The sequence below is a fragment of the Zingiber officinale genome, chromosome 3B, assembly GCF_018446385.1.
Source record: "Zingiber officinale cultivar Zhangliang chromosome 3B, Zo_v1.1, whole genome shotgun sequence".
NCBI lineage: Eukaryota > Viridiplantae > Streptophyta > Magnoliopsida > Zingiberales > Zingiberaceae > Zingiber > Zingiber officinale.
This window is the reverse complement of record NC_055991.1, coordinates 92599948-92672036: the sequence shown is the minus strand read 5'-3', so window position 1 is coordinate 92672036 and position 72089 is coordinate 92599948.

The window sequence follows — 72089 nt, the reverse complement described above, 5'->3', positions numbered from 1 at the left end:
GTTCTTTCTTTTCACCACTCTCATACCAGCAGATTGGAGATCTACACCTCCGCCCATAGAGAGCCTCGTAAGGTGCCATGCCGATAGTGGCCTGATAGCTATTGTTGTATGCAAATTCTGCTAAACTCAGATATTTGCACCAACTTCCCTTGAAGTCTAAGGCACATGCTCGGAGCATATCTTCGAGTACCTGATTTACTCGCTCCGTCTGACCATCTGTCTGAGGATGGAAAGCTATGTTGAACTTTAACTTAGTGCCCAATGCTGTCTGTACACACTCCCAGAAGTGTGATGTGAATCTATTGTCTCTGTCTGAAATGATGGTTCGTGGGACTCCATGTAATCTAACGATCTCCTTGAGATACAACTGAGCTAGCTGTTCCATGGAGTAGGATATCCTGATAGCTAAGAAGTGGGCTAATTTAGTTAATCTGTCGACTATTACCCAGATGGTATCAAAACCATTCGTGGTTCTAGGTAGTCCCACTATAAAATCCATAGAAATGTCTTCCCACTTCCATTCTAGGATCTGGATGGGCTGCAAAACTCCTCCTGGTCTCTGATGTTCTGCCTTGACCCTCTGACAGGTCAGACAGGTGCTAACATATCTAGCGATGTCTCTTTTCATCCCAGGCCACCAAAAACGTTTCTTCAAGTCCTGGTACATCTTGGTGGAACCTGGATGCATCGCATAAGAAGTCCTGTGAGCCTCATCTAAAATCTTCCTCTTTAGTTCCTCCTGATCTGGAACACAGAGTCTGTCACCGAAGTATAATACCCCACTGTCGGACACTCTGAATTCTCTACTTTCTGATTCTGCTAACCCTTGCTTGATTTTCTGAAATTCAGGATCCTGTTCCTGAGCCGTCTGGATGTCACCAAGCAGGGTAGATGCCAATGTCATCGTAGAGAGCTGTCCTACTATAAGTTCGAGACCAAAATCTGCGATCTCCTTCTGTAGGGGTGGTGACATGGCTGCTAGGGATAGTAAGGTAGCACTGGACTTTCTGCTAAGTGCATCTGCTACCTTATTAGCTTTTCCTGGGTGGTAGAGGATGTCTATGTCATAGTCCTTGACCAGCTCTAGCCATCGGCGCTGTCGCATATTCAGATCCTTCTGAGTGAAGAAGTACTTCAAACTCTGATGATATGTATACACTCTGCACTGAGCTCCATACAAGTAATGCCTCCAAATTTTGAGAGCGAATACCACTGCTGCAAGCTCAAGGTCATGAGTAGGGTAATTCTTCTCATATTCCTTGAGTTGTCTGGAGGCATCGGCGATCACCTTACCTTCTTGCATCAGTACTGCTCCTAGTCCCAACTTAGAGGCATCACTATAAATATCAAAGCTATCTGTGTTTTCTGGTAGAGTCAGAATAGGTGCACTGGTCAATCTCCTTTTTAACTCGCTGAAGCTGTTCTCACAGTCCTCTGTCCACTGAAATTTTCTGTTCTTCCTGGTGAGAGCTGTCAGTGGGGAGGCTATTCTGGAGAAGTCCTCTACGAATTTTCTGTAATAACCTGTTAATCCTAAAAAGCTCCTGATCTCACTGGCGTTCTTGGGTCTTTTCCAGTTACTCACAGCTTCTATTTTATTGGGGTCTACCATGATACCATCCTTTGAGATGATGTGACCCAGGAAGGACACCTGATCCAACCAAAATTCACATTTCGTGAACTTGGCGTACAACTGGTTCTGCTGAAGAGTCTGCAATACTATTCTCAGGTGCTCTGCGTGTTCTTCCTGAGTTCCTGAATAGATAAGAATGTCATCGATAAACATGATAACAAATCTATCTAGGTAGTCCCTGAATACTCTGTTCATGAGGTCCATGAAAGTAGCTGGAGCATTTGTCACGCCAAAGGGCATGACTACGAACTCATAGTGTCCGTATCTCGTCCTGAATGCTGTCTTGGGTATATCCCCTTCTTTAACTTTCACCTGATGATAACCTGATCTGAGATCTATCTTAGAGAACACTGCTGCTCCCTTTAGCTGATCGAACAGGTCATCTATTCTGGGAAGAGGATACCTGTTCTTGATGGTGACTTGGTTCAGTGCTCGGTAGTCTATGCACAGGTGCATGCTCCTGTCCTTCTTCTTCACAAACAATACAGGCGCTCCCCATGGTGAGTGACTAGGGTGTATGAAGCCCTTGTCAAGCAGCTCCTGTAGTTGCTCATGAAGTTCCTTCAGTTCTGCTGGAGTCATGCGATAAGGTGCTTTGGAGATAGGATTTGTGCCGGGAATGAGTTCTATCTCGAATTCAATCTCCCTGTCTGGTGCTAGGCCTGGTAACTCTTCAGGGAAGACTACTGGGTAGTCACAAATGACTCGGACCTCTGCTAGCTGTTGGTCCTTGTCCTGACTGGCATTGACTACATGCGCTAAAAATCCCGTGCATCCTGAATCTAACAATTTTTGTGCCTTCAGAGCTGAGAGAAATTTCTTGGCCTTTCTCTTTGGTTCTCCGATGTACTCGAATTATACTTCTGCTTCAGGTTGGAATACGACCTTCTGTTTACGACACTCTATAGAGGCACCGTATCTGATCAGGAAGTCCATTCCAAGGATGACATCATAATCAGTCATATCTAGCACCATCAGATCACAAAAGAGTTCTCTGTCTGCTATCATGACTGGCACTGCTCGGAGCCAGTACGTGGACGCCATAAATTCTCCCGAAGGTAGCGTCGTCAAAAACTGACCACTGAATACCTCTGGGGGTACTGCTAACTTTTCAGCGAATGCCCTGGATATATAAGAATGGGTTGCCCCAGTATCAAATAAGACAGTTGTACTTTGCTATAAAATACTAATCTGACCTGTAACAACTGTCGAGGCATTTGCTACATCCTCTCTGGTTAAGGAGTAGATCCTTGCATTCGTCATAGCTGGAGGGGCTTCTAGTCTGCCCTAGCTGATGTGTGGACTATCTAGAGCGGCCTGCATCTGATATAGTTGTGTTGGCTGGTCTCCGTACTGTATCGGCTGTGGTTGAGGAAGACTTGTCTTGTTCGGGCATTGCTTAGCCATATGCCCTTCTTGTCCACATTCAAAGCATCCTCGTGTGCCCTTGCGACAAACTCCTGGGTGGAATTTTCCACAAGTAGCACATTTGGGATAACTAGACTGTTTGCTGGCTGGTCCTCCCTTCGGGTAGCTCCCTGGTTTGCGCTTGTTGCTGGAGTTCCCTTTCCAGTTAGAGCTGTGGCCCTGTTGTTTCTGAGTACTTGAGCCTCCTTACCCTTTGGACTCTGAGAGGACTTGCTTCTGCTGCTTGATGTTATTCTGGTAGTGCTCGGTAGTCAGAGCACTGCTGACTAGTTCTTCGGTGGTTTGTGGCCTATGAACGCCGCCAGCCACGTTCATCACTATTTCCGGCCTCAGCATCTTGAGCATCAACCGAACTCGTTCTTTTTCTGTGCTGACTAGTTCAGGGCATAGACGAGCCAGTCTATTGAATTTCTTCACGGCTTCCTCAACTGATAGGTTGCCCTGACGAAACTCAGTGAACTCGTCGTAGTGGCGGTTTGTGACCTGCATATGAAAGAACTCCTCGAAGAATTCCTTCTCGAAGTCAGCCCATGTCATCTGGTTCACTGGGCGCTTCGCTCTAATTCTCTCCCACCACATACGTGCATCTCGGAGGCGCACTTCACCTTTTCATGCTCTGGCCAGTCCAAAAGCTCCATCGTACTCTCCAGTGTTTTGAACTAGGCTTGAGCATCCCATGGTTCACTGGTGCCTGAGAAGTTCTCGGGCTTGACTCTCTGCCACTGGATCAGATAGGCTTCTCTCTTTGCCTCTGCTGCTGGGGCTGCTGGTGCTGTAGGCTGGACTGGTGGAACCTCTATAACTACTGGGGTTGCTACGTTTGGTTCCAGGGTGACAGTGGGAGTATTCTGCTGATTAGCCTTTAAGGTGGCTATCTCCTGTTGCAGTTCAGCTAGCTGCTGCTGTAACTGAGCCACTAATGCTGTAAGGTCTGGGGGAGGCACTGAACTGCCTGCCTCATGCTGGGGCTCAGCAGCTGGTGCCCTTCTAGCTGGGCGTCCTCGTGCCATTTCTAAAGGAACAAAGGACATTCATAACTAAAGCATCATGGTTACATAGCTAATACTATCATGGCAGTTACTATCACAGATAAACATACTTTAGTTATCTACAAACATGAAAGCAATAGACATAGTAAAGTGAGAGGTATTCTTACTTGGAAGCTGCAAGTTCAATGCTGATGTGTGTGTAGGAAGTATAGAACTTGGCTCTGATACCACTCTGTAACGACCCGCCTTCTACTGGCTAGGCTGTAAGGCCGGGCCGTCACAATATGCTGTGCTAAGCTACATCCATGACAACTACTAAGTCTAGGTGTGGAAAACTGTACCAATTTGAAACCTTTGCTAATCTAATACCATTTCTTTATTCTATATGTGCTAAGGGATGCAATCTAAGGTATACATGGCATATCCTACATCCCCTATGGTCAAGGAGCTGAAATACAAGGTCACTGGGTCAAAACCCAGCTTCCCAATCGATCCAGGTTGAACCCAATCGATTGTAAGCTGTTGGATCGATCCATGGATCGATTCAGATGGCTACTGTGCTCGGGTAATATTCTGGATCGATCGGCTGATCGATCCAGACTGGCCAATCGATCCAACGATCGATTCAAGAGCTCTCTGTTCACGACAGAATGCGACTGGATCGATCGGCTGATCGATCCAAGAGCTTACTGTTCGCGACAGAATGCGACTGGATCGATCGGCTGATCGATCCAGAAACTTTCTGTTCGTGGAACCAGACTCCCAATCGATCCACTGATTGATTGAGGGCCCCCAATCAATCCACTAATCGATTGGGGTTTCTGATTTCACAACAAACTCTGATTTCAGCACTGTTTCGTGCCAAACTCACATACACAAATTCTAAAACAACTGGAAAACATTCTAACAGCAAACACAAAGCTACTAGACCTATCATAACTCATGATTAGCTATCTAATATCATGGCAACTAACAATCTATGCATAACTTTCATAATCCAAGACACTTGAGTAACTAAAGTGCATAAAGGAATAACATAAATGAAATTCTAAGTTCTTATGTTGCTAGTTTCTCCAAGATCTTTATTCCAGGTTCCTTCCACACACATCTTCATCGCATTGTCCTCCAGCCTCCGCTAGTCCATCTTTCCTTTACATTTATCTGCAGTATAAGGGAAAGAGTATCTGTAAGCTTGAGAGCTTAGTAAGAAACCATCTACCTCACTAAAACATGCATATGATGCAATTTATGTTTTTAAAGCATGTTATTTGAAACGTATGAATACAGAACATGTAAAAGCATAGCATGGCATACAAACAGACTAGTCATGGCAACAAGTACTAACTTAAGTTATCACATGTATCAATAGAAAACTAAACCGATACAAAACTGAGCTGAGCTAATTCTAAACTAATGCTAAAGCTGTACTGAATCCACATACGATTTGTGAAGTTTTGAAAACTATTTTCATAAATAGATTAAAATAATAATCATGCTGCTGTTTGGGCCCGGCAACTGTACTTACTATGCGCGCATCCCTAACTAGACCCGGGTTTGCAAGTCCCGAATTTAGTAGGGTTACTAGGTTATCTAAACCTAGGGACGACTGTGGGAGCCCAATCCAATGGATATCTAATCCAGTACAGTGCCTCTGCTAAAATAAAATATTGATTATAGCTGAGTTCTTCTTATATTGCTATTTCTAGGTTGTCTGAACCTAAAGCTAGGTTATCTGAACCTAGAGGCGACTGTGGGAGCCCACCCATTGGACCGTAGTCCCATACAATTATAGTAACTATGCATACTGAATAAATACCTCTATTGCATTTACTAAGCTATTAAAATGCCTAAGTTGCATTCTTTTCCTGTGCTACACTTATTATCGAACACCTAGTGTGCCCTATTGCACAACCTATGTGTCAAAAATTCGTATGCTACTAAACAAAGCAGAAATTCACACGAGAGCTACTTATACTGCAGGTGAGGGGTTTCTTACCTTCTGCTCTAATTTTCTTACGATTCTACTCTCTAGATTTCGGAGAAGACGATCCTTTCGACAATCTTCTCGCGTCTGTGTGTTCCTCTCGCGGAGGGGAGCGTCCCCGTATCCAAGATGTCGCCGGAAGAAGCCCTTGGGACCCTAGGGATGGAGCCCTAGGTGTGCTTGTGGTTGGCGCCGAGAAGAGGAAGAGAAAGGAGAAGGGGCGGCGGTGAGGGTTTGGGGAAAAAGATTTTAACGACTCAATTTAATCAATCCCCACTTAAATCTTCTATTTATATTAAGTGCTTAATTCGGCCAACTTAAATATAAATATAATTGGTTCCCTCTTCTTTCAGCACGGCCCTGCTGGGTTCACTTGGTTACTAAAGTTATCTATAAGACATAGGGCCTCATAGGTCTCGGGTTCAATTCCCGCGTAGGCTATTTTCTCTTCTATTTGTTTTTGCCACTTCCGCTACTCTAGAAATTCCATAAAAATATCCTAAAATTCCAGAAAAATCATAGAATATTTCTAATAATTATTTTGAGAATTTTTGGGCGTTACATTCTCCCCCTTTGAGATACATCAAAAACTCCCCTTGAGAGTCATTATGTTCAAAATAAAAGTTTCATACCTTGCATTGTATATTATGCTCAACCATCAGCATTCATCCATCACAATAAAGATTTTTAATCTTCCATTGTCCCCTCAATGGAAAAAAAAATCATGTCTTTAGGAAGAAACTCCCCCTTAAAACATTCTTTAAACTTTTATCATTGCATTAAGAATGATTTGGAATTCCTAAACCTTTAGGAAATCCAAAATTAAAGTTCTAAGGTTGAAAATTCAACTTTGAATCCAAACCTCATCATAAACTTCAAATTAGTCTCATTTAACCATTTATTTCTTATTGTCATCAAGAAAATTACCTTTAAATACTTATCAAAGTACTTTGGAGGGTTAATGATGGTTAACTCGACTAAATGTGACTTATTGGACTAAAATTAGACTATTTCAGCCAAAATTATTATTCTTAATCAATTGGTTTAGCTACCAATCGATTACAGTCTCTCTGAATCGATTGAAGTTAGAATTTAATTGATTACGCCTATTTTCATTGATTGATCCAATCATTTACTGAGTCTTGATCGATCGATTGATCAATTCCGCAAGCCTCTGTGCTTGTGAAAATTCACCTAAATTAATTTTCCTAATCGATTAGGGTGTGGTACTCTATTGAGACAATCGATTACCATATCTAAATTTTTAGATTTCTGAAAACAATTTTAGAATCAATTTTAGAAAATCATAAATAATTATATAATTATCAAAAAATTACAAAATTTTATGTAGACGTTATTTTGTCATATACTATCAAGAAAAAATAGATTTCTATGAAAATAACTCTCATTTTTAAAGATTGACATAAAATTAGAAACTATTGAAAATATTTAATGTTTCTCTCTATTTTGTATCTAACTAATCAATGGTGATCCCTATCAAAAGATAGACTTTATCAAGGTTTTTCAAAATGATTTTTAAAATAAATTTCTAACCATGTTCTTTGGGCTAAATGCACATGACTTATACACTTATTTTTTCAATGATTGGACTTCATATAATCTTATGTTTGATGATACTAAAACTCCAAAAAGATGCACTAAATTAACATCTTGAGTTTTTTTCTAACATTTCAACGTGTCTCAATACACAAACAAGTCAACCTTATGATTTTTTGTGAGATGTAACAAAGGTTTTCTTTAAAATAAGGGATCATGCATTTTTAACTAGACATTGAAATCTTTGATCATCCAACTTAGGATGTCAAATGATGTCATTATCCTTAATTATAAGGAATTAAAATTTATGCATGATAAATGACTATGACATATCAAATGAGTATTTCTAAAAGAAAACTATCATAGCTAAATGATGCATGTATGACATGACATATAACATTTTTCATATGTATATGAATGTAAAATAAGATGTAATGACATGTGATAGGGCACACAATCATGATAATTTTAGCATAAAGAAAATACCTATATTCTCTATCTAGGTATCACTAACTAATCGCTAAACTAAAAGTAACCTAAATTTTCCATTATCTCCTTAGAAAAAACTAAAATCCCAACTTGGTATTTCTTTAACCTCTAACCTATTTATTCCAATTTGATCATCAATTCCTCAAATTTATTGGCACACTTTTACTCTTCAAGAGTAAAAATCAACTCTTCATTTTCAAGGTTGACCACTACCTTGAAAATGTCCCAAAAGTGTCAACTTCCTCATGGTTGGGTTAACCACCCTTCTAATTGTAGGATCGAAAATGCTAGAAGAGGGAGGGTGAATAGTACTCATGGTTTTTTCACACTTTTCGAAAAACATCATTTAAAGAGTACGTGTAGAGGAAAAGAAGTAAAGAAAGAAAGACAAGAACAACCAAGCTAACACAATCGAGTTTTACTTGGTTCGGAGCATATGACGACTCCTGCTCTAAGGTCTAAACTCATTGAGTGTTTACTTTGGGCAATTCACTATCAAATTGTAGAATTATAATTACAGTAATTTAATTACAATAATTAAAATTATACCGACAACAACGATGTTGAAATTGAGAGCTTCTAGTCGTCAGAATAGCATTATGGCTTTGTCAGATCATCTTTGGAGTAGCACGCAAGAGAAGAATCAAGAAGTTGAGTTGTGTCTAAGCACCTGCTCAAAGAAGACTTTTATAGAGTACTGAAGGTGCCTGCAACCCCATGGAAGGTGCCTCCAGCTGTATATTTTATCTCCATAGCCTTGAACTCGATAACTTCAGCAATCTGTGAAGTTTATCCACTTGAAGGCACCTTCAGCCACATGGAAGGGGCCTCCAATACTATTCATCGAAGGTGCCTTCAACCACATAGAAGGTGTCTTCCAACACTATTCATCCGAGCTTTGCTTTTGTGCTTCTTACTTCCTGCAAGGTATGTTAGTCCAAATACCAAATATACCCTGTAAACTAAAGTTTAGCACAATAAAATAATATGGTAATAAAATGTTTAACAATCTCTAGACTGTCTAATTTTGACTTTCAAATTTTTCGTGAACCCCTAGGTCAAACCAACGCCTACTATACCCTCAACAGGGAACACGTCATCACCTATACCTCTCAGGAGAAATTATCTTTTGCCTAAGTCTGCTACTTCTTCTAGGCCTAAGCACTTCATCTCCTCCCACAGCATCACTAACAACTTTAAAAGTCATGCTCGTGTCTTGTTCAACTTCATCATCAGCCCCATCAACAATTCAATCTTGTACAGAACTTACATCACTTGCTAGAAGCACCTCAATATTCCTCTCTTTCTCCCTATCATTTTTGCATTGAATTGAACAAAGACTAGATTATTTAATCGATATGTATCTAGTCTATTCCTTTTCTCTATATATACCTACAAATACAATTTATATTTATGAGAACATAATAAACTATTAGTCTATTAGTATTAAAAAATAGTTTAAGACTTTAAGATACTAACTGTTTCAAATGTACTCTAATTTCTTTCACACTTCGATGAACTAGTAGTTAAAGAGAGGATCTTCATAGCAATTTTCTGCAAGTTAGGAGTCAATGCACCAAAATTTGACCACCAATTTGCTACGTAATTATAAAAAAATAAGTCAATAACATAAATAATATTAATAACCTCAAATAATAATCATAATATGGATATTTATTTAATTACCTAGATCAAACTTGTCATCATTCAATGAACATGTTTTTACTGTAATGGGTTTCCCAAAGATAGACTCCTTTTTCTTATACATGGGCAACTCCTCACTCAAAATGATATTTCGCATATCAATATCCCTAAAAAAGATAACATCCATACAAATCAATGACCCTAATTGTGACAGTTTGGTCCAAATAAAGAAGCAGACCCTTATAATGATAAAAAGGATTCAACAAATAAGTCATTAGATGTAGTGGACTATCAAGCCTATCTTTCATCTTTGCATCAATAATATCAATAATATGCCAATAGTTTTTTGGAACAATACTTAGAGCATTATTAATATCTTTCTTAGCTTGCAGAAGCTCACTATACACAAAATCCATAGAAGGTTTCTTATAAGCATCAACAATTTGAAGCACCTTCACCAAAGGTGCAAAAACCTTCAAGCACAATGACACACCAGTCCAAAATCCAATACTCAAGACTGTTGTGTAAGATGTTTTCCCTTTAACACTCTTGGAAAATATGCATTCTTCCTAATCAGTGTTAGTAAACATTGCCCTTAATTGACTCTTTTTCTTAGATAAACTTTGCAAAGTTAGAAATGCTGAAGCAAATCTAGTCACTCCTAGTCTCACAATATCTCTCTTCTTTGTATATGATCTCATTAATGCCAAGGTCTTATGGTGAGCATAAATAAATATAGTGAATGTCTTTGGCTTGATCAATGACTTTCTTGAACCTTGGTATCCTTTCAATGCTTTCAAGCATAAGATTTATAGAATGAGTAGCACATGAGGTCCAAAAGATTGTTGGCCTCTTCTCCTTCAACAACTTTGTAGCTCCCATGTTATTTGAGGCATTATCAATTATTATTTGAACAACATTTTCTAGACCAACCTGTTGAATGCATTGCTCTACATACTCATAAATTAGTTGACTTGTATGGGTTTCATCTGAAGACTCTTTAGATGAAAGAAAAATGGTGCCCAATCTAGAATTGACACACAAGTTCATAATCGACCTCATTTTTCTGTCACTCTAAACATCTATCATAATTGAGCACCCATTCAATTTCCATTCTTCTTCATTTGTCTTCAATAAGCCTTTGATCCTGTCAACCTCTTTCTTCAAATATGGCTCACTCATTTAATATCTACTGCGAGGTTTAAACCCTGGCCTAAATTGATCAACCACCTCCATCATCACCTTAAAGCTATCTCTATTGACGGCATTAAAAGGAACACCAGCTTCATACGTCCATCTGTAGACATATTCTTTAACCAAACTTGTTCTTTAACCGAGCCTGAACCCTCGGGAGCAGTTGAAGATACCATAACTACATAATAGCAGGTCAAATCCCTTTAATCAACCAAGAAGCATTAAAGAAGAACCAAGTAGCAAGAAGGTAGAAGCACCAAGAAGCATCAAAGAACCAAGAATCATCAAAGAAGAGCCAAGAGGGCAGAAGCACCAAGAAGCATCGAAGAACCAAGAAGCATCAAAGAAGAAGCAAGAAGGCAGAAGCACTAAGAAGGACCAAGAAGCATCAAAGAAAAATGAAGCAAGAAGCCAAGAAGGCATAAGCATCAAAGAAGAAGCAAGAAGCATGGAAGAATCAGTCCTCACCAGTGTTGTAGATTCTTGCTTCTTCGAGTTTGATGCAGAGAGATTAGGGTGCTAGAGAGATTCCTACGGAGCGCGACAGAGAATAGTGAACGGGTGGAATGAAGGTCGCGACGATGCATTTAAGATGGTAGAGAGATTCGTAGAGAGATTAGGGTGGAATCGTGGAAAGAAATGGTGCCATTTTGGGCTTTTGGGCCATAAATAATTATAGAAAAAAGGTTTTGGTACAAAACAAAACAAAAAAAACTCTATTTGGTCTAGGCGGTGCCTAGGCCAAATAGACCGCCTATTCGGTGCCTAGAACGGCACATAAATAGTGCCACCTAGTTTGACCGAATAGGAGGCTTTTGGTTCAACTAGGGGTTGCCTAGCGCCTAGGTGGTGCTTAGGCGGCTGCCTAGCGCCTAGGTGGTGCTTAGGCGGCTGCCTAGGCCGAAATTTGCAACACTGTATTAGGTATGTTGATAGTCATTCACACCAAACCTTAGGTGTTTGTTTTAATCCATATAATGTCTTTTTTAATCTAAGGGCATGGTTGGGATGGTTTAAATCCTCAAAACTTGAGAGTTGATTTAGATAAACCTCTTCTTTAATGAATCCATTAAAGAATGTGGACTTTACATTTATTTGAAATAACTTGAATCCTTTATATGCTGCATAAGGTACCAACATCCTAATGGATTCAAGTCTAGCTACAGGTGCATAGGTTTTATCATAATCTAACTCTTCTACTTGGTTGAACCTCTTAGCTACTAGTCTAGCTTTATTTCTTACTATTTCACCTTTATCATCTAGTTTATTGCATGTTGCTACTCGGAAAACCTAGAGGTTCCACTGTACAAAAATTTTGTACAAAGGTTTGAACCTTTTCCTAGCTACCATGTGTTCTTTTAAATTAAATTTTGGATCGCCTGCAGAACTTAACACGTTTGATCCAAAACTTAATCTATTCGTTCTTTTAGGTTTTGACTTGGGTATCCTGCGGAACTTAACACGTTCGACCCAAATCACCTTAAGTTATTAATTCCATTAAATATTAATTTCCATAATTGGTTCCCAGTACTGACGTGGCGAGGCACATGGCCTTCTTGGATATGGGAGCAACCACCACCGACTAGACAAAACCTTTTATGGAAAGCTAATATTTAATTTCCTAAAATAACTTTAGGTTAACCGAAAAGAACAATAAAATCACAAGGGAAAGAAAAACAAAAGAACACTATATCGAAAACAAATTCGAAACTCTAGAATCGTATGCCTCTTGTATTTAGTATTATTTCCAAAAATAACTAGTATGATGCGGAAACAAAAATTACTAGTTATACCTTTTAGAAAGACCTCTTGATCTTCTACCGTATTCCTCTTCTAACCTCGGACGTTGTGTGGGCAACGATCTTCAGAGATGAGAACCACCAAGCACCTTCTTCTTCCTTACAAGTTTCGGCCATCAAAACTTCTCCTAGGATGAAGAGGTTCGGCCACCACCACCATGCTCCAAGGGATGCTAGAAAAGATGCTTCTTTTCTCTCCTTCTTCTCCTTCTTAGATCTGGCCACCAAAGCTATCTCCACCATGAGAAGGTTTCGGCCACACAAAGGAGAGGAGAGGAAAGAAAGGGCCGGCCACACCCAAGGAGAAAAGAGAGGAAAAATAGAATAGAGTCGTTAGCCTTGAAGCCTCCTCTACCCCCTCTTTTATAATCCTTGGTCTTGGCAAATAAGTAAAATTTAATAAAAACTTCCTTAATTCTTTTGCCATTGAAAAGGAAAATTTATTTAATTAAAATAATTTTCTCTTTTCAAATTATAATGACCGACCACTCTTCTCCACAAACAAGGAGAGTTTTAATTAAAACAAAAATTAAAACTCCCTAATTTGTTTATAGAAATTTATAAAAATTTCTCCAATAATTTTAATCCCTTCATGATTGGTTAATAAAAAGAAATTTTATAAATTAAAATCTTTCTTTTAAACATGTGGATAATTTCCAAAAAGGAAAGTTATCTCTAAAAATTAAAATCTCCTTTCAATCTACAAATAAGGAAAGATATTAAATCTTTTCTTAATCTTTTGTAGAAACTAATAAAAGAGAATTTTTAATTTTTAAACTTTCTTTTAAATCATGAATATAATTAAAAGGAAAGTTTTTACCAAAATTAAAATCAACCTTTTAATCTACAAATAAGGAAAGAGATTTTAACTCTTCTCTTAATCTTTTGTAGAATCTTATAAAAGGAAGGATTTAAATTTTTAAACTCTCTTTTAAATTATATTATCCACATAAGAAAAATTTTAAAATTAAAATTCCTTTTTATTTTAATAGGGACGGCCACATGAATTCACCCATGAACATACCCATGGCCGGCCCCTATAGGATGAGTAAGAAGGTGGGTATAGGTGGGTATAGTACTCTATAATTAAGAGGCTACGATAGGGACCGAGAGGAGGAATTGGTTTTGGTCTCCCGATAAAATTAAGCATCCCGTGCTCGCCCCGAACACACAACTTAATTTTATCAATAATAATTCATTCCACTAGAGAACTATTATTGAACTACCGCACCAATCCCAAATTACATTTTGGGCTCCTTCTTATTATGAGTGTGTTAGTCTCCCTGTATTTAAGATAATAAATGTCCACTAATTAAGTAAGTTACTGACAACTCACTTAATTAATATCTAGCTACAAGAGTAGTACCACTCAACTTCATCGTCATGTCAGACTAAGTCCACCTGCAGGGTTTAACATGACAATCCTTATGAGCTCCTCTTGGGGACATTCTCAACCTAGATTACTAGGACACAGTTTCCTTCTATAATCAACAACACACACTATAAGTGATATCATTTCCCAACTTATCGAGCTTATTGATTCATTGAACTAAATCTCACCCATTGATAAATTAAAGAAATAAATATCAAATATATGTGCTTATTATTATATTAGGATTAAGAGCACACACTTCCATAATAACCGAGGTCTTTGTTTCTTTATAAAGTCAGTATAAAAGAAACGACCTCAAATGGTCCTACTCAATACACTCTAAGTGTACTAGTGTAATTATATAGTTAAGATAAACTAACACCTAATTACACTACGACCTTCCAATGGTTTGTTCCTTTCTATCATGGTCGTGAGCCACTGTTTATAATTTATAAGGAACCGATAACATGATCTTCTGTGTGTGACACCACATACCATGTTATCTACAATATAAATTAATTGAGCAACTACATTTATCATAAATGTAGACATTTGACCAATGTGATTCTTATTTCTAGATAAATGTTCATACCAAAAGCTAGGCTTTTAGTATACACTCTAACAATCTCCCACTTATACTAAAAGACTAAGCTGCCATATCTGCTGCCATACATCTGATTCCCAAGCCTTTCAAAAAGCTCTTGCCTTAAGGACCTTAGGTTATCATCTGTTGCAATCTAGGCGGCAACAACTTCTCCTCGTTATACAATTTCTTGTATTGGGTAGTACTTGCGCTCTATTGTGTTTTCTTGCCTTATAGACTCATGGTTTCTTCGAGTTTGTTATTGCACCATTATTATTACAATAAATTGTAATAATCTTTGGACAAACTAGAAATCATATCTAAGTCTATCTTGAGGTAATTAAGTCATTCAGCTTTTATGACTACCTCAGAGGCTTGCCATATACTCAGCTTCTATGGTGGAGTCCAGAAAAAACACCTATGCTTATCACTCTTCCATAGTTATGACTTTTCCTCCTAAAGTAAACACAAAACCCCGAGGTCGACTTATTATTCTCCCTATCCGATTGGAAGTCAAAATCCGTGTAACCCACATAGATCAAATTAACTGCCTTATAAGCTAGCATATAATCAGCGCCTCTAAGGTACTTTAATATATGCTTTACTGCAGTCAAATGTCCTTGTCAAGGGTTACTTTGATATATGCTAACTATGCCCTTGGTAAAACAGATTTCTGATCTCGTGCATAGCATACATTAGGCTTCCGATAGCCGAAGCATAAAGAACTGCCTTTATTTCCTTTATCTCCTTTGATGTCTACAGAGACATATCTTTAGATAAAGTTACTCCATCCTAAAAAGTAAGAAACCTTTCTTGGAGTTTTGCATGCTTAAAACGAGCAAGGATTTTTCCGATGTATGAAGTTTGGAATAAGTAAAATATTCTTTTCTTGCAATCCCTTATTACTTTGATCTCAAGAATATATACATTCTTCCAAGTCCTTTATATCGAATTGTTTGGACAACCATACCCTTACTTCTGACAACATTTTGATATTGTTTCCAACTACCAAAAATGTTATCTGCGTATAGTACAAGAAATACCACCACGCTTCCATCACACCTTTTATATACACAAGACTTATCCAGTTACTAAATGAATCCAAAGGTCTGGATTACTTTGATAAACTGGATGTTCCAAGACCTTGAAGTTTTGTATCAGTCCATACACTGATTGAGCTTGCATACAAGATGCTCTTAGCCCTTTGCAATGAACCCTTCTGGTTGCTTTATATGGATGCTTTCTTCAAGACTTCCATTAAGGAATGCTGTCTTGACATCCACTTACCAAATAGATAAAAGAATCCAGATAGACTTAAGCATGACTACCAGTGAAAAAGTTTCCTTTTTCATCTAGCCTTGCTTTGAAAGTTTCTACCTTCCTGTCTATCCCTCTTTTCCTATTATAGACCTTTTTATACCCAAAGGCTTTTACACCATTTGGTGGTTCTACAAGCTTCCAGATTTTATTAGAATACATATATTCTAATTCTGTTATTCATTACTCTTTGCCAAGATATTGCATCTTTATCTTGGAGTGTTTCATCATATGTCCGGAGATCAGGTTCATGTCCTCCAGGGATCGAGTCCAAAAAACTCTCCCAAAACATGAATCTTTTTAGGTTGCTTAACAACCCTCCCACTACGACAAGGCACTTTCTGCAATTGTGTATCATTTGTGATACGTGTTGCAGTTTCTTTGTGATATCTCATCTTGTACAGTTGGTACTAGATTAGACATGCCTTTTAATATTTCCTTAAGAACAAATTTTCTTATGGGCACGTGGTTTATTACATAGTCCTTTTCTAAAAATCGGTCATTGATGCTAACAATGACCTTCTAATTTTTAAGACTATAAACCTACTTTCATTTCTCTAAGATAACCCACAAACAAGTGAATTCCTGTCCAACTTATCATTGTCTCTCTTCAGCATATGTGCTGGATTACCCGAATCCGAATATGCTTCGAAATAGGCTTACGCCTATTCAGCAATTCTATATGAGTAGAGAGTTCTGACTTTAGAAGGTACTATATTCACTCTCGTTTCCAGAGTATATCCTTAAAATGATTTTGATAATATTATTAATAACTCATCAATCTACTTATTTCCATAAGAGTCCTATACCTTCCTTTTCCTACACCATTCTGTTGGGGTGTACCAGGTGCAGTTAGTTGAGATTGAATCCCTACTTCTGATAAATGACTCCTAAATTCTCCCAAGAGGTACTTTCCACTACGATCTTACCGTAGTGTCTTGATACTTTACTTTGTCGTTTCTCCACATCAGCCTCGTACTCTTTGAACTAATCAAAGCACTTAGACTTGCGGTACATCAAGTAAATATATCCGTATCTCAAATAGTTGTCTATAAAATAAATGAAATATTTGAAACAACCTCTTGCCTGGATGCTCATAGGATCACACAAATCAAAATGAACCAATTCCAATATATCTTTGACTCCATACCCCTTAGACTTAAAAGCTTCTTGGTTATTTTTCCTTCCAAGTAAGACTCGTAGGTTGGAAAGATTTCCACTACTAATGAACCCAAAAGTTCATCAGCTACCAATGAATCCTACTCAAGTTAATATAACCTAGCCTTAGAAGCTAAAGATATAATTGGTTCATTTTTGAAGGTTACTTTCTCTTAAAGTTAGAAGATGTGTTACTAATTTCCATTTGTTGCATCGTGAGAGTTATTGGATTTATAAATTGCCAACCAACGTACCAGAACAGATAACTTCCCTCTTTTTCTTAATAACAACTTTGTTATTAAAAGAGGCAGAATATCAAGTTCTTTGAATAGTTTAGAAACTGAAAACTAGTTCTTTCTAAACTTGGTGCGTAAAGACAATTACTCAAAAATCCATGTTTTATTCTTATCAAAAGATAAACATCTCCCACTGCAACAACTACCATTTTTACAGTAGTGCCCATGTACACGGTGTTTTAATTTTCATTTAGTTGTCGGGTTTCCTGGAAACTTGCAATGAATTGCGGACATGATTAATGACATCTGTATCTACACTCCAAGTTCTAGTAGATAACACCACTAAACATGTTTCAACTAATGAATTAAATACACCTATATTATTCTTAGTTCTAAGAAAACAGTCTACCTTAATGTCCAAGTCCTATTTCCAATCATTACAATTGAGATTACTAAGTCTTTCTTATAGTATGACTACTAGGGGATTGACAAATATTTTAAATCCTAAGAATCACAAAAATACTTGGTCAAGATCAACTCCTTAAAAATCCCCATGAATTTTGTATGCCACGATAGTGTGGACGTATACAAAATCGAAGAGGAGATTTTATTCATTAATTTTATTATCTCGTCAACTTTACTTTATGACGAATAAAATTAATAGTTGATCTGTCTTTGATCAAATATTTGGTCAAAAACTTTTTGAATTTAAAAAAAATATTGATTCCTCAAACAATATTATTTAAATTCACCAACACCTCAAACACCGTGAATTTTACATGCCACGTTAGTGTGGACGTATACAAATTCAACATTTGTAAAAGGATGGTTTTAACCCATTAATTTTATTATCTTGTCAACCTAACTTTTTGACAAATAAAATTAATAGTTGGTATCATTTGGTCACACAAATAATAGCAGTGACTCCGATGGGGAGGATACTATTAGATGTGTCTAAGTGTATACCATTACTTGACACTAAGTCCATTAATAAGATTATGCCCCTTCCGTTGGGGAAGATCACACGCTCTTAATTAACTTCCTATAGTCATCCAAAAATGGAAGTCTGTTCTAGTGATCCACAAACAAGCTCATCCGTTATGGAGGAAGGCACTCAGAGCCAACGCGCAAGCATGTTTGCATCACTTACAAACCAGTAATGGAGACCATGAGATTTACTTAAAAATCCCTCTCCCACTTAGTTATTTATAAATGAGGAATTTTAACTATGCTAGCCTACTAAATATGTAAACTAATATGCACACACAGCACAATATAAAAGCAATAAATAGAAAATCTAATTTTTAACTATTATGGCTTTTATCTCTTGTTGTCCTCCGTGTGTTGTCATCTCAAGCTGCTGCCATATTTGGCCACTGCCACCGGGTCTAGCTGTCGCATCCATCTTGCTCCTAGTTCCGCTGTGCCTCTGGTCCTTAGAAGGTTCCACGCTTTGCAAGATTCGATCCGCGACATAAATAGAATTTTACATTTTGATCCTATATTCCTCGAAGGAATGTACATGTAAACTAGATCGAACATAAAATAAAATTTACATCCATCGATCCTATATTCCATAAAAGGAATGTACATGTAATTAGATCAAAAATAAAATCCTAATAAAACTAAATACAGCTCTTGCTGTATTTTATAATACAATCATGCACACACAATAAAATGCCCTTGACATGTCCAAGGGTCCAATCACACACATAATAACTATAAGCCATAATAGTTGGATCCTGCATCCACAAAGTTAGCACATCCTACTATTATCCTGCCTAAATTATGTATGACATGTGCATAATTAAACTAATACCAAATACACAGAGGCAAAACCCTAGCTCTGATACCAATTGTTGGTTGCTACTCGGAAAACCTAGAGGTTCCACTGTACAAAAATTTTGTACAAAGGTTTGAACCTTTTCCTAGCTACCATGTGTTCTTTTAAATTAAATTTGGATCTCCTGTGGAACTTAACACGTTTGATCCAAAACTTAATCTATTCGTTCTTTTAGGTTTTGACTTGGGTCTCCTGCGGAACTTAACACGTTCGACCCAAATCACCTTAAGTTATTAATTCCATTAAATATTAATTTCCATAATTGGTTCCCAGTACTGACGTGGCGAGGCACATGACCTTCTTGGATATGGGAGCAACCACCACCGACTAGACAAAACCTTTTATGGAAAGCTAATATTTAATTTCCTAAAATAACTTTAGGTTAACCGAAAAGAACAATAAAATCACAAGGGAAAGAAAAACAAAAGAACACTATATCGAAAACAAATTCGAAACTCTAGAATCGTATGCCTCTTGTATTTAGTATTATTTCCAAAAATAACTAGTATGATGCGGAAACAAAAATTACTAGTTATACCTTTTAGAAAGACCTCTTGATCTTCTACCGTATTCCTCTTCTAACCTCGGACGTTGTGTGGGCAACGATCTTCCGAGATGAGAACCACCAAGCACCTTCTTCTTCCTTACAAGTTTCGGCCATCAAAACTTCTCCTAGGATGAAGAGGTTCGGCCACCACCACCATGCTCCAAGGGATGCTAGAAAAGAGGCTTCTCCTTCTTCTCCTTCTTAGATCCGGCCACCAAAGCTATCTCCACCATGAGAAGGTTTCGGCCACACAAAGGAGAGGAGAGGAAAGAAAGGGCCGGCCACACCCAAGGAGAAAAGAGAGGAAAAATAGAATAGAGTCGTTAGCCTTGAAGCCTCCTCTACCCCCTCTTTTATAATCCTTGGTCTTGGCAAATAAGTAAAATTTAATAAAAACTTCCTTAATTCTTTTGTCATTGAAAAGGAAAATTTATTTAATTAAAATAATTTTCTCTTTTCAAATTATAATGGCCGGCCACTCTTCTCCCCAAAACAAGGAGAGTTTTAATTAAAAAAAATATAAAACTTCCTAATTTGTTTCTAGAAATTTATAAAAATTTCTTCAATAATTTTAATCCCTTCATGATTGGTTAATAAAAAGAAATTTTATAAATTAAAATATTTCTTTTAAACATGTGGATAATTTCCAAAATAGAAAGTTATCTCTAAAAATTAAAATCTCCTTTCAATCTACAAATAAGGAAAGATATTATATCTTTTCTTAATCTTTTGTAGAAACTAATAAAAGAGAATTTTTAATTTTTAAACTTTCTTTTAAATCATGAATATAATTAAAAGGAAAGTTTTTACCAAAATTAAAATCAACCTTTTAATCTACAAATAAGGAAAGAGATTTTAACTCTTCTCTTAATCTTTTGTAGAATCTTATAAAAGGAAAGATTTAAATTTTTAAACTCTCTTTTAAATTATATTATCCACATAAGAAAAATTTTAAAATTAAAATTCCTTTTTATTTTAATAGGGACGGCCACATGAATTCACCCATGAACATACCCATGGCCGGCCTTAGCTTGGTCTCCAAGCTAGCTTGGCCGGCCCCTATAGGATGAGTAAGAAGGTGGGTATAGGTGGGTATAGTACTCTATAATTAAGAGGCTACGATAGGGACCGAGAGGAGGAATTGGTTTTGGTCTCCCGATAAAATTAAGCATCCCGTGCTCGCCCCGAACACACAACTTAATTTTATCAATAATAATTCATTCCACTAGAGAACTATTATTGAACTACCGCACCAATCCCAAATTACATTTTGGGCTCCTTCTTATTATGAGTGTGTTAGTCTCCCTGTATTTAAGATAACAAATGTCCACTAATTAAGTAAGTTACTGACAACTCACTTAATTAATATCTAGCTACAAGAGTAGTACCACTCAACTTCATCGTCATGTCGGACTAAGTCCACCTGCAGGGTTTAACATGACAATCCTTATGAGCTCCTCTTGGGGACATTCTCAACCTAGATTACTAGGACACAGTTTCCTTCTATAATCAACAACACACACTATAAGTGATATCATTTCCCAACTTATCGAGCTTATTGATTCATCGAACTAAATCTCACCCATTGATAAATTAAAGAAATAAATATCAAATATATGTGCTTATTATTATATTAGGATTAAGAGCACACACTTCCATAATAACCGAGGTCTTTGTTTCTTTATAAAGTCAGTATAAAAGAAACGACCTCAAATGGTCCTACTCAATACACTCTAAGTGTACTAGTGTAATTATATAGTTAAGATAAACTAACACCTAATTACACTACGACCTTCCAATGGTTTGTTCCTTTCCATCATGGTCGTGAGCCACTGTTTATAATTTATAAGGAACCAATAACATGATCTTCTGTGTGTGACACCACACACCATGTTATCTACAATATAAATTAATTGAGCAACTACATTTATCATAAATGTAGACATTTGACCAATGTGATTCTTATTTCTAGATAAATGTTCATACCAAAAGCTAGGCTTTTAGTATACACTCTAACATTTATTCCTAAAGACCCACTTGGTATCAATTATGGATTTACTTGTGGGTTTAGGTACTAGTTCCCAAACTTGATTCCTTTTAAATTGGGTTAGTTTTTCTTATATTGCAATTATCCAATCTGGGTCAGATAGGGCTTCTTCTATAGTTTTGGGTTCAATTTTAGAGATAAGGGCTATTTGACTTAAATTTCTATAGAATGATCTAGTTCGAACTCCTAGGGTTGGGTCACCTAGAATTTGGTCAGGTGAGTGGTTGATTCTTACCCTAGGTGGTCTTATATTAGGGTTAACTCTTAGTTTAATTCACTTGATTTAGGGTTAATTTCATTATCTTCTTCATCTTCTAGGTTTCTTGTATTTTAATTTTCATTGATTGAGTTAGGTAAATTATTTTCTTTATCAAATATTACATTGGTTGTTTCTTCAATTTTTAGGATATTTTTATTACAGACTCTATAGGCTCTACTGGTTGTGGAGTACCCTAAGAAGATGCCAGTTGTTGATTTGGATGTAAATTTTTTAAAATAATCTTTAGTGTTTAATATGTGTACTTTACACCTAAATACTTTTAGATAATTTAAGTTGGGTATTTTATTATAATATATTTCATAGGGGGTTTTATTATAAAAATTTATTAATTAATATTCTATTCTAAATATAACATATTGTATTTATTGCTTCTATCCAAAATTGGTTACTTAGGTTATATTCATTTAACATGGTTCTAGCAACTTCTTGTAATATTTTATTTTTTTCATTCTACTAGTCTATGTTGTTGGGAAGTTCTAGGACATGAAAATTCATGATTATATTCATTAGTTTGACAAAATTCGATAAACTTATGATTTTTTAATTCCCCCTATGATCACTTTTGATTCTATTAATCTTGGTATCTTTTTTCATTTTTTGTTAATTTGCAAAAAATTATTAAAGATTTCAAAGGTTTCATCTTTAGTTTTTAGAAATTTTATCCAAGTAAATCTTAAATAATTATCAATTAAGCAGTATTAGTTTCTACTTAGTAACTTGGCTCCGTATGAATCAAATAGGTCTAAGTGTAGGAGCTCAAGTATTGAATTGGTTCAATTTAGTTTAGTTAGTTTGTGGCTTGAATTAGTTTGTTTACCTTGTTGATAAGCATTACAGATTATATTTTCTAAATTTTTTTAATTTTGGTATGCCTCTAACTAAGTTGTTGTGTCAATAGACACTTGAGTGAGGAGGTTGATAGGTTAATTGTAAAATTTTATTTTGTCTAATTCTTTTAAGAGTAATTCCAAAATTTTTGATATTTTTAATTATGCATTCAGAGTTCGAGAAGGTTACTAAGTATCCAGAGTCATACAATTAACTTATGCTAAGTAAGTTAAAATTAAATTTATCAACTAATGAGACTTTTCGAATAATAAAATCAGAACTTAGTTCGATATTACATGTTCCAATTATCTTAAGTTTTCCATCGCTACCAAACTCAACTGACCTAAAGTTCTTGAGTTTTAGCTTGGTGAACTTCAATTGGTTTCTAGTCATGTGTCTGGAGCATCCACAATCTAACATCCATTGGTCCAAATCATTATGTTTATACACATAAAGTATTTGATTTGGATCCAATTTAAACAGATCATAAGATAGATTGATTAACTCCGCCCATGACGACCGGTCATGGCCAGTCTTAAGCCCAGATAAAGGAGGAGGGTTGCGTTAGGTTGCCAACCAGCGTCAAACTATGGCAAATATTCAATGAATGAATCCATTAAACTATTATGCTAATGCTAGGTTGTTCCCCGGAAGTAACGTGTTGCAGGGTCCGACTGTAATGTCTCGGTAAGGACTGTTGCATCTCCAGAACTCGGGTGTAGTGCTAAATATGCAAGAGTTCGCATTACAGGATCCGACTGTAACGTCTCAGCAAGGACCGCTACATCTCCATGAGAACTTGGGTGTAGTGTTAAATAGGCAAGAGTTCTCACACCATAGGTTGGATAAGAACAAATATGATAGGAAAACTAATAATCTAAGATTTGGAACATGGAACATAGGAACTCTCACTAGTAAATTAATGGAAGTAGTAGATATAATGATTAGGAGAAGAATTAGTATTTTGTGTGTACAAGAGACAAAATGGACAAGCAAGATGTAACACCCACAAAATTATAAGATAAGTATATGGGTGTTAGTTGCTTTAGAACATAGAGGTAAAAAGAATCAAAAGAAGAAATAAAAAGAAGAGGTGAAGGTTTGAACCTTGAACCTCTCACAAAGGATAGAAATAAAACTATGTATGATAACCACTAGGATAATGAATAATATGTGAATGGGAAATGATGTGAATTGTAGTTAAAAGTAAAGATAAAATAATTTAGTGAGGAAACAAGAGAAAATCAAGTAGCTTTCTTCCTCTTGTTTACCTCTTGGTTAAGAAAAGGAGTAACAAAAGACAAGTTGTCTTTCTCCCTTTTTCTTCTCTATTTTGGTGGGGTTTAAGGGGATAATGAAGAGAAGAGTTAAGGGGAAAGAATGAAGACATATTCTCATTAGAAAAATACATGCATGCATTAAGGAGGAAAGGAAGCAAAGTTCACCTTTGTAACTTCCACCCACTTAGCATAAAAAGGAAAGGAACTAAAGGATTTCATTTTTTTCCTTCTCCCTCACCCTTGCCGAGACTAGAAGCCTCCTTCCTCATCTCCACAAGCCAAGTTTAGGTTTCTCTCTAAGAGAAAACTAAACTACAAGAAGGAGCCTTCAAGGTGTACCCTTCCAAGCAAGAGAAAAATCAAGAGGAGTGCTAGAAGAAGAAGCTCCCTTCTTCCTCTTCACCAAGGGTACCAATTCTTTAAAGATTAACAAGTGAACACTAAGTAAGCTTCCCCTCACCTGTGGTACAATAGTTTAAACGGTTTTTCCATGGAGATAGATCGCTTAAAAACCTAGGACTTGCTTTGAGAAAATTCGGCCAAAAATAAGAAGAAGATTCTAAGAAAGTTGTAATTGGTTATGCTTACTATTTTCTTGTGACATGTACTTTATGTAAGAGGTTAATCTAAGGTTTCCATGCTAGAATAAATAATGAAAAATTAGATCCATAAGCCTTAGACTCTCGGCCAAGCATGAACAAGAAGACTAGGTAAGTTAAGACTCAAACTAAGCATGTTTCCTTATTCTTTTGTTATGTACCCTATGATAATGAGGTTGTTAAATTTTTCTCTTACTTGTATGTTGTTTGAAACTCCATTTCCAAGCTCATGAATATTCGGCCATATAAGAAGTAAAGGCCTAGAAGAGTTTTAAACCTAAGACTAAGCATGCTAAGATTTTTCCTAAGACAAGATATGAAGCTAAAATGTTATGACATGATTTTATGTTAGTTATGAATCTTGTTTCATGCTTATGAAGGTTCATTTATGATGAGATTTGAAGTCTAGGAAAGTTTAAACCAAGGCTAGGAGACTCATGACTTCTTGATAAAATAATATGAAACTAGTTGATGATTTTATGGTTGCTTGTTACATAGAATTTTGGTTATATATAACTTTCGGCCACACCAAGTTTTAAAGCTAGGATGTGTAGATTTTTTTAACTAAGTTTACTCATGTTGTTCCTTGTTATGATGCCATGAAAATTGTGTAGGGTTTCCATGCTTTTAGGCCATATGAAAAACAAGACCAAGCTCATATGTTTCGGCCACCTTTGGATTAAAGGCCTAGGAAAACTTAGAACCCAACTTCTATATGTTTCATGATGTTTCTTGTGGTGAGTACTATGAAAGGTAGTTGTGTTTTCCATGCTCTTATGCCACTAGAAACTTAGTTTCATGCTTGATAGGTTTCGGCCAAGACTAGAGTAAAGGCCTAGAGAAATTTTGAAACCAACTTACATATGTTCATGATGTTTCTTGTGGTAAGTACTATGAAAGGTAGTGGTGTTTTCCATGCTCTTATGCCACTAGAAACTTAGTTTCATGCTTGATAGGTTTCGGCCAAGACTAGAGTAAAGGCCTAGAGAAATTTTGAAACCAACTTACATATGTTCATGATGTTTCTTGTGATAAGTACTATGAAATGTAGTTGTGGTTACCATGCTCTTATGCCACTAAAAACCTAGTTCCATGAGTTATAGGTTTCGGCCACCTAGAGTTAAGGGGTCTAGGAAGTTTGAAATTTAAAACAAATATGCTTATGTTGTTCCTCATGAAAATGTATAAGATATTGGCTTAAGGTTCAACACTTCCATGCTACTTGTAACCTAGAATGAGACATGCTAGGGTTCGGCCATGATAAGATTAGGAGCTTAAGGAACTTAAAACCCAAACTAAAAATGCTTAAGTAGTTCCTTATGAAATATGATATGATATGAGTTTAGGGTTTACATGTTGCATGTTGCTTAGAACTTGATTTCTCTTCATGAAAGGTTTCGGCCATGAAAGAATTAGGAACCTAGGAGGGCTTAAAAATTTAGGTTAACATGCTTATGACCTTTCTTATGTTAGTATGTGAAGATATCATGAGATTTCTATGTTTGTATGTTGTCTAGAGATCATGCCTCTACTCATGACTTTCGGCCATATGGGTTTAGTGACCTAGATATACCTCACATGCTATGAATGAATCAAGAGATGATATTTAATGATTCCATGAATGGTTATGTCTTTTTATGATATGTGATATGTTCTTTCATGTATGCTTATGACCCATGTATGTGCTATGTGCTCAAACATGCTTACTTTATGACATGATAAAATGATACGTTCGTTATGCAAGCCTATGATTCATGCATGTGCTGTGTGCCCAAATTTGCATGCTTTATGATAAGTGATATGTTCATGATGTATGTTATGATTCATGCATATGCTGTGTGCCCAAATATGCATGTTTTATGATATGTTAAGAAATATGATATGCGTGAAATGATAAGAACTATGATATGTAAGTCATGCTACTTTACTTTATGTATGGCTTGTACCAAGGGTGGGCTCCATAAGCGCCCCGGGGTCGATGGACTAAGAAACGGGCCTCGTTAGGGATGGACTCCTAAGTGCCCCTAGGTCGATGGACTAAGAAACGGGCCTAGTATGTATACCTTGTAGGGTTCAAAACTTGCTACCTTGGACCTACATAGGACGCGCGCATTTATGTATGTGGTACAAGCCGGGGCCCCAATTATGCGGAGATTATGTTTAAGTATGTATTGTATAAGTTTTCAAAAGACATGTTGCATATGTTGCATGATATATGTTAGGAGTTTACCATGCTTATACTTTATGATTATGTCATGATAGTTATGATGATGTTATTCTATGACAGGATACGTTTGATGATCATGTTATGTTATGCCATGATACTTTATGTTATGTTACGATATGCCATGATATGCTCTTGACATGATACATTTGTCTTTATGCCTTATGACTTGTGATTTTAATATGCTTTACGATTTTTGTGAGTAGGAAAGGAACTTACTGAGCCATGAGTGCTCACAGCTTACTTTCTTGTACCACAGATAAAGGCAAGGAATGGATGTACTAGGGGAGCAGCAGGAGAGGCTAGAAGGATGTGTGCGGTTGTAACGACCCGCCTTCTACTACTAGGCTGTAAGGCCGATCGCTACAGTTATGCTGAGCTAACTGTGCGGAAAACTGATCTAATTTAAATTTTAGTTGCTAACTGATAACTATTCTTAGTTCTACCTGTACTGAAGGATGTAATCTAAAGTATACCCGACATATACTACATCCCTTATGGTCAAGGAGCTGAAATAAACGTTTTCCAGCTGTTATCAGACCTTCCAATCGATCCGTTGATCGATTGGAACGTCGGATCGATCCAGGGATCGATTCAGCCGGCTACTGTACGCGGGACATAGGTTGGATCGATCCAGTGATCGATCCAGCACGCTACTGTGCTCGGGACGATATTCTGGATCGATCGGCTGATCGATCCAGACTGACCAATCGATCCAGGGATCGATCCCCGAACCTTCTGTTCGCGACAAAAATTGCTGGATCGATCGGTTGATCGATCCAGAAACCTACTGTTCGCGGAGCAAGTTGCCCGATCGATCAGCTGATCGATTGGGACCCCCCAATCGATCCACCGATCGATTGGGGTGTCTGATTTCGCACTGAAACTCTGATTTCAGCACTGGTTCATGCCAAAACCTCACACTACAACTATCTAAGGCATAATAAACATTCCAATAACATAAGACTAGCAATCTAACTTGTTATAGTGCATGGTTCTTTAATTTCTAGCATTGAACAACTTAAAATGCATAAAAAGCAAAATACTAAAAGTTCATATTCCTAAGCTAGAATGCTTAAGTCCCCTAAAGATCTTTGATTCCAGTTCCTGCCACACACACCATCTTTGCATTGCCCTCCAGCTTCCTCTGTTAGTCCATCTTTCCTTTACCTTTATCTGCAGTATAAGGAAAAGTAGAATCTGTAAGCTTAAAGCTTAGTAAGAAACCATCTACCTCACAAAAACATGCATTCGATGCAATATGTTTTTAAAACATGCTGTTTGAAATATGTACTGATTGAACTAAAACATGGCGTACCATCATACAATACATAGCAATCAAAGCTAGTCATGGCATACTATCATCTAAAGCATGTGTACATGAACTGAACATAGAGCTATCATACCCAATCATAGAAAAACTGGCTGAACATATAATAAGCTAAACTGAAGCTAAACTGATACCGAATTCAAACTCAACTAACATAACAAATTTTGAGTTTTGAAAACTAATTCATAATAAGTGAAAATACATAATCATGCTGTTTGGGCCCGGCAACTGTACTTGCTGTGCGCGCATCCCTAACTAGACCCGGGTTTGCAAGTCCCGAATTTAGTAGGGTTAACTAGGTTATCTAAACCTAGGGACGACTGTGGGAGTCAACCCAATGGATATCTGATCCAGTACAGTGCCACTGAAAATAAAATACTGAATATAGCTAACTGTTTTAACTTGCTGTTTCTAGGTTATCTGAACCTAGAGCTAGGTTATCTGAACCTAGAGGCGACTGTGGGAGCCCACCCATTGGACCGTAGTCCCATAAAACTGGACTAAACTAAGGTTCTGTTTTAAACGCTCCTAATGCATTTAACTGAGCTATTAAACATAACTGAGGTGGCATTTAGCTACACTAACATTTTACCGAACACTTAGTGTACTCAAACTCTCTCCTCTAATAGGGAGATCACCTCTAGGCACCCGACAATGTCTGGAATCTCCAACTAAAGGGGAACAACGTGTCCGGCCCATCTAGAGGTGCTCAACTAGATCCCTAATCCTCGAGGAGGGTTAAAACACACCCTATGTGCCGAAAAACCTGCATATAGCTAAAACTAAAAGTATGCAATCAAACGAAAGCTATTATACTGCAGGTGAGGGGTTTCTTACCTCGTATATGAAGTTTCTTACGATTCTAATCACTGGAATTCCGGTGGAGATGACCCTTTCGACGATTTACTCGCGTCCATGTGCTCTACTCGCGAAGGGAAACGTCCTCGTGCTGAAATCGTCGCCGGAAAATATCCTTGGGGCCCTAGGGAAGGAACCCTAGGGTTTCCTTGGTGTGGCGCCGAAAGAAGGAGAAAGAGGAGAAGAGTTGGCGTGAGGGCTTCGGTGGGGAGGGATGTGCCGAACCAAAATAAAATAAACCAAACCCTCTTTAAGTTTCCTATTTATATTAAGTGGGTATCTTGGCCCAACTCAATTACAAATATATTTGATTCTCCTTTCTCTCAGCACGGCCCTACTGGGTTCACCGGTTACTAAGGCTAACTAAAGGTTTAGCGGACCCGAGAGGTCCCGGGTTCGATTCCCGCTGAAGCCTTTTTATTCTTCTAATTATTTTTGCTACTTCCGCTACTCGGAAAATTCTGGAAAAATATCTAAAAATTCCAGAAAAATCATAGAATATCTATAATGCAAGTTTGAGAATTTTCGGGCGTTACAATCCCCCATACCTTATAAAATGTTCGTCCTCGAACTTAGAACAATTCTGGGTACTTCTGTCTCATGCTGGCTTCCGTCTCCCAAGTTGCCTCTTCTGCTGTGTGACTTTGCCAAATGACTTTGACTAATGGTACTTCCTTATTCCGTAATTTCTTAACTGCTCGGTCTATTATCTGCATAGGCCGACTATCATAGCTGAGGTCCTCGCGAATCTGTACCGACTGGGGCTCAATCACCTGGGTGGCATCTGGGGTATGCTTCTTCAGCATAGAGACATGAAATACGTTGTGGACAGCTGACATTTCCTGGGGTAGCTCTAGCTCATATGCTACCTTGCCCACTCTCCTGCTGATAAGGTATGGTCCCAAATATCTGGGACTTAGCTTGCCCTTCTTCCCAAAACGCATTACTCCCTTCATGGGAGCCACTCTGAGGAACACTGAATCCCCAACTGAAAACTCTAAGGGTCTGCGCCGCGTATCAGCATAGCTCTTCTGGCGACTCTGAGCTGTCTCTATCCTCTGGCGGATCTGCTGTATGGCTGCTGTGGTATCTGCTACTAGATCTGTCTGAAGTTCTAGTTCTTTCTGTTCACCACTCTCATACCAGCAGATTGGAAATCTACACCTCCGCCCATAAAGAGCCTCGTAAGGTGCCATGCCGATAGTGGCCTGATAGCTGTTGTTGTATGCAAATTCTGCTAAACTCAGATATTTGCACCAACATCCCTTGAAGTCTAGGGCACACGCTCGGAGCATATCTTCGAGTATCTGATTTACTCGCTCCGTCTGACCATCTGTCTGAGGATGGAATGCTGTGCTGAACGCTGACTGTACACACTCCCAGAAGTGTGATGTAAATCTGCTGTCTCTGTCTGAAATGATGGTTCGTGGGACTCCATGAAGTCTGACGATCTCCTGAAGATACAACTGAGCTAACTTCTCCATGGAGTAGGATATCTTGATAGCTAAGAAGTGAGCTGATTTAGTCAACCTATCGACTATTACCCAGATGGCGTCAAAACCATTCATGGTTCTGGGCAGTCCCACTATGAAATCCATAGAGATATCCTCCCACTTCCACTCTGGAATCTGTATAGGCTGCAGAACTCCTCCTGGTCGCTGATGTTCTGCCTTGACCCTCTGACAGGTGAGGCAGATGCTAACATATCTGGCGATGTCTCGCTTCATCACGGGCCACCAAAAATGGTTCTTCAGGTCTTGGTACATTTTGGTGGAACCTGGATGTATCGCATAGGGAATCTGTCTCCGTAGCTCCTCCTGATCTGGAACACAGAGTCTGTCACCGAAATACAACACCCCGCTATCGGACACTCTGAATTCTCTACTTTCTGATTCTGCTAGCCCTTGCTTGATTTTCTGAATTCCAGGGTCCTGCTCCTGAGCTGACTGAATATCACCAAGCAAGGTAGACTCTAAGGTCATAGTAGAGAGCTGTCCAACGACGAGTTCGAGACCGAAATCTACGATCTCCCTCTGTAGGGGCGGTGACATGGCTGTAAGAGATAATAAGGTAGCACTGGATTTTCTGCTAAGTGCGTCGGCTACCTTATTGGCTTTCCCTGGATGGTAGAGGATGTCTATATCGTAGTCTTTGACCAGCTCAAGCCATCTGCGCTGTCGCATGTTCAGATCCTTCTGAGTGAAGAAGTACTTCAGACTCTGATGATCTGTATACACTCTGCACTGAGCTCCATATAAGTAATGTCTCCAAATTTTGAGAGCGAACACTACTGCTGCAAGCTCAAGGTCATGAGTAGGGTAATTCTTCTCATAATCCTTGAGTTGTCTGGAGGCATAGGCGATCACCTTGCCATTTTGCATCAGTACTGCTCCTAGTCCCAACTTAGAGGCATCACTATAGATGTCAAAGCTGCTGGTGTTGTCTGGTAGAGCCAAAATAGGAGCACTGGTCAATCTCCTTTTTAGCTCGCTGAAGCTGTTCTCACAGTCCCCTATCCACTGAAATTTCCTGTTCTTTCTGGTAAGAGCTGTCAGTGGGGAGGCTATCCTGGAGAAGTCCTCTACGAATTTTTTGTAATATCCTGCTAATCCCAGAAAGCTCCTGATTTCGCTGGCGTTCTTAGGTCTCTTCCAGTTACTTACTGCTTCTATCTTGCTGGGATCTACCATAATACCATCCTTGGAGATGATGTGACCCAGGAAGGACACCTGATCTAACCAAAATTCACATTTCGTGAACTTGGCGTATAGCTGGTTCTGCTGAAGTGTCTGTAGTACTGTCTTCAGGTGCTCTGCATGTTCTTCCTGAGTTCCTGAGTAGATAAGAATGTCATCGATAAACACAATAACAAACTTATCTAAATACTCCCTGAATACTCTGTTCATGAGATCCATGAATGTAGCTGGAGCATTGGTCACGCCAAAGGGCATGACTACGAACTTGTAATGTCCGTATCTGGTTCTGAATGCTGTCTTGGGTATATCCCCTTCTTTAACCTTGACCTGATGATAACCTGATCTGAGATCTATCTTGGAGAACACTGCTGCTCCTTGGGAAGGGGATACCTGTTCTTGATCGTGACCTGATTCAGTGCTCTGTAGTCTATGCACAGTCGCATGCTTCCATCCTTCTTCTTCACGAACAACACAGGCGCTCCCCATGGTGAGTGACTAGGGCGTATGAAACCCTTGTCAAGCAGCTCCTGTAGTTGCTCCTGAAGTTCCTTCAGTTCTGCTGGAGCCATGCGATATGGCGCTTTGGAAATAGGATTGGTGTCGGGGAAGAGCTCTATCTCAAATTCAATCTCCCTGACTGGTGCTAGGCCTGGTAACTCTTCAGGGAAGACTGCTGGGTAGTCACATACAACTCGGACCCCTGCTAGCTGTTGGTCCTTGTCCTGGCTGGTATTGACTACATGTGCTAGGTACCCCGTACATCCCGAATCCATCAACTTCTGTGCCTTCATAGCTGAGAGAAATTTTCTGGCTTTTCTCTTTGGTTCTCCAATGTACTCGAACTATGCTTCTGCTTCAGGTTGGAATACGACCTTCTGTTTACGGCACTCTATGGTAGCACCGTATCTGATAAAAAAGTCCATTTCGAAGATAACGTCAAAGTCAGTCATTTCCAGCAGGATCAGATCACAAAAGAGTTCCCTGTCTGCTATAATGACCGGCACTACTCTGAGCCAGTGCGTGGATGCCATGATCTCTCCTGAAGGTAGTGCCGTCAAAAACTGACCACTGAGTACCTCTGAGGGTATTTCTAATTTTTCGGAGAACACCCTGGCTATATATGAATGGGTTGCCCCAGTATCAAAGAGAACAGTAGCACTATACTGAAAAATGCTAATCTGACCTGTGACAACTGTCGAGGCATTGGCTACGTCCTCTCTGGTGAGTGAGTAGATCCTCGCATTCGCCATAGCTGGAGGGGCTTCTAATCTGCCCTGGCTGATAAGTGGACCTTCTAGAGCGGCCTGTATCTGATATAACTGAGCTGGCTGGCCTACATACTGCATCTGCTGTGGCTGAGGAAGACCGGTCTTGTTCGGGCACTGCTTGGCCATGTGCCCTTCTTGTCCACATTCAAAGCATCCTCGTGTGCCCTTGCGACAAACCCCTGGGTGGAATTTCCCACAAGTAACACACTTTGGATAACTGGGTCGCTTGCTAGATGGTCCTCCTTTTGGGTCACTCCCTGATTTGCGCTTGCTGTTGGAGTTCCCTTTCCAGTTAGAGTTGTGGCCTTGCTGTTTTTGAGTGTGAGAGTTTCCTTGGCCTTTAGACTCTGAGGAGACCTGCTTCTGCTGTTTTATGCTGTTCTGGTAATGCTCTGTGGTCAAGGCACTGCTCACTAACTCCTCTGTGGTTTGTGGCCTATGTATGCCACCAGCCACGTTCACTGCTATCTCTGGCCTCAGCATCTTGAGCATCAACCGGATTCGTTCCTTCTCTGTACTGACTAGCTCTGGGCATAGACGAGCCAACCTGTTGAATCTCTTCATGGATTCCTCAACTGAAAGGTTGCCCTGACGAAACTCAGTGAACTCGTCGTAATGGCGGTTTGTAACCCGTACGTGAAAGAACTCCTCGAAGAACTCCTTCTCGAAGTCAGCCCATGACATCTGGTTCACTGGGCGCTTCGTTCTGATTCTTTCCCACCACATGCGTGCGTCTCCTGTCAGGCAGAAGGAGGCACACTTCACCTTCTCGTGTTCTGGCCAGTCCAGAAGCTCCATCGTGCTCTCCAGTGTTTTGAACCAGGCTTGAGCATCCCATGGTTCACTAGTGCCTGAGAAGTTCTCTGGCTTGACTCGCTTCCACTGGATCAGATAGGCTTCCTTTCTTGGCTCAGTTTCTGGGGATGCTGGCACTGGTGCCGGTCCTGGTGCTGTAGGCTGAGCTGGTGGAACCTCTAAGACTACCGGAGTCGTCAAATTCGGTTCCGGGGTGACTGTGGGGGTACTCTGCTGATTAGCCTTTAAGGTGGCTATTTCCTGTTGCTGTTCAGCTAGCTGCTGCTGTAACTGAGCCACCAATGCGGCACTGAACTGCCTGCCTCTTGCTGGGGCTCAGTAGCTAGTGCCCTTCTAGCTGGGCGTCCTCGTGCCATTTCTAAAGACATAGAGAACATAACATAACTAAGGTAATCACAGTTATATAACTACTAACATCATGTTCAAAACTATCACATACTAACAAGCAGTAGACATATAAACATGAACTGTAATAACCAAAACAAGGAGCATAAATAAAGTAGAGGTATTCTTACTTGGAAGCTGTAGGTACAATGCTGATGTGTGTGTAGGAAGTATGGAACGCTGCTCTGATACCACTCTGTAACGACCCGCCTTCTACTACTAGGCTGTAAAGCCGATCGCTACAGTTATGCTGAGCTAACTGTGCGGAAAACTGATCTAATTTAAATTTTAGTTGCTAACTGATAACTATTCTTAGTTCTACCTATACTGAAGGATGTAATCTAAAGTATACCCGACATATACTACATCCCTTATGGTCAAGGAGCTGAAATAAACGTTTTCCAGCTGTTATCAGACCTTCCAATCGATCCGTTGATCGATTGGAACGTCGAATCGATCCAGGGATCGATTCAGCCGGCTACTGTATGCGGGACATAGGTTGGATCGATCCAGTGATCGATCCAGCACGCTACTGTGCTCGGGACGATATTCTGGATCGATCGGCTGATCGATCCAGACTGACCAATCGATCCAGGGATCGATCCCCAAACCTTCTGTTCGCGACAGAAATTGCTAGATCGATCGGATGATCGATCCAGAAACCTACTGTTCGCGGAGCAAGTTGCCCGATTGATCAGCTGATCGATTGGGACCCCCAATCGATCCACCGATCGATTGGGGTGTCTGATTTCGCACTGAAACTCTGATTTCAGCACTGGTTCGTGCCAAAACCTCACACTACAACTATCTAAGGCATAATAAACATTCCAATAACATAAGACTAGCAATCTAACTTGTTATAGTGCATGGTTCTTTAATTTCTAGCATTGAACAACTTAAAATGCATAAAAAGCAAAATACTAAAAGTTCATATTCCTAAGCTAGAATGCTTAAGTCCCCTAAAGATCTTTGATTCCAGTTCTTGCCACACACACCATCTTTGCATTGCCCTCCAGCTTCCTCTGTTAGTCCATCTTTCCTTTACCTTTATCTGCAGTATAAGGAAAAGTAGAATCTGTAAGCTTAAAGCTTAGTAAGAAACCATCTACCTCACAAAAACATGCATTCGATGCAATATGCTTTTAAAACATGCTGTTTGAAATATGTACTGATTGAACTAAAACATGGCGTACCATCATACAATACATAGCAATCAAAGCTAGTCATGGCATACTATCATCTAAAGCATGTGTACATGAACTGAACATAGAGCTATCATACCCAATCATAGAAAAACTGGCTGAACATATAATAAGCTAAACTGATACCGAATTCAAACTCAACTAACATAACAAATTTTGAGTTTTGAAAACTAATTCATAATAAGTGAAAATACATAATCATGCTGTTTGGGCCCGGCAACTGTACTTGCTGTGCGCGCATCCCTAACTAGACCCGGGTTTGCAAGTCCCGAATTTAGTAGGGTTAACTAGGTTATCTAAACCTAGGGACGACTGTGGGAGTCCAACCCAATGGATATCTGATCCAGTACAGTGCCACTGAAAATAAAATACTGAATATAGCTAACTGTTTTAACTTGCTGTTTCTAGGTTATCTGAACCTAGAGCTAGGTTATCTGAACCTAGAGGCGACTGTGGGAGCCCACCCATTGGACCGTAGTCCCATAAAACTGGACTAAACTAAGGTGCTGTTTTAAACGATCCTAATGCATTTAACTGAGCTATTAAACATAACTGAGGTGGCATTTAGCTACACTAACATTTTACCGAACACTTAGTGTGCTCAAACTCTCTCCTCTAATAGGGAGATCACCTCTAGGCACCCGACAATGTCTGGAATCTCCAACTAAAGGGGAACAACGTGTCCAGCCCGTCTAGAGGTGCTCAACTAGATCCCTAATCCTCTAGGAGGGTTAAAACACACCCTATGTGCCGAAAAACCTGCATATAGCTAAAACTAAAAGTATGCAATCAAACGAAAGCTATTATACTGCAGGTGAGGGGTTTCTTACCTCGTATATGAAGTTTCTTACGATTCTAATCGCTGGAATTCCGGTGGAGATGACCCTTTCGACGATTTACTCGCGTCCACGTGCTCTACTCGCGAAGGGAAACGTCCTCGTGCTGAAATCGTCGCCGGAAAATATCCTTGGGGCCCTAGGGAAGGAACCCTAGGGTTTCCTTGGTGTGGCGCCGAAAGAAGGAGAAAGAGGAGAAGAGTTGGCGTGAGGGCTTCGGTGGGAAGGGATGTGCCGAACCAAAATAAAATAAACCAAACCCTCTTTAAGTTTCCTATTTATATTAAGTGGGTATCTTGGCCCAACTCAATTATAAATATATTTGATTCTCCTTTCTCTCAGCACGGCCCTGCTGGGTTCACCGGTTACTAAGGCTAACTAAAGGTTTAGCGGACCCGAGAGGTCCCGGGTTCGATTCCCGCTGAAGCCTTTTTATTCTTCTAATTATTTTTGCTACTTCCGCTACTCGAAAAATTCCGTAAAAATATCTAAAAATTCCAGAAAAATAATAGAATATCTATAATGCAAGTTTGAGAATTTTCGGGCGTTACAGCGGTAGTGGACTGGCTAAAAGAAAAGACCTGCTTTTGTTTAATAAGAAATTTGCCATGTTGATGTTTTTAGTTTATGACTCCATGACCTTAAGTATGTGTTGGGTATTAAGACTCAAAAATTATGATAAGTATGTTATGTGTTTATTTTATGTCTATGGTGATCTTTAAGTAAGAAAAGGTTTTTACTTTTTTTTTAAGCAAGACTTCCGTTGTGTTAAGTATGTATGTGTCGTAAGTAACCCCCCGTCGCCTTAGCGGGAAGGGGCGGGGCGTTACACAAGAAGCCAAAGATGATAGAGAACTCGGGTTTTAAGTTATGGTACACTGAAAAGAGTAAAGCAAGAAATGGAGTGGGTATTATTGTCGATAGTTTGTTAAAGGATGAAGTTGTAGGAGTAGTTAGAAAAGGGGATAGAATTATATCCTAGTTAGAAAAGGGGATAGAATTATAGCCCTTAAGATAATAGTGGCGAAAGAAACTATGAACATAATTAGCATATATGCACCACAAGTAGGATTAGATAAAGCTACCAAATCAAGGTTTTGGGAGGACTTAGATGAAATATTACAAAATATTCTACCAAATGAAATGATTTTAATAGGAGGTGATCTAAATGGGCATGTCGGAGTGAAAAATGAGGAATATGAGAGAGTAGATGGGAGTTATCGGTTGGAACGAGGAATGAGGAAGGGAAAACTATATTAGATTTTGCTATAGCATATGACCTTATATTAGCTAATACATTTTTTAAGAAAAGAAAAGAGTACTTAGTTATATTCAAAAGTGGGAATAATAAATCATAAATTGACTTTCTTATGGTTAGAAAGAAGGATAGAAAGATTTGTAAAGATTGTAAAATCATCCCTGGAGAAAGTTTAACTACCCAACATAGGGTAGTAGTGTTGGATATACGCCTCAAACATAGTATCAATAGAAAGAAAATATATACAATTCCTAGAATTAAATGGTGGAAGTTAAAGGATGGGAAGCAAAATATATTTAAGGAGAAGGTAGAAGTGCAAGCATTAGGTGAAATATACGATGACTCTAATACAACATGGGATAAGATGGTAACAAAGTTGAAAATAGTAGCTAAGAGTGTACTCGATGAGTCAAAGGGACATGCACCACTAAGTAAAGAATCTTGGTGGTGGAATGAGAAAGTACAAGAGAAAGTGAAGGAAAAACGAATAGCTTATAAGGAATTATATATTTGTAAGAACGAGGAAAACTTAAAAAAATATACAATAGCCAAGAAAGAAGCTAAGAAAGTAGTGAGTGAAGCAAAAAATGAAACTTTTGAACGGTTATATCAAAAATTGGATACAAAAGAAGGGGAAAGATACATTTATAGAATAGCTAAGGTGAGAGAAAGGAAAACAAGATATCTTAGCCAAATAAAATGTATTAAAGATGAATGTAATAGGGTATTAGTAAACGATGGAGAAATAAAAGAGCGGTGAAAGAGGTATTTTCATCAACTTTTTAATGAAGGTTTAGGTGACCAACTTAACTTAGGTAATTTAAGTAGGTCAAATGAGCATAGAAATTTTAATTTTTATCATAGAATTAAAACTTCAGAAGTAAAACAAACTTTAAATGAAATACACAATGGAAAAGTCGTTGGACCAGATAATATTCCGATAGAGGTATGGAAGTACTTAGGGAAATAAGGTATTGAATGGTTTACAAAATTATTTAACATGATATTGAAAACAAAAAAATGCCTGATCAATGGAGGATAAGTACTTTAGTTCCCTTATATAAGAACAAGGGAGACGTACAAAATTATGCAAACTATAGGGGTATTAAACTAATGAGTCATACTATGAAACTTTGAGAATAAATAATAGAAAAAATATTAAGAAAGGAGACCACAGTGACAGAAAATCAATTTGGGTTCATGCTTGGAAGGTCGACAATAGAAGTTATAAATCTTCTTAGACAATTAATTGAAAAATATTTGGAGCAAAAATAAGATCTACACATGGTATCATTGACTTAAAAAAAGCTTATGATAGAATCCCAAGAGAAATTATATGGAAAATTTTAGAAAAGAGAGGTGTTAGCGTAACATATATTGAACTAATTAAGGATATGTATGAGGATGTAACAACCAGAGTAAAGACTTCAGGCGGAGTAACTGAAGCATTTCCAATAAAGATATGGTTACATCAAGGATCAGCTCTAAGCCCCTATCTTTTTATACTAATTATATGTAACGACCACCCTTCTTACTACTACTACTCTCTAAGGATGACCGTTACTTAACTACTAACTCTACTTAACCGGTATGATTAAAAATCACATGTAAACCCTACCGAAAAATTTCGGCAGAGTCTCCCTTGTACCGGTAATCTTAAACTGACATACATAACATAATATACACAGCCACAGGCGGCTGGAACACATATCAAACACACAAAAGGAATAACATCACCACGCAGTTTAATGAAATCAAATCATGCAAGTAATGAATAGCGGAAACAAAATAAACATATAATTAACTAACAGCGGAAGACTAAATGACTCATCTAATACATTCTTAATAAATGACAATCTTAATAAATTCTTAAACTAAGTCCCAAGGCTTCCATAGTCCTGGCATCACACACCATCCGCGCCACCTTGTCGCCTTCCTTTCTATATCTTTTCCTTTCCTGTATCTGCAGTAAGAGGAAGTGTAGTCTATAAGCAAAATTTGCTTAGTAAGCGCTATCTAACTCACAAAATCTCGATATGCATGAGGATATACTGAAATCTAAAACTGAATGCTCAAAAGGAAATCTACTCGTGCTCATCTACTAGTGAAAGAAACATACTGAAAGGCTAAACATGTAAAGTAAATCTATACAATCATGCTAGCATAAAGAACTAAACTTACTGAATTCTAAATACCTTCTGAATCTTGTTTCACTTGCTTAAAGACTTATTCTTTAATACTTTATACTTATGTAAAACTTGCTTTACTTGTTCAAAAACTTATACTTATAATACTTCAAAATAGTAATCAACTTCTTCTTGGGCCCGGCAACTGTGCTTTTACTTTTGTAACGACCCGACCCATTCGGCGGCCCATTTACGCCATTGATAGGTGGGGTCGGCTGTATGAATACAAGCAGGATGGGTGAAATAGAGAGGAGCATCGAGTGTTTTATGTGATCGTAAAGTGTCTCTTAAACTTAAAGGTAAATTCTATAAAACCACAGTTAGACCTGCTATGTTATATGGAGCTGAATGTTGGGCTATGACTCGAGCATATGAGCAAAAGATGAGAGTTGCAGAGATGAGGATGTTAAGGTAGATGTGTGGACATACGAGGATGGACAAAATAAGAAATGAGAGCATTAGAGAGAAAGTCGGAGTTGCATCTATTGAGGAAAAACTCCGAGAGACACGTTTAAGATGGTACGTACATGTACTTAGACGACCAATAAATGCTCCAGTTAAGCGATGTGAAACTATGATAAACATACATATCAAACGAGAAAGAGGAAGATCAAAAAAGACTTGGTTAGCAATAATAAAATAAGATAAAATTTATTTAAATATAGATGATGATATAATAGGAGATAGAGCTCAATGGCGTAAAAGGATTCATACAGCCGACCCCACCTAGTGGGAAACGGCTTGGTTGTTGTATAAGATAGATTGATTAAATTCAACCCTTTATTTTTTATCTCACTCAATCTAGGTTGTCAATCATGTTATGCTTATGGGTGATTGTGAGATGGTTAATTGAGTTTAACTTAGGTTTTTTAATGTTTGATTGAGTTTAATTTTGGTTAAACTGGATTAGGTTTAATTTTTAGTTTAATTAGATTAAGTGAATTAGTTTTAATTATATTTAAGTTTAATTTGATTAGGTTTAATTAATTTTAGTTTAATTAGATTTAAGTTTAATTTGATTAGGTTTAATTAAATTTGGTTTAACTAGATTTAAGTTTAATTTGATTTGAGTTTAATTAGATTTAAGTTTAATTAAATTAAGTAAATTAGGTTTAATTGATTTAAGTTTAATTTGACTAAGTGAATTTTGATTAGGTTTAATTGAATTTGGTTTAATTTGATTTGAGTTTAATTAGATTTAAGTTTAATTAGACTAAGTGATTTTTGATTAGGTTTAATTAAATTTGGGTTTAATTAAATAATTTTTATTTTAAGCCTAAATCTATCTCACCCTTTTCTAGATTGTCAGGGAACCTTATAAGTTCTATGAGATAGTTAATTTTATCTTCAATTTAGATTAAAATCTAAATATTGATTTACATTTGAGTTAGACTAAGGTTTAATAGTTAGTCAATTAAACATTTATTTTAATAATTGGCTTCCAAATTGTGGCAAGACACTAGGTCTTCTTGGATATTGGAGTAACAACCACTTCTAGATAAAATTTTTTAAAGAAATTGAATATTTAATTTTCTTTCTGAGAATCCTTGGTCTAACTATTCAAGTGTTGATCAAGCTTATGTTCTTATCTATCCTAATCTAAGCATGTATAAGGAAATAGTTAAAGTAAACATCAAACAAGTTTATCTAATAATGAAGATGATCTTTCTATTGGGTCCCCATGTATCATAACCTCGATAAGGTCTATCAAGGTAGTAGATTTGATCCTTGGAGATCCAATATTAATCAAGTCCAACTTGATTAATCAAGTTAGAGTTGGGGACCCATGCTTGGACTACTTTTCTATTTGTTTGATTAACTAGAGACAAGTAAGATTTAAATTATTGTTTAGCCTTATACTCGAGTCTGGATCGATTGTATATGGCTCTTTATTTTCCAAGAATTAGATTAAGATTCTTGGAACCTAAAGTGAATTGTTCTAATGTGTCCTTCAGTTCCTTAACTTGACTTTTCAAGCTAAAATTTTCTTCCTCAAGTTGTTGGACTTGAGTTGAAGTTTTAGTTTGAACAAGCTCGGTTAAGAGACTTAGGTTAGTCACTTCCTTAACAGATGTTACTTTCTTTTGGAGTGACTTGACCAGGATGTTAGATTTGGCTAGCTTACACATCAGACAGTTTATTAAGTTATGTAATTTATCTACTTGAGAGGAACTTACAATGTTGTTAAGCCCTTCAAAAATAGATATGAATCTGTTGCTTCTCTCGAACTCAGCTTTTGATTCACTCTCTGTTTCAGACTCGACGACTTGTTCTTAGGCTGGAAGTGCAAGGAAGCTTATCTATTCGAGATCTTCGTCGAAGTCTTCTAATGAAGATTCATCCCACATTGTTTGTAGCACCTTCTTCTTATGTTGCTTCTTCATTTCCTTCTGGTATGGACAGTTCGCCTTGATATGTCCCTTCTTGTTACAGCTATAGCAGGTGACTTCAGACTTGGCCTTTGTGTTGGGGTTTGGACTTGATGATTTTGTCTTTGATTGAATCACCTTCTTGATCTCGCATTTTGTGAAACCCTTATTCTTCTTGTACAGTTTTCGTACCAGGTTCACAATCTTGTATAGTGCATTAGTCTATTCGTGAAGTTTGAATTTTGAAAATAACTCATCTAATTTAATTACTAAAAAATCCTTAGAGACTTTGTAGGCATCTACCATGGATGCGCACAGAGTGTTGCTAGAAAAGGCATTAAGTGCGTACCTAATAATGTCACAGTTTTCCACTTTCTGTCCGATTGTGTGGAGGTCGTTGAGAAGGTCTTGGATGCGTGTATGTAATTGACTCGTCGTTTCACTTTCCTGTATTTTTATATTATATAATTTATTAAAAATTAGGTCTCTTTTACTTACCTTAGTATCGGACGTCCCTTCATGCAGTTTGATCAGTTTCTCCCATAAGTCTTTGCGCTTGAGAATGGGCTGACTTGGTTCAAATCTTCCTTGGTGAGTTTGCATTGCAGAGTCTCAGTAGCTTTTGTGTTGACCTCAATTTTCTTCATTATGCTTTGGTCCCAGTTTGAGCATGATACTGGTTTCCAGTGTCGTTGAGTGGGAGTGAGAAGCCAATTTGGATGATGATCCACATTTTAACTTGCGTCTTCAAGTGGTATTCCATCCGGCCTTTCCAGTGACCGAAGTCCTCACTGGAGAACAGAGGCAGCTAAGCAGTACTATAGCCTTCTTGGTGGGCTATTGATAGAAAATCTCACACATAAGAAAATATGAATATTCCAAGACTAGGTCTTGGATTAGCAGTGTGGGAAGAAAGGAAATTGAAAAACTCGAGTGGTATTACACCAACTTCAAAAAATAATAAAATTAATTGAGAAAAATTATCAGAAGGGGTGAAAGCACCAATTCCAATTGACTCTAAAAAACAAAAAGATATCACGAAAAAATTACTTAAATGGTGGTTTTACCGATTCAAAGTGGTCCCATTCTGATACCAATTGTAGGATTGAAAGCACTAGAGGGGTGAATAGTACTCATAGATTTTTTACACTTTTCAAAAAATGTTTGCATAAAGAGTACGTGCAGTGAAAAAGAAGTAAAGAAAGAAAGACAAGAACAACTAAGCTAATACAATCGAGTTTTACTTGGTTCGGAGTCTGTGACAACTCCTACTCTAAGGCTCACACTCGTTGAGTATTTACTTTGGGAAATTCACTATCAAATCATAGAATTACAATTATAGTAATTTAATTACAATAATTAAAATTATACCGACAATTATGGTGTTGAAATTGTGACCTACTGGTCATCAGAACAACGTTACAGCTTCGTTGGATTGTCTTTGGAGCAGCGCGCAAGAGAAGAATCGCAAAGTTGAGTTGTGTCTAAGCACTTGCTCAAAGAAGACTTTTATAGAGTGCTGAAGGTGCCTTCAACCCATGGGATGCACCTCCTGTTGTAGATTTTATCCCTACTGTTGGGATGTATACTATAAGCCTAGCTTTTGTTTGAACATCTATTTTGAAATATTTTGAAATGAGAATCACTTTGGTTAAATGTTTGCATTTTATATTTATATATATGTTAATGCAATTGTCTATTTAATTTATATTGTATATAACATGGTGTGTGGTGCCACACAAAAAATCATGTTACTGGTTCCTTATAAATTATAAATTAGTAACTCACAACTAAGATGATTGAGACAAACCATTGGAACGGTTGTAGTGTAATTTGGTATTAGTCTGTCTTGACTATAAAATTACACTAGTACACTATGTGTGTATTGAGTAGGACCGTTTGAGGTTGTTTGATTTGTACCGACTACATAAAAGAACAGAAACTCTGTTATTATGGATGTGCGTCCTCTTAATCCCTATATAATAACAAGCACATATACTTAGTATTTATTTCTTTAACTTATCAATGGGTGAGATTTATTCGTTAAATCAATAGGCCCGATGAGTTGGGAGATAGTACTGTTTATATGGTGTGTTGTTAATTATATAAGGAATCTATGTCCTAATTATTTAGGCTGATGATGTCCCCTTAAGGAGCTCATAAGGATTATCATGTAAACCCTGTAGGTAGACTTAGTTTGGCATGATAATAAAGTTAAGCGGTACTACTCTTGGAATCATATGTTAATTAATTGAGTTATCAGTAACTCATTTAATTAATGGACATACAATATCTTAAACACAGGGAGATTAACGCACTCATGATAAGAAGGAGCCCATATTGTAATTTAGGATTGGTGCGGTAGTTTAATAATAACCCTTTAGTGGTATGGGTTATTATTGATGGACTTGAGTTGAGTATTCGGGCCGAACACAGGAAGCCCAAGCCCATCAGGAGGCCTAAACCAATTCCTCCTCTAGGTCCTTGTTATAGACTCTATATAAAGCCTCGCATCCACCCATCCACGTGTTGTTTTTGGAAAAACTCATCTTCCTAGGGCCAACGGCAAGAGTTATAAAAGGGAGTAGGTGGCGGCCCCAAAACCTAATTTTCCCACAAGCCTCCTTCTCCTTGCCAGGGTCGGCGGCGCCTCCTCCTTGCTAGGGTCGGTGCCACCTCCACCTTGCTAGGGCTGACGGCTCCTCCACCTTGCTAGGGTCGACGGTTCCTCCTCCTTACTAGGGCTGGTGGCTCTTGCTTTCCTTGGTGGGCGGCGACTTGGAAAAGAAGAAGAGAGAAGAAGGCACCTCATCCTAGAGCTTCTCTTGGTGGTCAGGGGTTTGGAAACAAAGAAGGGAAGGGTGTTTGTTATCTTGGTAGATCGTCGCCCACACAACGTCCAAGAAGAGGAGAGGAATACAGCAGAAGATCAAGAGGTCTTTGGCTACAATGAAAAGGTATAACTAGTTCTTTGATTTCGCTGTGTAATTAGTTTAGTTTTCTTTGTATCGATCTTGAATACCAACATAAGAGGTCAGCGATCTTGTATTTCGATCAAGATATGCTTTGATCCGTCAAGAACTTGCTTGATTGATCAAACACATGTCTGATCGAATATGCGGGTTGATAAGAAAAGTTCTGTACTTGTACAATTTTTGTACAGGGGAAATTGAAACAGAACGGAATTCCAGCGCCTTCAAGTGGTATCAGAGCGAGTTTTCTGGCTCTGTGTGATTGGTTTTCAGTTAAATTATGCACTGCTGACAGATATATAAGTTTAGGCAGGATAATAGTAAGATGTGCAAGAAAGATTAACTCTTTGGTTACAAGCGTCCTAAGTCCAACTATATGGCTTTTTGTGTTTATGTATGATTTAAACCCTCGGGCATGTCGAGGTTGTTTTGTGTTGTGTATGATTGTAATAATTAAATACAGGCGGTTGCTATATTATTTTTTACATTCTGTTCGATCTATATTGCATGTAAATTCCTTTGTGAAATATAGGATCGATAAATATAAATTTTTATTTCTTTTTGTTGCGGCTTGTATCCTTGCCATGCGTGGTGCTGTTTTGAGGACCAGAGGTGCGGCAAAGAAGGAAGCAAGATAGACACGATGGCTTAATCCATTGGTGGCATATTGGAGGACAGCGATGGATAATGTCATAATAGTTGAAAATTTTATTTTCATATTTATTGCCTTTATATGTTATTTTTATGTGTTGTGATGTTGTTTTTATGTGCTATGATGTGTGTGCATGTTAAAATCCCTCAATTTAAATAACTAAGTAGGAGAGGGATTATTAAAATAAATTCCAATCTCCATTACTGGTTTGTAAGTGATGCATTCAAACTTGCACGTTGGCTTTAAGTGCCTTCCTCCATATCGGATGAGTTTGTTTGCGGATCACTAGATCAAACTTTGTCTATAGATGATTATAGGAAATTATTTAGATATGTGTGATCTTCTCCATCTGAAGGGGCACAATCCTAATTAATGGACTAAGTATCAAGTAATGGTATATACTTAGGTGCATTTAATAGTATCCTCCCCATCAGAATCACTGCTATTATTTGTGTGGCCGAAGATGAACCAACAATTAATTTTATTTGTCATAAAGTTAGGTTGGCAAGATAATAAAATTAATGGGCAAAACCTTCTCTTACAAATGTTTGAATTAGTATATGTCCACACTATCATGGCATACGAAATTCACGGTGTTTTGAGATGTTGGTGAATTTAAATTATATTGTTTGAGGAATCAATATCATTTTAAATTCTAAAGTTTTGGCCAAATATTTTATTTTGTGGTTCTCAGGATTTCAAAATGGCTTTCAATCCTCTTGTTGTTATTTTAAAAGAAAATAAACTTATTGGTCCAAATTATATTGATTGGAAACGGAACTTGGACATTATCTTAACTGCTGAAGAATACAAGTTCGTACTTCTTGAGGTCTGTCCTAGCGTGCCTAATAAGGATTCTAGTGAAGAAGAGATAAAAAGACATAGGAAATGGGTCAAGACAAGATGAGATGGTGTGGTGTTACATTTTAACTTCTATGTCAAATGTGATATAACATCAGCATCAGGCCATACCCACTGCCTATAACATGATGTTCAATCTCAAGGAACTCTTTGAACACCAGAATCGGGCATCCAGGCAGGAGGCCATGAGAAACTTAATGACGACCACCATGACTGAGAGAACACCCGTGAGGGAGCATATCCTCAAGATAATGGCTCATTTGAATGAGATGGAAGTCCTTGGAGCTGAAATAGATGGGGAAACCCAGGTCGATATAATTCTCCAAACACTGCCCAAGAGTTTTGAGCAGTTCCACCTGAACTACAACATGAACAAAAGGGTTTATTCGTTGGAGGAACTTCTAGCAGAACTCCAAGCAGCAGAAGGGCTATTTCGTCAAAGTTCTCAAGTTCACATTGCTGAAAACGTTTTTGCCTCTAAGCTGAAAGGTGGAAAGAAGAAGAAGAAACAAGTTGTTTCGGCAAAGAAAGTGATTCGACCTCGAGGGATTGGGCCGCAGGCTGGTGTGAAGAAGCCGAAGGGCAAGTGATTCACATGCAAGCAGTCTAGACATTAGAAGGTGGACTGTCCTTGCAAAAAGGAGAACAATAAAGGTATATCTTATTCATTAGTTGTTGAAACATGTTTAGTGGTGTTATCTACTGATACCTGGTGTGTAGATATAGGAGCCACTGATCATGTCTGCAATTCATTGCAGGGGTTCCAGGAAACCAGACGACTACATGAACGGGAGATCACCGTCTACATGGGTAATGCTACGAGAGTGGCGGCTGTTGTAGTGGGAGATATTTATTTATCTTTTGATAGGAACCAAACTTTGATTTTGAAAAATTATCTTTACGTACCATGTTTTAGAAAGAACTTAATTTCAATTTCTAAATTATTTATGGATGGATATTCTGTTTCTTTTGATGACAAAGTGATTGTCAAGAAAAATAGGGTGGTTATCTGTTCTGGTGCGTTGGTGGGTAATTTGTATACTCTTAATCCAATAATTCTCACGATGTAACAAATGGAAATTAATAACACATCTTCTAATTCTAATAAGAGAAAGCAACCTTTGTAAATGAACCAAACATATCTTTGGCATCTAAGGTTGGGTCATATTAACTTGAGTAGGATTCAAAGGTTAATAGTCGATGGACCTTTGGGTTCATTGATAGTGGAAAACTTTTCGACCTGCGAGTCTTGCTTGGAATAAAAAATGACTGAGAGGTCTTTTAAGGCAAAGAGGTATAGAGCCAAAGAAGTGTTGGAATTGGTTCATTCTAATTTGTGTGGGCCTATGACTATCCAGGCAAGAGGTGATTTTGAATATTTAGTCTCTTTTATAGATGACTATTTGAGATATGGGTGCATTTACTTGATGCGCCGTAAGTCTGAGTACTTTGATAAGTTCAAAGAGTACAAGGCCGATGTGGAGAAACGTCATGGTAAAAGTATCAAGACACTACAGTCTAATCGTGGTGGAGAGTACCTCTTAGGAGAGTTTAGGAGTTACTTATCAGAGGTCGGGATTCAATCCCAATTGTTTGCACCTGGTACACCCCAACAGAATGATGTGGCGGAATGAAGGAATAGGGCTCTTATAGAAATGGTTAGATCAATGATGAGTTATTCAGAATTACCAAATTCATTTTGGGGATATACTCTGGAAACGGCGGCATACATTCTGAACTTGGTACCTTCTAAGTCAGTACCCTCTACTCCCACAGAATTATGGAATAGGCATAAGCCTAGTTTGAAACACATTCAAATTTGGTGTAGTCCAACACATGTGCTGAAGGGAGACGCTGATAAGTTGGAATCACGTACAGAAGTTCGCTTGTTCGTGGGATATCCTAGAGGAATGAAAGGTGGTTTGTTTTACAGTCTTAAAGATCAGAAAGTCATTGTTAGCACCAATGTCCGATTTTTAGAAGAGGACTATGTAATGAACCACAAGCCCATGAGTAAAATTGTTCTTGAGGAAATAAGAGAGGGCACTTCTACTTTAGTACCAATGGTACAAGATGAGATACCACAAGTAACTACAACACGTGACACAAATGATGCACAATTACAAGTAGTGTCTCGTCGTAGTGGGAGGGTTGTTAAACAATCTGAAAGATTCATGTTTTTGGGAGAGTCTTCGGACTTGATCCTTGGTGAACATGAAGCTGATCCCTAGAGATATTATGAAGCACTCCAAGATAAAGATGCAGCATCTTGGCAAAGTGCAATGAACTCTGAAATAGAATGTAAAATACCGGGAAAAAATGGCGAAAATAATAAGGGGAATTTTTCAGGAATTTTTCGGAGCTCGTATGGACGAGTTTACGGGGATAAAAACGGGGCCCGGGGAAAAGCTTGTTTAGGTTACCCAATCTAAGCGAGGAAAAGTTTATTTATTTTTATTATTTTCCTTTTCTTTTCTTTCTCCCCAATCGTCGTTTTCTCTCCCTCACTGCCGAACCCGACACCAAGCTGCCCTAACCGCCGGCCGCGACGGTTCCATCTCCTCCCGCGTGCCTAAAGCCGAGACCAAGAGAAGCCGGCATTTCTCTTCTCCTTCTTCCTCCCCGAGCCGGTACCACTGCCTTCTTCTCTTTCCTTCTCTTTTGCCCTAGCACCCCTCTTCCTCTTCTCCTCTCCGGCACCGATTCCTCCAGCGCCAATGGTCGAAATGCCTCATGAAGTTCAGCAGGTGGCCGTTCGAGCATCCCGGAGTTTCTTCTCCTCTGACTGCCACCCGATCCTATCCCTTCGGCAGCCCAAGCTTCTTCCTCCCGGAGCTCGTGACATTGCCGCTCTTGTTGTGCTCAAGTAGCAAAGGACCGTGCCCTAGATTCCGATTTGTGGTCACCGCCACACGGAGCAGTGCCGACCATTGCTGGAGATTTCTTGCTTCCGTGCCCTAGCCTCTGTCCACTGCCACCTCTGCACGCGTTTGGTTTCGGACAGGAGCAAGGAGTCGAGGCCCTCTTCCCGATCCAAGTCGCCATCTTCGATTTGTCGAGGATAGTAGGCTGTGGTTTCTGCCGGCGGCCAGATTGGTGACATTGCCGGCAGCGATTTGGCTGCCGATCTTTAGAGAGGAAGGGATTTTTGGCACAGAAATGGGGTATGTATGATTCGTATCAGATTTTATTCTTGTATGGTCATTATAACTTAGGTTAATACTGATTACGGGTGATTCACAGTTCCGATGATCCAGTTTCAGTGGTGAACTCCTTGGGTCGTATTCCACCAACAGTAACAAGGCTGTGAATAGAGGGACTAGTGCTGATTGGGGATAATCGCGTAGAGGGCAGTAGCAGTTTACCTTGCTCCTACCACCAATTTCCAGCAGCGACCATCCTATGTTGTGAGTCAACAGAGAAGTCTTCGAATTGGTAATTTTTGTGTTAAGTTATGTTAGCAAGAAATGTTCATGTAGGTATATCTATTGAATTAGGTTTTAATTGGATTATATGGTTAGGTGATAGATTTATATTAGGTGAGATTTGGTTGATTTAAAATCTAAGGGTGTAATTTTGGGGTTAATGAAACTAACCCTAGATGTTTGGTGGATTAGGAAGTTGTTTAACTAATTGTTTAATTAACTTAGCTAAATTGTACGATTTACTACAGGACTTTGACGCGAGACGGGTATCTCGACGTCTGAATTGGACCGGATACGATCCTTTCTATTGGAGGTGGGTACTTCTGACTTTATGTCGTTTGATATGCATAGTAGTGAATTTAACAAATTGCAATAATTATATTTCTTATCTGTTTCGGTTAGTCACTACCCGATACTTGTTACATGCTTGGTTGATTGTTTTGCATCTCATGTTATTCCTTACCTGCTTATACATGCTTATAGAGGGTAGTGATATATCATGCTTCACCATGTTCAGGACCTAGGTTTTATACCTTATCTTATCAGTGTACCTTTGATTTGATTCATTGACCTAAGGTGCACCTTCTATATGTATATGGTTTAGCTCAGGATATTTCCATGGTTAGTGTCATGCACCATTCGCATGATTGCATGCTGTGCGATAGTCCGCTCCATTATTGTTGAGCACATCGCCAGTTACATGGATCTGTACACACCACCACTCATGGGTTAGTGGTCGATTCAGGCAGAGTGTGTTGCAGCAGGGACTTTGTTTGGCTCCGTTGGTCCGCTCATGGGTAGTGTGATGCAGCGTGGTAGCCGGCAGAGATTCCTCCCCGTCATCGTGTACCGGGAGATGAGAGCATTGCACTCCCCCATTTATGATTTGGGGTAGGAGGATAGGTGTACTCCGACAGCATCCCGTCCACTCGGTCACTCATCAGGAGCAGTGACGATAGAGTGCACGGTTGTCACAGCCCTACCCACTCTATCTCACTATTGTGTGTGAGATGGTTGACTGGTGTCAGGGGTGACCAGGACGCATCATTGGCATCATACGCATTGATGCATTTATTTCTTGTGATTGTGTTTGCTGCATTTATTTGCTGCATATTGGTTGGATGCCATGCTTGACATGCATACAGGATTTCTATACCTCTCGGACTGTTTATCCTTGTATCAGGTCCTGGTTAGTACAGTTTTCTCCTGTTTACTACAGTTGCATTTTATCCCTCTTATATCAGGAGACTGTACGCATGATTAGTGCTAGATGTTATTTCTCTACTATGTATATCAGTTGTTACCCGCTGAGGAGTTGACTCACCCCATGGATATTTACTATTTTCAGGTTGATGCTGTCAGGAGAGAGTTCCAGTTGCTAGTCCCCTGCAGCCATGAGGATGTTTATTTATATTTTGGTTTTATGTACTAGACTATGTTTGGACTGGTTTTGTTTTGATACTTGGAGCTTGTATGGATTGTACTTGTCGATGGGTTTTTAATTGGATTTGTTTTACTATATGTCTGCCTAGACGGTAGAAGAGGTAAGTTGATTTGATCGTCGGATTTGTGTTTTATGAGTGTAGTGGAGTAGGATATCGGTTTTTAGCTTTTTGGGTGTAGTTGAGTAGGGTGGATTTTGAGTCTTATTATCATTGCTTATTAAACTGCGTGGATGTCTATATGTTGTGGTTTGTTTATTATTGTTATTTATTCCAGCCGCATGTGGCTGAGGTATATGGTGATGTAGTAAAGTTTCAGATTGTCCGCCGTACAGGGGAGATGCTGTCGAAATTTCTTCGGTCAGGGACTCCTCCGAGGCGTGACATAGAATCTATGCATTCTGTTGGATCGAAAAGAATTTAGATATCTCCACAATGACATGATATTGTCCACTTTGGGCCTAAGCCCTCATGGTTTTGCTCTTGGGCTCTACCCAAAAGGCCTCATGTCAATGGAGATATCTTTCTCTTATAAGCCCATGATCTTTTCCATGTGTTTTCAATATGGGACTATGTTTGCAACCTTGCAACCCCAACAATCCCCCCGTCAAACAAAGGACCATGGGCTTCCCACGTCCGATCCTTGACCCACCAGGTCTTCCTGCCCCTCGGTCTACCCGACCTACTAGGACTTCCTTGCCTAGCCGCAACTAGGACTTCCTGCCCCTCGGTCCACCCGACCTACTAGGACTTCCTGCCTGGTGTCTGGTCCTCTTGATCCGAACATAGGAGCCCCCACTTTCTTTGTTCGAGGTCAATATTGTACTCACATGGTTCAATTAGACCATAACTCTTGTGCACAGTCGGCGGTTAAACCTTCTGGCAGTCCAGGCTCTGATACCAATTGTTGGATCGAAAAGAATTTAGATATCTCCACAATGACATGATATTGTCCACTTTAGGCCTAAGCCCTCATGGTTTTGCTCTTGGGCTCTACCCAAAAGGCCTCATGTCAATGGAGATATCTTTCTCTTATAAACCCATGATCTTTTCCATGTGTTTTCAATATGGGACTATGTTTGCAACCTTGCAACCCCAACACATTCTAATCAGATCTAGGAGCTTGTAGAACCATCAAATGATGTAAAAGCCATTGGATGTAAATGGGTCTACAAAAGGAAAAGAGGAACAGACGGGAAGGTGGAAACCTTTAAAATGAGCCTTGTTACGAAGCGGTATACTCAAAAAGAGGGAATCGATTATAAGGAAACTTTTTTGCCGATAGTCATGCTTAGGTCTATCCAGATTCTTTTATCTATTGCTGCTCATATGGATTATGAGGTTTGACAAATGGATGTCAAGACAGCTTTCCTTAATGAGAGTTTTAAAAAAACATCTATATGAAGCAACCAGAGGGATTCATTGCGAAGGGCAAAGAGCATCTTGTATGTAAGCTCAATCGATCCATTTATGGACTAAAGTAAGCTTCAAGATCTTGGAACATCTAGTTTGATGAAGTGATCCAAACTCATGGATTCATTCAATGTCCGAATGAGTCTTGTGTATACAAGAAAAGCGACAGAAACGTGGTGGTATTTCTTGTACTATATGTAGATGACATTTTACTCATTGGCAACAATGTCAAAGTATTGTCAGACGTAAGGGTATAGATGTCTAAGCAGTTTGATATGAAGGATTTGGGAGAATGTGGACATATTCTTGGGATCAAAGTAATAAGGAATCGCAAAAAAAGGATGTTGTCCTTATCCCAAGCTTCATACATCGATATTATCTTAGCTCGTTTTAGCACTCGGACTTACGGCGCATTAGGTAAATGTATCCATATCTTGAATAATCGTCTATAAAAGAGACAAAATATTCAAAACCTCCTCTTGCCTGGACAGACATAGGACCACACAAATCAGAGTGAACCAACTCTAACACTTCTTTGGCTCTATACCCCTTGGCCTTGAACGGCCTCTTGGTCATTTTACCTTCTAAGCAAGATTCACAAGTTGGAAAATTTTCCAACTCAAATGAACTTAAAAGTCCATCGGCTATAAGCCTCTGAATCCTACTTAAGTTAATATGACCAAGCCTTAGATGCCAAAGATATGCTTGGTTCATTTCTGAAGGTTCTTTTCTCTTATTAGAATTAGAAGATGAATTATAAATTTCCATGTTTTGCTTTGTGGAAGAATTTGGATTTAAAATATACAAATTGCCAACTAATGCACCAGAATAGATAATCACTTTATTTCTTTTAATAACTACATCGTTACTGAAAGAAACTGAATATCCATCTAAAAACAGTTTAGAAACTGAAATTAAATTCTTTCTAAAACTGGGTACATAAAGACAATTTCTTAAAACCAAATTTCTATTTCTACTAAAAGACAAGTAGACGTCTCCCACTGCAACAGCTGCCACCTTAGTAGCATTGCCCATGTAGACGGTAATCTCCCCTTCAGATAGTCATCGGGTTTCCTGGAACCCCTGCAATAGATGATCAGTGGCTCCCGTATCTACACACCAGTGTTGGTAGATAACACCGCTAAACATGTTTCAACAACTAGAGTATGAGATATACCTTTGTTTTGGTTCTTACGAGGACAATCCGCCTTCCAATGTCCTGACTCTTGCAGATGAAGCACTTGCCCTTGACTTCTTCATTCCAACTTTAAATCCCGTACTGAGATTTATTCACTTTCTTTCTTGAACCAGTTTGTTTCTTCTTCTTCTTTCCTTTCGGTTTAGAAGTAGAACCATTTTCGATAGTGAATTTGAGCATTGTGACGAAATAACCCTTCTGAAGTTCCGTCAGTAGTTTCCCTAATGAATAAATCCTTTTATTCATATTATAGTTCAAGCACTGCTCAAAACTTCTAGGTAGGGTTTGGAGGATCATATCGATCTGGGTTTCCCATCAATTTCTCCTCCAAGGATCTATTTCGTTCGGATAAGCCATCATCTTTAGGATATGATCCTTACGAGTACCCTTGCATGGTGGCTGTCATTATCTTTCTCATGGCTTCTTGCCTAGAAGCCCTATCACGATGACCAAAGAGTTCCTTGAGATTGTTCATGATATCATAGGTCGTTGGTAAATCTTGATGTTGATGTTGCAATACATTTGACATTGAAGCCAAAATGTAACACCGCGCCATCTCATCCGCTTTACCCATTTCCTATGATATTCAATCTCCTCTTGGGTAGATTCACCGGTGGGTGCATCAGGCAATGCTCATCAAGACAAATTTATAGCTTTCAGCAGTAAGAACAATGTCCAGGTTTCTTTTCCAATCTATGTAGTTAGGTCCAGTAAGTCTATTTTGTTGAAGTATGATGGACAGTGGGTTGAAAGACATCCTAAGAATCACAAATAACTTTTGGTCAGAACTCAAAATTTAGAATAATATTGATTCCTCAAACAATACTATTTTAAATTAACCAACACCTTAAAACACCGTGAATTTTGTATGCCACGTTAGTGTGGACGTATACAAATTCAACATTTGTAAAAGGAGGGTTTTAACCCATTAATTTTATTATCTTGTCAACCTAACTTTTTGACAAATAAAATTAATAGTTGGTATTATTTGGTCACACAAATAATAGCAGTGACTCCGTTGGGGAGGATACTATCAGATGTGTCTAAGTGTACACCATTACTTGACACTAAGTCCATTAATAAGATTATGCCCCTTCCGTTGGGGAAGATCACACGCTCTTAATTAACTTCCTATAGTCATCCAAAAATGGAAGTCTGTTCTAGTGATCCGCAAACAAGCTCATCCGTTATGGAGGAAGGCACTCAGAGCCAACGCGCAAGCTTGTTTGCATCACTTACAAACCAGTAATGGAGACCATGGGATTTACTTAAAAATCCCTCTCCCACTTAGTTATTTATAAATGAGGAATTTTAACTATGCTAGCCTACTAAACTTGTAAACTAACATGCACACATAGCACAATATAAAAGCAATAAATAGAAAATCTAATTTTCAACTATTATGGCTTTTATCTTTAATTGTCCTCCGTGTGTTGTCATCCGAAGCTGCCATATTTGGCCACCGCCACCGGGTCTAACTGTCGCATTCATCTTGCTGCTGCGCCTCTGGTCCTTAGAAAGTTCCACGCTTTGCAAGATTCGAACCGCGACATAAATAGAATTTTACATTTTTGATCCTATATTCCATAAAAGGAATGTACATGTATCTAGATCAAAAATAAAATCCTAATAAAACTAAATACAGCTCCTGCTGTATTTTAATACAATCATGCACACACATATAAATTGCCCTTGACATGTCCAAGGGTCCAATCACACACATAATTAATTAAAAGCCATAATAGTTGGATCCTGCATCCACAAAGTTAGCACATCCTACTATTATCCTGCCTAAATTATGTATGACATGTGCATAATTAAACTAAATACCAAATACGAGGCAAAACCCTAGCTCTGATACCAATTGTTGGTTGCTACTCGGAAAACCTATAGGTTCCACTGTACAAAAATTTTGTACAAAGGTCTGAACCTTTTCCTAGCTACCATGTGTTCTTTTAAATTAAATTTTGGATCGCCTGCGGAACTTAACACGTTTGATCCAAAACTTAATCTATTTGTTCTTTTAGGTTTTGACTTGGATCTCCTGCGGAACTTAACGCGTTCGACCCAAGTCTCCTTAAGTTATTAATTCCATTAAATATTAATTTCCATAAAAGGTTCCCAGTACTGACGTGGCGAGGCACATGGCCTTCTTGGATATGGGAGCAACCACCACCGACTAGACAAAACCTTTAATAGAAAGCTAATATTTAATTTCCTAAAATAACTTTAGGTTAACCAAAGAGAACAATCAAATCACAAGGAAAAGAAAGAAACAAAAGAACACAACTCCGACAAAACATATTCGAAATTCTAGAACGTAAGCCTCTTGTATTTGGTATTATTTCCATAAATAACTAGCATGATGCGGAAATAGAAATTACTAGTTATACCTTGTAGAAAAACCTCTTGATCTTCTACCGTATTCCTCTTCTAACCTCGGACGTTGTGTGGGCAACGATCTTCCAAGATGAGAAACCACCAACCACCTTCTTCTCCTCCAAGCAAGGTTCGGCCACAAAAGAAAAGCTTCACCAAGGAGAAAACCAAAATACTAACCAAGCTCCAAGAGATGCTAGCTTTCTCTCCTTCTTCTTCTTCTTCTCCGGTAGTATCCGCCACCACAAGAACTCCAAGGGAGAGGGAGAGGTTCGGCCACCACAAGAGGAAGAGAAGGAGATGATGGCCGGCCACACCAAGGAACAAAAGAGGGAGAGGAATAATAGATGTTGTGTCTTGTGAAGGCACCCTCACCCCTTCTTTTATATTCCTTGGCCTAGGTAAATTAGGAAATTTAATTACAATAAATTTTCCTTAATTTCCTTGACATGATTTAATTGAGAAAAATAAAATAATATTTCCCCAATTAAAAAATGATGGCCGGCCAAATCAATAGGAAGCAAATTGGACAAGTTTCAATCAACAATTAAAACTTTCCTTATTTGTTTCCGGAAATTTTAAAAAAAATTAAAATTTCTCTTTAAAATCTCTTCATGGTTAATAAAAGGAAATATCTATAATTTTAATTTTATTAACATGTGAATAATTTTAAAGAGAAAATAAAACATCTCTCCAATCTACAAATAAGGAAAGAGATCTAATCTCTTTCTTTAATCTTTTGTAAATCTTTTACAAGAGAGATATTTTAATTTTAATTTCTCTTTTAAATTAAATCTTCCACATAATAATAAACATTAAAATTAAATTTTCTTTTTAATTAATTATGGCCGGCCCTACTAGCTTGGGTTCAAGCTAGGGTCGGCCACCTTAAACCCAAGCTTAGGCCGGCCCTAGCTTGGTTCCCAAGCTAGCTTGGCCGGCCCCCTTTAGGTGGGTATAGAAGGTGGGTATGTGTGGATATAGTACTCTATAAATAAGAGGCTACGATAGGGACCGAGAGGAGGAATTGGTTTTGGTCTCCCGATAAAATTAAGCATCCCATGTTCACACAACTTAATTTTATCAATGATAATTCATTCCACTAGAGAACTATCATTGAACTATCGCACCAATCCCAAATTACATTTTTGGGCTCCTTCTTATTATGAGTGTGTTAGTCTCCCTGTGTTTAAGATATCGAATGTCCACTAATTAAGTGAGTTACTGACAACTCATTTAATTAATATCTAAGTCCAAGAGTAGTACCACTCAACCTTATTATCATGTCGGACTAAGTCCACCTGCAGGGTTTAACATGACAATCTTTATGAGCTCCTCTTGAGGACATTATCAACCTAGTATCACTAGGACACAGTTTCCTTCTATAATCAACAACACACACTATGAGTGATACCATTTCTCAATTTATCGGGTTTATTGATTCATCGAACTAAATCTCACCCATTGATAAATTAAAGAAATAAATATCAAACATATGTGCTTGTTATTATATTAGGATTAAGAGCACACACTTCCATAATAACTGAGGTCTTTGTTCCTTTATAAAGTCAGTATAAAAGGAACGACCTCAAATGGTCCTACTCAATACACTCTGAGTGTACTAGTGTAATTATATAGTCAAGATAAACTAATACCTAATTACACTACGACTTTCTAATGGTTTGTTCCTTTCCATTCTGGTCGTGAGCTACTATTTATAATTTATAAGGTACTGATAACATCATCTTCTGTATGTGACACCACATACTATGTTATCTACAATATAAATTAAATGAACAACTACAAACAAATGTAGATAATTAGACCAAATGTGATTCTTTATTCATAATGAATGTTTACAAAGCTTAGGCTTTCATACACTCCAACAATTTCCCACTTATACTAATGACTAAGCTGCCATATCTTCTACCATACATCTGATTCCCATTCCCTCCACATGCCGATCGAAAGCTTTCGCCGGAAGGGCCTTAGTGAAAGGATCTGCCAGGTTATCCGCTGATGCAATCTTGGCGATGACAACTTCTCCTCGCTTCACGATATCTCGTATCAGGTGGTACTTGCGCTCTATATGTTTACTTGCCTTATGAGCTCGTGGTTCCTTCGAGTTTGCAACTGCACCACTATTATCACAATAAATTGTGATAATTTTGGGCAAACCAGGAATCACATCTAAGTCCATTAGAAAGTTCCTGAGCCATACTGCTTCTTTAGCTGCCTCAGAGGCTGCTACATACTCGGCTTCCATGGTTGAGTCCGAAACGCATTTTTGCTTAACACTCCTCCATGAAATGGCTCCACCTCCTAAAGTAAACACATAGCCTGATGTAGACTTACTGTTATCCCTATCTGATTGGAAATCTGAATCCGTGTAACCCACAGGGAGCAAATCATCTGCTTGGTAAACTAGCATATAATCTCTAGTCCTTCTCAGGTACTTTAATATATGCTTTACAGCAGTCCAATGTCCTTGTCCAGATTACTCGATATCTGCTGACCATGCCACGGCAAAACAGATATCGTGTCTCGTACATACATTAGGCTTCCTACAGCCGAAGCATAAGGAACTGCTTTCATGTCCTCTATCTCTTTTGATGTCTTTGGAGACATCTCTTTAGATAGAGCTACTCCATGTCTAAAAGGTAAAAACCTTTCTTGGAGTCTTGCATGCTAAAACGAGCAAGGATTGTATCTATATATGAAGCTTGGGATAGACACAACACTCTTTTCTTGCGATCCCTTATAACTTTGATCCCAAGAATGTGTGCACATTCTCCTAAGTCCTTCATATCAAATTGTTTGGACAACCATACCCTTACGTCTAATAATACCTTGACATTGTTGCCAATTAACAAAATATCATCTACGTATAGTACAAGAAATACCACCACGTTTCCGTTACACTTCTTATATACACAAGACTCATCCGGACTTTGAATAAATCCATATGATGGATTACTTCATTAAACCGGATGTTCCAAGACCTTGAAGCTTGCTTCATCCATAAATGGACCAATTGAGCTTGCATACTAGATGCTCTTTGCCTTTTCAATAAATCCTTCTGGTTGCTTCATATGGATGTTCTCTTCAAGACTTCCATTAAGGAAAGCTGTCTTGACATCCATTTGCCAAATCTCATAATCCATATGAGCAAAGAATGGATAAGAGTATCCGGATAGACTTAAGCATGGCTACGGTGAAAAGGTTTCCTCATAATCGATTCCCTCTTTCCGAGTGTACCCTTCGCAACAAGCCTAGCTTTGAAGGTTTCTACCTTCCGTCATCCCTCTTTTCCTTTCGTAGATCCACTTGCATCCATACGGCTTTTACACCATTTGGTGGTTCTACCAACTCTCAGACTTAATTAGAACACAAAAGATTTTATTTCAGAGTTCATTGTACTTTGCAAAGATACTGCATCATTATCTTTTGGAGTGCTTTGTTATATGTCGAGGGATTAGGTTCATGTTTACCAGGGATCAAGTGCAAAGACTCTCCCAAAAACATGGATCTATCAGGTTGCCTTACAACCCTCCCACTACGACAAGACACTGTCTGTAAATGTGTATTATTTGTGACACGTGTTGCAGTTTCTTGTGGTATCTAATCTTGTACTATTGGTACTAAGTTTGATGTGTCTTTACTTATTCTCTCAAGAACAATTTTTCTTATGGGATACATAGTCCTTTTCTAAAAATCGAGCATTGATGCTAACAATGACCTTATGATCTTTTAAGGACTATAAAATAAATTACCTTTCATTCCTTTAGGATATTCTATAAACAGGTAATCTTATGTACGCGATTCTAACTTGTCAGCATCTCTTTTGTGCTGGACTACCCTAATCCGAATATGATTCAGACTAGGCTTGTGCCTATTCCATAATTCTATGGAAGTAGAAAATTCTGACTTTAGAAGGTACTAAGTTCACCTACTATTTCCGAGCATATCCCAAAACGAATTTGGAAATTCGAATAACTCATCATCGATCTAACCATCTCCATAAGAGTCCTATTCCTTCGCTCGCTACACCATTCTGTTGGGGTGTTCCAGTGCATAATTGGGATTGAATCCCGACCTCGATAAGTAATTCCTAAACTCTCCTAAGAGGTATTCGCCACCACGATCAGATCGTAGTGTCTTGATACTTTTACCTAATCGTTTCTCCACATCAGCCTTGTATTCTTTGAACTTGTCAAAGCATTCGGACTTGCGGCGCATTAGGTAAATGTATCCATATCTTGAATAATCGTCTATAAAAGAGACAAAATATTCAAAACCTCCTCTTGCCTGGACAGACATAGGACCACACAAATCAGAGTGAACCAACTCTAACACTTCTTTGGCTCTATACCCCTTGGCCTTGAACGGCCTCTTGGTCATTTTACCTTCTAAGCAAGATTCACAAGTTGGAAAATTTTCCAACTCAAATGAACTTAAAAGTCCATCGGCTATAAGCCTCTGAATCCTACTTAAGTTAATATGACCAAGCCTTAGATGCCAAAGATATGCTTGGTTCATTTCTGAAGGTTCTTTTCTCTTATTAGAATTAGAAGATGAATTATAAATTTCCATGTTTTGCTTTGTGGAAGAATTTGGATTTAAAATATACAAATTGCCAACTAATGCACCAGAACAGATAATCACTTTATTTCTTTTAATAACTACATCGTTACTGAAAGAAACTGAATATCCATCTAAAAACAGTTTAGAAACTGAAATTAAATTCTTTCTAAAACTGGGTACATAAAGACAATTTCTTAAAACCAAATTTCTATTTCTACTAAAAGACAAGTAGACGTCTCCCACTGCAACAGCTGCCACCTTAGTAGCATTGCCCATGTAGACGGTAATCTCCCCTTCAGATAGTCGTCGGGTTTCCTGGAACCCCTGCAAGGAATTGCAGACATGATCAGTGGCTCCCGTATCTACACACCAGGTGCTGGTAGATAACACCGCTAAACATGTTTCAACAACTAGAGTATGAGATATACCTTTGTTTTGGTTCTTACGAGGACAGTCCGCCTTCCAATGTCCTGCCTGCTTGCAGATGAAGCACTTGCCCTTCGGCTTCTTCATTCCAGCTTTAAATCCCGTACTCTGAGATTTATTCACTTTCTTTGCTGAACCAGTTTGTTTCTTCTTCTTCCTTTCGGTTTAGAAGTAGAACCATTTTCAACATAGTGAATTTGAGCATTGTGACGAAATAACCCTTCTGCTGCTTGAAGTTCTGTCAGTAGTTCCCCTAATGAATAAATCCTTTTATTCATATTATAGTTCAGGCGGAACTGCTCAAAACTTCTAGGTAGGGTTTGGAGGATCATATCGATCTGGGTTTCCCCATCAATTTCTCCTCCAAGGATCTGTATTTCGTTCAGATAAGCCATCATCTTTAGGATATGATCCCTTACAGGAGTACCCTCTTGCATGGTGGCTGTCATTATCTTTCTCATGGCTTCTTGCCTAGAAGCCCTATCCTGATGACCAAAGAGTTCCTTGAGATTGTTCATGATATCATAGGCTGTTGGTAAATCTTGATGTTGATGTTGCAATACATTTGACATTGAAGCCAAAATGTAACACCGCGTCATCTCATCTGCTTTTACCCATTTCCTATGATATTCAATCTCCTCTTGGGTAGATTCACCAATGAGTGCATCAGGGCAATGCTCGGTCAAGACAAATTTATAGCTTTCAGCAGAAGAACAATGTCCGGGTTTCTTTTCCAATCTATGTAGTTAGGTCCAAGAAGTCTATTTTGTTGAAGTATGATGGACAGAAAGACATCCTAAGAATCACAAATAACTTTTGGTCGAACTCAAAATTTAGAATAATATTGATTCCTCAAACAATACTATTTTAAATTAACCAACACCTTAAAACACCGTGAATTTTGTATGCCACGTTAGTGTGGACGTATACAAATTCAACATTTGTAAAAGGAGGGTTTTAACCCATTAATTTTATTATCTTGTCAACCTAACTTTTTGACAAATAAAATTAATAGTTGGTATTATTTGGTCACACAAATAATAGCAGTGACTCCGTTGGGGAGGATACTATCAGATGTGTCTAAGTGTACACCATTACTTGACACTAAGTCCATTAATAAGATTATGCCCCTTCCGTTGGGAAGATCACACGCTCTTAATTAACTTCCTATAGTCATCCAAAATGGAAGTCTGTTCTAGTGATCCGCAAACAAGCTCATCCGCTATGGAGGAAGGCACTCAGAGCCAACGCGCAAGCATCACTTACAAACCAGTAATGGAGACCATGGGATTTACTTAAGAATCCCTCTCCCACTTAGTTATTTATAAATGAGGAATTTTAACTATGCTAGCCTACTAAACTTGTAAACTAACATGCACACTCAGCACAATATAAAAGCAATAAATAGAAAATCTAATTTTCAACTATTATGGCTTTTATCTTTAATTGTCCTCCGTGTGTTGTCATCCGAAGCTGCTGCCGTATTTGGCCACCGCCACCTGGCTGTCGCATCTTGCTCCGAGTTCCGCTGCGCCTCTGGTCCTTAGAAGGTTCCACGCCTTGCAAGATTCGATCCGCGACATAAATAGAATTTTACATTTTTAATCCTATATTCCATAAAAGGAATGTACATGTATCTAGATCAAAAATAAAATCCTAATAAAACTAAATACAGCTCCTGCTGTATTTTAATACAATCATGCACACACATATAAATTGCCCTTGACATGTCCAAGGGTCCAATCACACACATAATTAATTAAAAGCCATAATAGTTGGATCCTGCATCCACAAAGTTAGCACATCCTACTATTATCCTGCCTAAATTATGTATGACATGTGCATAATTAAACTAAATACCAAATACACAGAGGCAAAACCCTAGCTCTGATACCAATTGTTGGTTGCTACTCGGAAAACCTATACTGTACAAAATTTTGTACAAAGGTCTGAACCTTTTCCTAGCTACTATGTGTTCTTTTAAATTAAATTTTGGATCGCTTGAACTTAACACGTTTGATCCAAAACTTAATCTATTTGTTCTTTAGGTTTTGACTTGGATCTCTGCGGAACTTAACACGTTCGACCCAAGTCTCCTTAAGTTATTAATTCCATTAAATATTAATTTTCATAAAAGGTTCGACGTGGCGAGGCACATGGCCGTCTTGGATATGGGAGCAACCACCACCGACTAGACAAAACCTTTAATAGAAAGCTAATATTGAATTTCCTAAAATAACTTTAGGTTAACCAAAGAGAACAATCAAATCACAAGGAAAAGAAAGAAACAAAAGAACACAACTTCGAAAACATATTCGAAATTCTAGAACGTAAGCCTCTTGTATTTGGTATTATTTCCATAAATAACTAGCATGATGCGGAAATAGAAATTACTAGTTATACCTTGTAGAAAAACCTCTTGATCTTCTACCGTATTCCTCTTCTAACCTCGGACGTTGTGTGGGCAACGATCTTCCAAGATGAGAAACCACCAACCACCTTCTTCTCCTCCAAGCAAGGTTCGGCCACAAAAGAAAAGCTTCACCAAGGAGAAAAACCAAAATACTAACCAAGCTCCAAGAGATGCTAGCTTTCTCTCCTTCTTCTTCTTCTTCTCCGAGTAGTATCCGGCCACCACAAGAACTCCAAGGGAGAGGGAGAGGTTCGGCCACCACAAGAGGAAGAGAAGGAGATGATGGCCGGCCACACCAAGGAACAAAAGAGGGAGAGGAATAATAGATGTTGTGTCTTGTGAAGGCACCCTCACCCCTTCTTTTATATTCCTTGGCCTAGGTAAATTAGGAATTTTAATTACAATAAATTTTCCTTAATTTCCTTGACATAATTTAATTGAGAAAAATAAAATAATATTTCCCCAATTAAACAATGATGGCCGGCCAAATCAATAGGAAGCAAATTGGACAAGTTTCAATCAACAATTAAAACTTTCCTTATTTGTTTCCGGAAATTTTAAAAAAAATTAAAATTTCTCTTTAAAATCTCTTCATGGTTAATAAAAGGAAATATCTATAATTTTAATTTTATTAACATGTGAATAATTTTAAAGAGAAAATAAAACATCTCTCTAATCTACAAATAAGGAAAGAGATCTAATCTCTTTCTTTAATCTTTTGTAAATCTTTTACAAGAGAGATATTTTAATTTTAATTTCTCTTTTAAAATAAATCTTCCACATAATAATAAACATTAAAATTAAATTTTCTTTTTAATTAATTATGGCCGGCCCTACTAGCTTGGGTTCAAGCTAGGGCCGGCCACCTTAAACCCAAGCTTAGGCCGGCCCTAGCTTGGTTCCCAAGCTAGCTTGGCCGGCCCCCTTTAGGTGGGTATAGAAGGTGGGTATGTGTGGGTATAGTACTCTATAAATAAGAGGCTACGATAGGGACCGAGAGGAGGAATTGATTTTGGTCTCCCGATAAAATTAAGCATCCCATGTTCGCCCCGAACACACAACTTAATTTTATCAATGATAATTCATTCACTAGAGAACTATCATTGAACTACCGCACCAATCCCAAATTACATTTTTGGGCTCCTTCTTATTATGAGTGTGTTAGTCTCCTGTGTTTAAGATATCGAATGTCCACTAATTAAGTGAGTTATCGACAACTCATTTAATTAATATCTAAGTCCAAGAGTAGTACCACTCAACCTTATTATCATGTCGGACTAAGTCCACTGCAGGGTTTAACATGACAATCTTTATGAGCTCCTCTTGAGGACATTATCAACCTAGTATCACTAGGACACAGTTTCCTTCTATAATCAACAACACACACTATGAGTGATACCATTTCCCAATTTATCGGGTTTATTGATTCATCGAACTAAATCTCACCCATTGATAAATTAAAGAAATAAATATCAAACATATGTGCTTGTTATTATATTAGGATTAAGAGCACACACTTCCATAATAACTGAGGTCTTTGTTCCTTTATAAAGTCAGTATAAAAGGAACGACCTCAAATGGTCCTACTCAATACACTCTGAGTGTACTAGTGTAATTATATAGTCAAGATAAACTAATACCTAATTACACTACGACTTTCTAATAGTTTGTTCCTTTCCATTCTGGTCGTGAGCTACTGTTTATAATTTATAAGGTACTGATAACATCATCTTCTGTATGTGACACCACATACTATGTTATCTACAATATAAATTAAATGAACAACTACAAACAAATGTAGATAATTAGACCAAATGTGATTCTTTATTCATAATGAATGTTTACAAAGCTTAGGCTTTCAGTATACACTCCAACAGGAGTACCTTTATCTGAAGATATGTGTCCTAAGATACCAAAGGAGATAGAGGAGATGAAGACAGTTCTTTATGCTTTGGTTGTAGGAAGCCTAATGTATGCGATGCTATGTACGATACCGGATATCTATTTTGTCGTGGGCATAGTTAGCAGATATCAAAGTAACCCAGGACCGGGACATTGGACTACCGTAAAATATATATTAAAGTACCTAAAAAGGACTAGAGATTATATGCTGGTTTACCTGGCAGATGATTTGCTCCCTGTAGGTTACACAGATTCGAACTTCCAATCAGATAGGGACAGTAGTAAATCAACCTCCGGATATATGTTTACTTTGGGAGGTGGAGCCATAGCATGGAGGAGTGTTAAGCAGAAATATGTTTCAGACTCCACAATGGAAGCTGAGTATGTGGTAACCTCTTAAGCAACCAAAGAAGCTGTATGGCTCAGAAACTTCTTGATGGACTTAGATGTGATTCCTGGTTTGCCCAAAGTTATCATAATTTATTATGATAACAGTGGTGCAGTAGCAAACTCAAAGGAACCACGAGCCCATAAGGCAAGTAAACACATTGAGCGCAAGTACCACCTAATACGAGACATCGTAAAATGAGGAGAGGTTGTTGTCGCCAAGATTACATCAGCAGATAACATGACAGATCCTTTCACTAAGGTCATTCTAGCGAGAGTTTTTGGTAGGCATGTTGAGGGGATGGGAATCAGATGCATGGCAGCATTTATGCCAGCATAGTCTTTTAGTATAAGTGGGAGATTGTTGGGATATATGCTATAAGCCTAGCTTTTGTATGAACATATGTTTTGAAATATTTTGAAATGAGAATCACTTTGGTCAAATGTTTGCATTTTATATTTATATATATGTTAATGTAGTTGTCCATTTAATTTATATTGTAGATAACATGGTGTGTGGTGTCACACAGAAGATCATGTTATCGGTTCCTTATAAATTATAAATAGTAGCTCACAACTAAAATGGATTGGGGCAAACCATTAGAACAGTTGTAGTGTAATTTGGTATTAGTCTGTCTTGACTATAAAATTACACTAGTATACTATGTGTGCATTGAGCAGGACTGTTTGAGGCTGTTTGATTTGTACCGACTACATAAAAGAACAGAACCTCTGTTATTATGGATGTGCGTCCTCTTAATCCCTATATAATAACAAGCACGTATACTTAGTATTTATTTCTTTAACTTATCAATGGGTGAGATTTATTCGTTAAATCAATAGGCCCGATGAATTGGGAGATAGTACTATTTATATGGTGTGTTGTTGATTATAGAAGGACTTTGTGTCCTAATTATTTAGGCTGATAAAGTCCCCTTAAGGAGCTCATAAGGATTATCATGTAAACCCTGCAGGTGGACTTAGTCTGGCATGATAATAAAGTTGAGTGGTACTACTCTTGGAATCAGATGTTAATTAATTGAGTTGTCAGTAAATCATTTAATTAATGGACATACAATATCTTAAACACATAGAGATTAATGCACTCATGATAAGAAGGAGCCCATATTGTAATATGGGATTGGTGTGGTAGTTCAATAATAACCCTTTAGTGGTATGGGTTATTATTGATGGACTTGAGTTGAGTGTTCGGGTCGAACACAGGAAGCCCAAGCCCATCAGGAGGCCTAAACCAATTCCTCCTCTAGGACCCTGTTGTAGCCTCTATATAAAGCCTCGCATCCACCCATCCATGTGTTGTTTTTGGAAAAACTCATCTTCCTAGGGCCGGCGGCAAGGGTTATAAAAGGGAGTAGGTGGCGGCTCCAAAATCTAATTTTCCTACAAGCCTCCTTCTCCTTGCTAGGGTCGGCGCCGCCTCCTCCTTGCTAGGGTCGATGCCACCTCCACCTTACTAGGGCCGGCGGCTCCTCCACCTTGCTAGGGACGGCGGCTCCTCCTCCTTGCTAGGGCTGGTGGCTCTTGCTTTCCTTGGTGGGCGGCGATTTGGAAAAGACGAAGAAGAGAAGAAGGCACCTCATCCTAGAGCTTCTCTTGGTGGTCGGGGGTTTGGAAACAAAGAAGGGAAGGGTGTTTGTTATTTTGGTAGATCGTTGCCCACACGACATCCAAGAAGAGGAGAGGAATACAACAGAAGATCAAGAGGTCTTTGGCTATAAAGAAAAGGTACAACTAGTTCTTTGATTCCGCTGTGCAATTAGTTTAGTTTTCTTTGTATCGATCCTGAATACCAACACAAGAGGCCAGCGATCTTGTATTTCAATCAAGGCGTGCTTTGATCTATCAAGAACTTGCTTGATTGATTAAACACATGTCTGATCAAATATGCGGGTTACTAGGAAAAGTTTTGTACTTGTACAATTTTTGTACAGGGGAAATTGAAACAGAACGGAATTCTAGTGGCTTCACCTGCAGCCTCAGACTCGATAACTTCCACAATCTGCGAAGTTCATCCACCTGAAGGCACCTTTAGCCACAGGGAAGGCACCTCCAACACTATTTATCGGAGGCGCCTTCACTCACATGGAAGGCACCTTCCAACATTGTTCATCTGAGATTTGCTTTTATGCTTCTTACTTCCTGCAAGGCATGTTAGTCTAAATACCAAATATACCCTACAAAATAAAGTTTAGCACAATAAAATAATATGGTAATAAAACGTTTAACAGTATCCAGACTATCTGGTTCTAACTTTCAAATTTTTAATTAAATCCTAGGTCAAACCGATGTCTACTGTTCCCTTAACGAGGAACACATATTCACCTACTCCTCTTAGGAGAAATTACCTTTTGTCAGACTGGTTCTCCAGACCGCCTGAATTTTTGCTCAGCATCTGAGACATAAGGACTTCATGCTGGATGTCTGTGTTGGATTGAGACATGCGTGAGAAGGGGGGTGAATCATGTGATTTTCAAAAACTTGTTCTTTCATTTTAAAATCAAAGTATACGTAGTGTAAAATAAGTACGGATTCGAAAATAGGGAACACAAGAAAATATGTTCGGTTTTATTTGTTTCGAAGCTTTCGGCAACTCCTACTCCAAGACCTAAGTCCTGCGGATCTATCAACGGGTAATCCACTAAATACCTCTTTCGAAATTGTCGGAAGAGGAGATTGAGTACAATGAAAGAACAAGAAAAAATGTAACACGCTACACTTTTCTTTATGCAGCAATTAAGTATAGTATTAAAATTTTATTACCAACACCCTCGAAGATGATCAAATCAGACTCAATGTTGGATGGCTTCTCAGCAATAGTAAGGTATAGTAGCATCATAGCAGAGCAACAGCAGGAAGCCGAAGCAGTCGGAACATCAATCGGATACGTAGAAGCTTGTATATGAGTTGTGTTGTGAATGTTGCTCGAACAAGGCTTATATAGGCTATAGAAGGCGCCTTCAACCTCCTCCAAGGCACCTCCACAAGTAAATTTTATCCCCCTATCTTTGATGGCGATAAAATATGAAAATTGTAAGTTTTATCCTCTAGAAGACGCCTTCAAAGCACTTCAAGGTACCTTCCAGCAAGTTCAAGGCACCTCCAACTATTGGTTTGACACAACAACCTTCTAGAAGCTATAACTTTTGACTCTAAACTCGGAATCAAGCTTTGTCAGTTGTGACGCGTGTAGAATTTGAAGGTTTACATTTATTTCTATAACATAGAGATAGAAAAATATATATATAAATAGTTTATATAGATTTATAAGTTTGATCTTGTCTCCCCGAGACTAGAATCTAGTTAGGATTCCAATTTAGATTTCTGAAATTGACCTAAATTAGACTGACATCTACTTTCCCCTCAAATGGGATGTGTCCTCACTGAGTCACTTCTCCAGTTGCTTACCTTTTACTTATCTGCCAAACATCTAGTCCTTCAGACCTGTTTGAACTTTCTCTGGCCTTGCTTAGTATCTGCCCAAGCTTATCTACTAAAACTTGCCTACAACACTGAGTTAGTACAATAGATATAAAATAGTAAAAATAAAATAGTGTTAGTATTATTAATAATTTGCTAGTCTGGTCGACCACGTGTAGTCAATTGAAAACCAGTCAATCACATATTACCTAGGGTTACCTTCCCCTAGGGATGCTCAGCTTTACTCACTAGGACTTCCATTGCCTGGTTTCACTCACCAGGACTTCCACCACCTAGCTTCACTCACTAGGGCCTAGCTTCACTCATCAGGACTTCCATTGCCTGGCTTCAGTCACCAGGACTTCCACCACCTACCTTCAGTCACCAGGACTTCGACTACCTAGCTTCACTCACTAGGGCTCGGCTTCACTCACCAGAACTTCCACTACCTAGCTTCACTCACTAGGGCCTGGCTTCACTCACCAGGGCTTCCCCTTACCTAACCTTCAGTTATGACTAGTCACTCAGTAGACTTCTCACCTGCCTATCCTTTGGTTAGGACTTACCCTTGCTAGTCATCTAGTCTTGACTAGGCTTTTCTCTTCCAAATATCAAGTCCTATTTGAATAAACCCTTGGTTAAACTGACCAGACTAAGGTACACTGTCAAACATCAAAACCCTAGAGGTTGATTACACCAACAGTCTAATCCCCAACCAGTTCAGTCTTCCACCTGGTGTCTATGAGCTCCAGAATTTTTTTCTAGCGTCCTCGACCCTAGGATTTCGTCCAACATCCTATACCCATCAAGACTTTTCCCAGACCCTCAAACTAAGACTTCGTTGCCTAACCACAGTTAGAAATTTTCACCTTTTACCTCGCCTCAACTAGAACTTTCTTTTACCTAAGATCACTTAGGACTTTCCTGCACACTCAGTTTAACTTATTATAACAACAAAAAATCTTAATTTTAAACCCTTTACCATTATCAAAACTCAGGTTCGATCATTTGGTACTTTCTATACTAATATTAATTAGAGTTGACATACTCTAAATTCACCTAGGATGTAGCAAACACACTCTTACAAACTGAAAATCTATTGGTGCTCCTTGGGTGTTCTAAGTACTCATTAGGGATAACTTCTCTATAGACATTCCTAGTAACTTTTCAAGGCTTCTTAGAAGTTTTAGTCACACTAGTCTCCTCAAAGTCAACTCTAGAGATAACTTCCCTGATAACTTTGGCTTAACTCCTAGACCTAGGGTTAGTTCCATAACCATATGGAATTCTATGATACGATGACACATTTTTCTTAGTTTTTGGTTTGTAACCCAAATCTCTCTTGGCATTAAGTGACTTTTGTTTTCCTAAACTTATGTTTTGTTCTTTTGACCCCTTAAGCAAGTTTTTCATTTTTTAAAGGAGTTTTCTAATTTCTCAAGTTTTGACATTAAAACTTGATTTTTCATTCTTAAATCCTCAAATTTTGATTTTCTATTATTGCCTTGGACACTTTTCTTTTGATGCACATATTAAACTTGTTTTGGTTTCTTGCCTAAACTATTTTCAACATTCTTATCCTTAGGTAAAGTAGTTCTAGCATGAAAAGACTTGTAATTGTCCTTAGATTTTTCATGATTTTTATTTTCATGATAAATAACATTAAAATGATAAAAATTATTTCAAGCATGTTTTTTATTATTATTTAAACAAGTACCATTAACTAATGGTACCTGAGTTTTGCCCTTTGAAGTTCCCGCTTAACTTGAGCTTCCTTTTTTCTTCTTGGTTAGATTTCTCTCCATTGGACATTAACTCTGATAATGTCCTTTTTTATTATAAAAAAAACATACAATGTGCTCCTTGCCTTTTTGTATCACAGGGCCGACCTCCTTTGGCTTCTCCTTCATCTTGGGTGCCACTTGAATTTTCTTCTTCGCCAATTTAGGATGCTTGCTCTTATAGTGTCCTTTTCCCCAATACTCAAAGCAAATAATTTGATCTTTAATTTTTTATACCTTTGCTTATAGGGGTGGCACTTAGTCCTTCTTCATTTTGACTCGAAGGTAGAGGCTCCTTTTTGTTCCGGTGTCAATGAATTATTCTCCCCCTCAATCCTTGAGGTGGATGCCTCTTCAACTTCATCCTCGAATGTTGAGGATCTCTCAACCTCTGAAACCTCTTGTTCTTGACCCAATGAGTTTCCCTCTTTAGATTTTACTTCACTTTGCACCGAGGTTGGATCTTTATGAAGTTTTGTGAACTTGATCCATAGCTCCTTGGCATCTTGAAACTCTCCAATTTTTCACAAGATGGTGCTCAATAATAGATTAACTAATAATTTGATTACTTTTTCATTGGCC